Source organism: Triticum aestivum, chromosome 5A (assembly GCF_018294505.1).
Source record: "Triticum aestivum cultivar Chinese Spring chromosome 5A, IWGSC CS RefSeq v2.1, whole genome shotgun sequence".
NCBI lineage: Eukaryota > Viridiplantae > Streptophyta > Magnoliopsida > Poales > Poaceae > Triticum > Triticum aestivum.
The window spans coordinates 106,279,777-106,351,865 of NC_057806.1; the positions used below are offsets into that span (position 1 = coordinate 106,279,777).

General features: G+C 43.5%; 1 protein-coding gene across 1 annotated transcript; it reads right to left on the reverse strand.

The window, feature by feature from the left end:
* Window positions 1-11,771: 11,771 nt before the first annotated feature.
* LOC123102504 (DNA repair protein RAD50) lies at window positions 11,772-32,882 on the reverse strand. Its single transcript, XM_044523887.1, has 27 exons — window positions 32,471-32,882; window positions 32,287-32,373; window positions 31,680-31,847; window positions 30,484-30,659; window positions 30,181-30,295; window positions 29,511-29,739; window positions 29,255-29,433; window positions 28,982-29,152; window positions 28,582-28,686; window positions 28,384-28,491; window positions 27,996-28,207; window positions 27,789-27,881; window positions 27,123-27,250; window positions 21,907-22,021; window positions 21,695-21,824; window positions 21,387-21,596; window positions 20,518-20,726; window positions 18,787-18,988; window positions 15,596-15,765; window positions 15,193-15,517; window positions 14,640-14,765; window positions 14,507-14,559; window positions 13,257-13,407; window positions 13,115-13,177; window positions 12,877-13,010; window positions 12,669-12,797; window positions 11,772-12,141 (listed from the first exon to the last, which is right to left on the reverse strand). The coding sequence occupies exons 1-27, from the start codon at window positions 32,591-32,593 to the stop codon at window positions 12,102-12,104; spliced, it is 3,951 nt and encodes a 1,316-aa protein (XP_044379822.1). The 5' UTR covers window positions 32,594-32,882; the 3' UTR covers window positions 11,772-12,101.
* Between the last annotated feature and the right edge of the window lie 39,207 nt (window positions 32,883-72,089).

A 72,089-nucleotide genomic window follows, 5' to 3' on the forward strand; every position in this document is an offset into this window, starting at 1 on the left:
AGCTCAGACGCGGGGAGCGCCGGATCTGGAGCCGCACTGGCCAACCATGGACATCGAAGAAGGGTGCAGGTCCATTGCTGCCAGGGCCGAGGCCGCACCTGCAGGGTAAGGGGAGGGCGAAGGGAGCTCGCAGACGTGCCACTGCCACACACCCGGCCAGCTGATACGTCTCCGTCGTATCTATTATTTTTTATTGTTCCATGCGAATATTCTACAACTTTCATATACTTTTGACAACTTTTTATACTATTTTTTGGGACTAACATATTGATCCAGTGCCCAGTGCCAGTTCCTATTTATTGAATGTTTTTTTGTTTCGCAGAATATCCATATCAAACAGAGTCCAAACGGGATAAAAACTAACAGAGATTTTTTGGAATATATATGATTTTTGGGAAGAAAAATCCACGCGAGACGGTGCCCGAGGGGGGCACAAGGCAGGGGGGCGCGCCCCTGACCCTCGTGGCCACCCCGTAAGGCGGTTGGTGCCCATCTTTCGCCGCAAGAAAGCTAATATCCGGATAGAGATCGTGTTAAATTTTCAGCCCAATCGGAGTTACGGATCTCCGGGAATATAAGAAACGGTGAAAGGGTAGAATCTGAGAACGCAGAAACAGAGAGAGACAAAGAGACAGATCCAATCTCGGAGGGGCTCTCGCCCCTCCCATGCCATGGAGGCCATGGACCAGAGGGGGAACCCTTATCCCACCTAGGGAGGAGGTCAAGGAAGAAGAAGAAGGAGGGGGCCTCTCCCCCTCGCTTCCGATGGCACCGGAGTGCCACCGGGGGCCATCATCATCACTGCAATCTTCACCAACAACTTTACTGCCATCATCACCAACTCTTCCCCCCTCTATGCAGTGGTGTAATCTCTCTCTTACCTGCTGTAATCTCTACTTAAACATGGTGCTCAACGCTATATATTATTTCCCAATGATGTATGGCTATCCTATGATGTTTGAGTAGATCCGTTTTGTCCTATGGGCTATTTGATGATCAAGATTGGTCTGAGTTGCATGTTTTATTATTGGTGATGTCCTATGGTGCTCTCTTTGTCGTGCAAGCGTGAGGGATCCCCGTTGTAGGGTGTTGCAATACGTTCATGATTCGCTTATAGTGGGTTGCGTGAGTGACTGAAACACAAACCCGAGTAAGGGGGTTGTTGCGTATGGGATAAAGAGGACTTGATGCTTTAATGCTATGGTTGGATTTTACCTTAATGATCTTTAGTAGTTGCGGATGCTTGCTAGAGTTCCAATCATAAGTGCATATGATCCAAGTAGAGAAAGTATGTTAGCTTATGCCTCTCCCTCATATAAAATTGCAATAATGATTACCCATCTAGTTATCGATTGCCTAGGGACAAATAACTTTCTCGTAACAACAAGCTCTTTACTAAACCTAACTTAGTTGTGTCTTTATCTAAACAGCCCCTACTTTTTATTTACGCAATCTTTATTATCTTGCAAACATATCCAACAACTCCTACAAAGTACTTCTAGTTTCATACTTGTTCTAGGTAAAGCGAACGTCAAGTGTGTGTAGAGTTGTATCGGTGGTCGATAGAACTTGAGGGAATATTTGTTCTACCTTTAGCTCCTCGTTGGGTTCGACACTCTTACTTATCGAAAACTGTTGTGATCCCCTATACTTGTGGGTTATCAAGACCTTTTTCTAGTGTCGTTGCCAGGGAGCAATAGCGTGGGGTGAATGTTCTCGTGTGTGCTTGTTTGCTTTATCACTAAGTAATTTTTTATTTGTTGTTTTTAGTTGTTCTCTATCTTTAGTTATAGATATGGAACATGAAATACCAAAAAAATTAGGTTTACTTGCTACTCATGGAGATGAGGAACCTCCTAAAACCCTCGATGCTCAATATGTGAAAAATATTATGTACCACTTTGATAATCCTGAGAAAACCTCATCAATCTGGTAATGGGAGTAACGTTGGATCAACGTGAATATTTTAGGGATTATCGCTTGACACAAAAAGGGAAACTATTATGGGATCAAATTTATATATTGTATTGGTATGCTAGGCAACTATGCTTGAGATATGATTATACTTGTTGCTCTAGGATGAAGGCTCCACACCTTCCCTTTTCATGTGAATTTAATGATAATGAAACCTTAGCTTCTTATGCTAATGGTATATATGATTACTACGATGTGGAATAAATAGAAGAATTTGTTGCTTTTAAGGGTGCTTATGAAATTGAATCTTTGTTTGAAAAGTATGAAGCTTTTGATGATGATGTTTATAGGCCTGAAAATTTAGCTATCCTAAAATATTGCTATGATAATTATGAATATAATTTCTATATTAATACGCTTATTAAGAAAGGCTCCGTTGTCCAAGAAGAGACTAATATTTTGCAGGAATCTATGGAAGAAGAAGTTGATGAAACTGTGAGCTCATTGAATGAAAAAGATGAGGAGGAGAGCGAAGAACAAAAGGAGGAAGAACGGATTGATCACCCGTGCCCACCTTCTAATGAGAGTAACTCTTCAACTGATACATTGTTTAATTTCCCTTCGTGCTTACCGAAGGATGAATGCTATGATAATTGCTATGATCCCGTTGATTCTTTTGAAATATCTCTTTTTATGATGCTTGCTATGCTTGTGGCCAAGATGCCAATATGAATTATGCTTATGGAGATGAACTTGCTATAGTTCCTTATGTTAAACATGAAATTGTTGCTATTGCACCCATGCATGATAGTCCTATTATCTTTTTGAATTCTCCCGACTACACTATATCGGAGAAGTTTGCACTTATTAAGGATTATATTGATGGGTTGCATTTTACCGTTACACATGATGATTTTGATGAATATAATATGCATGTGCTTGCTGCTCCTACTTGCAATTATTATGAGAGAGGAACTATATCTCCACCTCTCTATGTTTCCAATACGATAAAATTGCAAGAAACTATTTATACTATGCATTGGCCTCTACTATGTGTGCATGAATTGTTCTTTTATGACATGTCGATGCATAGGAAGAGAGTTAGACTTCGTCATTACATGATATATGTTGTTTTGTGCTCACTACTAACTTACAAATCATTGCTAATTAAAATTGGCTTTGATATACCTTGGGATCCGGGTGGATTCACTACTTGAGCACTATATGCCTAGCTTAATGGCTTTAAAAAAAAGCGATGCCAGGGAGACAACCCGAAAGTTTTAGAGAGTCATTTATTTCTATTGATGCTTTCATATAGTTTAAAAACAACAAAAATAAAGAGGGGAACCCAAAACTTTTTCAAAAAGGAAAGTGAAAGTAAGAAAGACAAGCATTGTTGAAGTGGGAGAGCTCCTTGAACTTTGTTCATGCTCATAGAAACTTTGTGAATCTTGATTACAGAAACTTTTCAACAAAAATAAGTATCCCCTTGTACAATTCCATTGTATTATAAAAATAATGTGCCAAGGTTAGCTTTTAGGATGTTTACATTTGCTTGATGGTCTGTAAGGTGCAGGACAGAAACTTTGGCTGTAGTGCGCGATTTTACATTTTTAGATGGAACGTCAAATGGTTCTGATTCTTCTTGAACTGTATCTCTATATAAATTTTTTATTTTTCCTAATTTTTGCAGAATTTTTCAAGTATCAGAAGTATGGTGAATGTTCAGATTATTACAGACTGTTCTGTTTTAGACAGATTCTGTTTTTGATGCATAGTTTGCTTGTTTTGCACTGTATCTCTATACAAATTTTTTATTTTTCCTAATTTTTGCAGAATTTTTCAAATATCATAAGTATGGTGAATGTTTTCAGATTATTACAGACTGTTCTGTTTTAGACAGATTCTGTTTTTCATGCATAGTTTGCTTGTTTTGATGAAACTATCGATTCATATCAGTGGATTAAGCCATAAAAAAGTTATATTACAGTAAACACAATGCAAAAACAAAATATGAATTGGTTTGCAATAGTACTTAGAGTAGTGATTTGCTTTATTATACTAACGGATCTTACCGAGTTTTCTGTTGAAGTTTTGTGTGGATGGAGTGTTCGATGATCGAGAAGGTCTCGATGTGAGAAGAAGGAAGAGAGGCAAGAGCTCAAGCTTGGGGATGCCCGAGGCACCCCAAGTAAATATTCAAGGAGACTCAAGCGTCTAAGCTTGGGGATGCCCCGGAAGGCATCCCCTCTTTCTTCAACAAGTATCGGTATGTTTTCGGATTCGTTTCGTTCAGGCGATATGTGCAATCTTGGAGCGTCTTTTGCATTTAGTTTTAATTTTTCTTTTATGCACCATGCTGGTATGAGATAGTCCTTGGTTGATATATAAAATTCTCTATGCACTTCACTTATATCTTTTGAGTATGGCTTTATAGAATGTTTCATGTGCTTCACTTATATCATTTGAAGTTTGGATTGCTTGTTTCTCTTTACATAGAAAACCGCCATTTATAGAATGCTCTTTTGCTTCACTTATATTTGTTAGAGCGTGGGCATATCTTTTTTAGAAAGAATTAAACTCTCTTGCTTCACTTATATCTATTCAGAGAGATGACAGGAATTGGTCATTCACATGGTTAGTCATAAAATCCTACATAGAACTTGTAGATCACTGAATATGATATGTTTGATTCCTTGCAATAGTTTTGCGATATAAAGATGGTGATATTAGAGTCATGCTAGTGGGTAGTTGTGGATTAGTAGAAATACTTGTGTTGAGGTTTGTGATTCCCGTAGCATGCACGTATGGTGAACCGTTCTGTAACGGAGTCGGAGCATGATTTATTTATTGATTGTCTTCCTTATGAGTGGCGGTCGGTGACTAGCGATGGTCTTTTCCTACCAATCTATCCCCCTAGGAGCATGCGCGTAGTACTTTGTTTCGATGACTAATAGATTTTTGCAATAAGTATGTGAGTTCTTTATGACTAATGTTGAGTCCATGGATTATACACACTCTCACCCTTCCACCATTGCTAGCCTCTCTAGTACCGCGCAACTTTTGCCGGTACCTTAAACCCACCATATACCTTCCTCAAAACAGCCACCATACCTACCTATCATGGCATTCCTATAGCCATTCCGAGATATATTGCCATGCAACTTCTATCATCATCATATACATGACTTGAGCAATCATTGTCATATTGCTTTGCATGATCGTAAGATAGCTAGCATGATGTTTTCATGGCTTGTCCTTTTTTCATGTCATTGCTATGCTAGATCATTGCACATCCCGGTACACCGCCGAAGGCATTCATATAGAGTCATATCTTTGTTCTAGATATCGAGTTGTAATATTGAGTTGTAAGTAAATAAAAGTGTGATGATCATCATTATTAGAGCATTGTCCCAGTGAGGAAAGGATGATGGAGACTATGATTCCCCCACAAGTCGGGATGAGACTCCGGGTAAAAAATAAAATAAAATAAATAAAAATAAAAAGAGAAAGGCCAAAAAAAGAGAAGGCCCAAAAAAAGAAAAAAAAAAGAAAATGAGAGAAAAAGAGAGAAGGGGTAATGTTACTATCCTTTTACCACACTTGTGCTTCAAAGTAGCACCATGTTCTTCATATAGAGATTCTCTTGAGTTCTCACTTTCATATACTAGTGGGAATTTTCATTATAGAACTTGGCTTGTATATTCCAATGATGGGCTTCCTCAAACGCCCGAGGTCTTCATTAGCAAGCAAATTGGATGCACACCCACTTAATTTCAGTTTGAGCTTTCATACACTTATAGCTCTAGTGCATCCATTGCATGGCAATCCCTACTCACTCACATTTATATCTATTGATGGGCATCTTCATAGCCCGTTGATACGCCTAGTCGATATGAGACTATCTTCTCTTTTTGTCTTCTCCACAACCACCATTCTATTCCACCTATAGTGCTATGTCCATGGTTCACGCTCATGTATTGCGTGAAAGTTGAAAAGGTTTGAGAACGTCAAAAGTATGAAACAATTGCTTGGCTTGTCATCGGGGTTGTGCATGATGTGAATATTTTGTGTGGTGAAGATGGAGCATAGCCAGACTATATGATTTTGTAGGGATAACTTTCTTTGGCCTTGTTATTTTGAAAAGACATGATTGCTTTATTAGTAGGCTTAAAGTACTATTGTTTTTATGTGAAATGATAGACTATTGCTTTGAATAACTCGTATCTTAATATTCATGCCATGATTAGATATGTGATCAAGATTATGCTAGGTAGCATTCCACATCAAAAATTATCTTTTTTTATCATTTACCTATTCGAGGACGAGAAGGAATTAAGCTTGGGGATGCTGATACGTCTCCGTCGTATCTATAATTTTTGATTGTTCCATGCCAATATTCTACAACTTTCATATACTTTTGGCAACTTTTTATACTATTTTTTGGGACTAACATATTGATCCAGTGCCCAGTGCCAGTTCCTGTTTGTTGCATGTTTTTGTTTCGCAGAATATCCATATCAAACGGAGTCCAAACGGAATAAAAACTGACAGAGATTTTTTTTGGAATATATATGATTTTTGGAAGAAAAATCCACGCGAGACGGTGCCCGAGGGGGCCACGAGGCAGGGGGCGCGCCCCTGACCCTTGTGGCCACCCCGTAAGGCGGTTGGTGCCCATTTTTTGCCGCAAGAAAGCTAATATCCGGATAGAGATCGTGTTAAAATTTCAGCCCAATCGGAGTTACGGATCTCCGGGAATATAAGAAACGGTGAAAGGGTAGAATCTGAGAACGCGGAAACAGAGAGAGACAGAGAGACAGATCCAATCTCGGAGGGGCTCTCGCCCCTCTCATGCCATGAAGGACATGGACCAGAGGGGAAACCCTTCTCCCACCTAGGGAGGAGGTCAAGGAAGAAGAAGAAGGAGGGGGGCCCTCTCCTCCTCACTTCCGGTGGCACGGGAGTGCCACCGGGGGCCATCATCATCACCGCAATCTTCACCAACAACTTCACTACCATCATCACCAACTCTTCCCCCCTCTATGCAGCGGTGTAATCTCTCTCTTACCTGCTGTAATCTCTACTTAAACATGGTGCTCAACGCTCGCTATATATTATTTCCCAATGATGTATGGCTATCCTATGATGTTTGAGTAGATCCATTTTGTCCTATGGGCTATTTGATGATCAAGATTGGTTTGAGTTGCATGTTTTATTATTGGTGTTGTCCTATGGTGCTCTCCGTGTCGCGCAAGCGTGAGGGATCCCCGTTGTAGGGTGTTGCAATACGTTCATGATTCGCTTATAGTGGGTTGCATGAGTGACTAAAACACAAAACCGAGTAAGGGGGTTGTTGTGTATGGGATAAAGAGGACTTGATGCTTTAATGCTATGGTTGGATTTTACCTTAATGATCTTTAGTAGTTGCAGATGCTTGCTAGAGTTCCAATCATAAATGCATATGATCCAAGTAGAGAAAGTATGTTAGCTTATGCCTCTCCCTCATATAAAATTGCAATAATGATTACCCATCTAGTTATCGATTGCCTAGGGACAAATAACTTTCTCGTAACAACAAGCTCTTTACTAAACATAACTTAATGTGTCTTTATCTAAACAGCCCCTACTTTTTATTTACGCACTCTTTATTATCTTGCAAACCTATCCAACAACTCCTACAAAGTACTTCTAGTTTCATACTTGTTCTAGGTAAAGCGAACGTCAAGTGTGCGTAGAGTTGTATCGGTGGTCGATAGAACTTGAGGGAATATTTGTTCTACCTTTAGCTCCTCATTGGGTTCGACACTCTTACTTATCGAAAATTGTTGCGATCCCCTATACTTGTGGGTTATCAAGACCAGCGCGCTGTAGGAGGCAGCCACCGCCAGGAAACCACCGCAACCAACGAGATGAACCGCCGCCCCGAAAGCATGGCCGCAGCACGCGGGGTGGAAGAGCGCCACCACGGCGCCCCTAGGGTCGGCCAGCCCAGCCAAAGCCCCAGCCCCGTCCTCCAGGGATCCGGCGCCGGCAGCAGCAGGGGTGCTGGCGGAAGCCATGGATCTGGCACGGAAGGTGGGGAAAGGGGAGGTCGCGCCGGCGAAGTCCAGGAGCAACTGGAGCCCGACAAGGAAGGGAGGCGAGGGCGGGGGGGGGGAGCCGCCGAAGGCACACCGGCGCCCCGGTGCGCGGCGGAGGTCGACGGGGAAAGGGGTGGAGGTGGCACAACACAGGCCAGCCGAGGCGCCGCGCCGCCACCTTCCTGGGAGCCGGCGCGGCTTCGCCGGCCGCTCCTCCGGCGGCGGCGAGGAGGTGGGATGAGGTGGTGAGGGGGCCGCGGCGGCGTGGCTAGGGTTCCCCCCCGCCACCGCCGGGGGAGGCGAAGCGGGGGTCGCGGGAGGGGTTAGGTTGCGGGGGTCCGTATCCGATAGGTCATTTCCTTCTGTTTGGCCCGCCCAACAATGGGAATAGGAACAAAGTTCCATCCAGTAAATAGATCATATATAGCAGGTAGCACGAATATTACTTTTTATGTTAATGATGATCCATGACACACACAAAAAATGAAGAAAGGCAAAAGGCTTGCCTTTACATTAATTAAGTAGGGGGAGAAAAGCAAGGTTCACTACAGACCTCTCACAAAGCACATTGGCGAGAGGAATAGCACACCGAATTCTATTCATAGAAAGCCTGAACCCAAACACCAACGAAAAAACAGGAAACCTAACAACCCTCATGTGAATTACTCTCCCAATATCATGAAGCTCAAATGCTTGGCGCCGGTCTTCTGCCATAAACGTGACTCGCCCTTGAGTTTTGACAGAATGGTCTTTGGGTGGGCCTGGACATGGTGGAAGACGCGAGCATTCCGCTCATTCCAAATCTGCCAAGAGATCAACATGGCAAGGGTCCCCACGCAAGCATTCCGCTCATTCCATGACACAAATAAGTTTGCATATATCTCGAGGACATAAAGATGTGTGTCCTTCTGATCATAACATATACAGATAAATAAATGATAACATATCCACTTCTCTACTTGTAGCTATTTATTAACCACCATACATTTAGCGAAACATGAAGTTGGTAGCCAAACAACTTTTATTGGGAAACTGCACCATGCCTTCCAAACTTTGGTATAAAAGACACCAACAAAATGGAATCAATGAAACATAAGGGAAACAGTGGACATTGAACAATAAAGAGCATAATATTATTAGGAAGCTAAACATAGAAGGGTGGCCAGTCCTCCTTAACATCGAACTGAAGCTTAATGCTCGAGTAGATTCATAGCAACTCAAGAGGATCTACGTAGTAAACACATTTGAAACAGAAGGAATAATCACAAGTGATAATTTACTTTGGATACTTTATATGCTTGTGTAGTCATGAGATCCACATAATAGCTTACTGTGATCTCAAACATAAATATAGGTGTGGCTCTTTGTGAATGCCGAAATGTATCAATTCTGGCACATCTGAACTCACCTATCATTGTTTGGGACAGTAAGGAAATAAGTCAAAAAAACATATTTATCCAAATGATTGTAGAAATATCCACCAATCTCTGTATATATAGTTTTCCGTGACCAAAGCTTGAATCTGCATGGCGGTCCCTAAGCGCCTTGCCACATAAGCAGCATGATACTAATTCAGGAGCAAGCACACAGATAGGAAAAGTTCATGAAAACATGTATCTTGGAGTAGATTCTAGAGATGAATCTTGACATTTGGCACAATTTTATACCATGATAGTCTCGGGACCAAGGATGCAAGGGGAAACCTAGCCATCAAGTTGAAATAATAGGATTGCCTGAACTCCCACATTGAACTATGGAATGAGTACATAAGATTGATTGGCGATCAATCATCTCTGAAATATCTCTATTTAACAATATCAATATTCAATAAAGGAATTATAGATGGATGAGGCAGTAAGCCCTGTTCTCATGAACAACATCCCGTGGTAAGAACTTATACGCTCTTTTCATGTACTTGGCATGTGGCAAGTCTCACTTTTTCTGTCATGGTTTTTTTGGATCCTAAGATGAATTCTGATATAAAAAGAAGTGAGAAGAATAGAATAGGTACTTCAAAGTAAAAAATAAGTGATTGTTAATAATTCCCGCAGGAAAAGAGTTCACTCTTTTTAAAATTTCAGTTTCTAAAGATATAAAATAATGAGAAACCTGACAACAAGACATGTAAATCAAACTTAAAAACAAGTCATCGTACTGATTTTGCCACAATTTTTTTAATCCCTTCTGAAAGTTATACTGTGAACATCTAAAATAGCGAGAATTCCTGTTAACAGTTTATTGTGTTGAGCCCAGGTGCTCTGATTTTGACAGCAGGTTCTCTATAGTTCAGGTACCATTTTGCTCCTAGTGATTTTTCAGATGAACATGATGAGTCCAAAATTATCCAGCACATCAACTTGTAAATGCACAACGCAGACCCATGGAGCAAAACAAAAAGAAGCCAAGACACCGTTTATCTCCCATTCTCTCTGTGTATACATCTTAAGTTTCTTAACATATTATCCTAGATAGTAGCACATAGCATGCAAACTATTTGATGGCAATGGCTAGCAAAAAACATGGATCTGGACGAAAATAATTTATACTTTTTTCTTTTTAATTCAGGCCTCGAGCATTGCATGATACTGAATCTAGCACATGCAAGGCAAAAGGAAAGCATAAGCACGATTAGAGTTCAACAAAAGCTAACATGTCGACTGTTGGCACTCATTCAGTTGGTCAGTCCTCTATATATACAGAGATTGGCGGGCCATGATAGACCGTCACAATGATTGTAGAAATATCCACCAATCTCTGTATATACAGTCTCCTATGGTAAAAATGCAGTAATCACCTGTGAATCGTGGATAGCCCTACCCAGTCCTCGTCCGGAGCTTGCTCACGCCAGCCGCACCCAACCCACACTCTGCCCGTCTACCATCGTCGTCCTCGCTCGAGCTCTCCCGGGTCATACCGGAGCATCACCGCCCAGCTACACCTCTCTAGCCGACCCCTACCTGCGCTCCGCCAACCTCACTTCCACCTCGCCCACGTCGGACCCAAACACCACCATTCCTCCCTGAACTCCACCGTGGCCGCGGCACATGCCCAGACTTGCCTTCCCAGATCTTTACCACTGGCCCGTGCCCATGACAGATCTACGAGAAGAAAGCAGAGGTTACAGAGGGGAGTGAATAATCAAACCGGAATTCGTAGCGATGCACGGCAAGGAGAACATGCCAGCAGTAGGCGGAGCAGCGGTGTCGATGACGGACAGCAAGATAGCCTCGGGCGGCCCACGACTCAGGGAGCTGGGCGGCAAGGAAGTACTGCAGGCGCGGCAGATGTGTGGGGAAGGCATGATTCCGGGGAGACAACCTCGTCCACCATCGCCGAGGAGTCCCCATGCCCACTTCGGCTGACTACCGTCAAATGGCAGAAAAGCATCAAGAAGTAAATCTGGAAGGAGTTTTTTTAGGCTATCTGGGGGGAAGGGAACTGAAGGCGGAAGCAAATAGAAAGAGTGACAAGAGCAGCAGCCTCACGTGAAAAGGAAACCATGGCACGCACCGTGCACCGACCCTAATCACCCCTGCCAAATAGACCCCACAGCGTTCTAAGCAACCCAGATTCACCAGGAGGCAGTTATTCCTGGGAGCTTAGAAACTGTACTGATACATCTTACATTATGAAATTTTATTTATCAAAATGCAGGTGCTATAAATGAAGGGAGAGTATATACTGCTTTTTTCCAACTTTTTCTAGGGGTGGAAAAAATATTTTTGACATAAAAAAAAGGGCTCCTGGATATCAATTTCCTCTTGCGAGGAATGATTTCTGGAAGAAAAGCAACCGTGCATTCTTCCAATAATCCTTTTTTTTCATTTTAAGACAACCCTTTTTGTCATGAGACGACATCAGAGTGGAGGCTGCATTAGAAGTCAATTCAAGAATAAAGGGCGAAGAGACAAGTCATAACACAGTACCACCTCCAGATTATATACAAGAATAAGCAGGCAATTGCATGCACAGAAACCAAACTAAGGAACTACTAGTTCGCTGGTACCCATTTCTCTCCATGACAGCCCATCATAGTGAACCGCACCCACTTGGCCGGTAAAGGAGGATTAGCACTGAGAGCATATATGTTCCAAGCAACCATCGTCAGTCAAATATCTCTTGGGCTTCTATTTTGCTGTGTTGCCTGCAGGATTTGGTCAAAGGTAATATTAGCGCCAAAAGCCAAATACTACGAGACTGAATATATTTATCTTATTCAAAGTATCAATCATTGCACAAATTTATGAATATTATCCAAGAAACCAAATAATATCAGCAGGTCTCCAGACAACTTCAACATGCCTCTTAGGTCCACACGATTCTGAACAACAACGCAAGAACAATAGAATTGCAATGCCATGTAAACATTGAATCCTACAGAATTGAATTTGCAGGAATGCTTGTTTGATTGCAACAGAGGCGGGGAAATGATTCTTCCCAATGGATTTTTCTACCATAAAATGTAATGCAGTGGAATGCTTAGGAAAAATCCAATGGGGTATACAATCCGACAAATCAAACAAACCTCATAAGGAGAATTTCCTAAGGATTTCAACCCTCCAGAATGCCTATGAATACCCTTTGAATTTGAATCAAAGAGGCCTTACAGACGGAAGTGCAAACACTGGACGCACAGAAAACTATGCAAGAGACAACACTGCATGAACTTACTGCTCATCCTTGGAGATTCGGTAATACTTCTCGGCAAGTTGCCTCTGACCAATAAGCTGAGCAAACCGCTCATCGTGGGTGATTATAATCAGCTGGAAGTTCTCCTGGCCTTTCCTACTCTCCATTATTCTATGGCACACACAAGAGACTCTGTTAATGGTAAAGCTCCAAATAATAATAAATTTAATCGCCATGCCTGAAAGTTTACCTCAATAGGGCAGCAGCTAGGCTCTCAGCATTCGGTCCATCAAGATTGGTGGTTGGCTCATCCAGAGCTAATATGCCACAATTCAGACAGAATGTCTCTGCCAGTGCGAGTCTGATTATAAGAGAAGCAAGCACCTGAACAGCAGTGGAGATAACGATGAGATTTGTAGGATTGTATACGATTCATAAGATCATGCTAGCTGAAGTTTATGACAACAAAAGAAACAAAACAAGTTTACCTTCTGACCAGCACTGCATCGCCCTCGCATTTCCAGCTCAGCACCACCATTTTGCATGACAACCTACAATGCAGTTCAAACAGCCAAATGTAACAGTTGTCCAAGCAATCAGTTAGTAAAACGTGTAGCTAATTTAACTTACACGGTAGCTATATGATCGAGTGCCTGCACCCTCAGAATCAGAATTGATGCTTATGCAATCAATATCTTGGCCTCTGTATGTCTGCTGCCACAATTCCTTAATTATTTTATTTATCTCCTCCATTTTCATGGTATGGAACCGCATAAGAGCCCTACAGAAATACAAGTGTGCCATCATAAAGAAAGTTACGAAGCATCCATATATTTTATGGATAATTTTAATTTTAAGAAAAAAATACTCTATGTTGTACTAATCCCTCCACCTTGCCGTCTTTATCTTGGTTTCATGATTTCTTAATCTATCCAGAAAGAAAAATGACTAGAATTTTGATATTAGTAAGAGTAAATTTAGAAACGATATTGGACAAGTGAAATGCCCATCTTCAGATGCAACACAGTTTCAAGCTAAAATGTCGGTAGTTACTACCGTGAAGAAGTATAAGAGTGAGATCACTAAAGTAGTGATCTAAACATTTAGTGATCTAAACACTCCTATATTTCTTTACAGAGGGAGTACTGATTAATGACAACTAACTGGTGACTACTAGGGTTAAGTCTTATGACATCAAATTCAACTCTGGTATACATCCAGAACTAGTCATGTGTCAGTAGTGATGGGTATTATGGTTCAGTTTTACGGACTCAACGCTGATGCCATATTAGGTTGCATGCACCAACCCAAAAGCGAGTTCTTTTATATCATGCAGGGTACAGGCTCATTTGTTAGTGTTAATCTAGCATTGTGTTTCCCTTATTTATGAGTCACACGTACTTCTATACAGAATAGCCCAATGGTGACCAGTAATAGTACATCAGACCCATTTTCATAACAGAAAGTATGTCTGAATTTTGAAATTTTGGTTCATAAAGACAGGAGCACAATATACATGAAAATATGGAAACTTGCAATGTTTTGAGTTCACAAAGTGTTTGACATGGTAAGAATAATGGTGTAACCCGCCATATTTTCAGCCTATCACCAAGGGAAGCAAGTCTATCATTAAGGCAAAGAACAGAAAATTTTACTCCCCCCGTTCCAAAATACTTGTCGTGGTTTTAGTTCAACGACAAGTATTTGGACACTGCGTTTTGCTCGCAAAGTCACGAGTTTGTTAGCAATGCCATTGACCATGGCGTTTACCTGTCTAACCTAAACGCCATATCATGCTAAAATTTCTGCGAGGAGTCATTTTTGCCTCAACTATCAGTGGAAGGTCAGATTTGTCGTTTTTGCCGTGAAAGCATACTCACTTGTCCAAAGCAGCATAGTATCGGTCCAAGTCCTTATTTGCCATCTCAGTTGTCTGCAACCACATCAGCTTCCTCATCAAGTAATAAGATCATAAAGCTGGAGAAACTGAACCTAGAAGATCATGCCACCTACCTTTAGTTGAAGAAGTTGGTTAAAATATCTCTTCTCAATATCCTTGTATTGTGTCTGTTTAAGTTCAAGTTTGTGCTTTGAAATATTACTTTGGTAAACAGAAATTGTTCCTTGACACCTATTATACTGCAGGGATTGCCAAGAAAATCAAATATCAAGGTGTCAGCCATATTTGATAGAGTTTCATACTAAGAAATAGAGTAATATGTATGGTGCGCCGTTGAACTTCCAAAGTTGTGTCACTTAGATACTTGCACTATGAAATTGCTCATTTTAGACCTTCTGTGCACAAATCAATTAGGCCAGGACATCTGATGACTCACTAATTTACCATAAGGACTAACACATGCATTTTCATATTACCAGGACCTGGGCGGCACACCTATGAAAAGTTGAAGGACGGGCGTACATTATTTTTACTCTTAAGAAATACGTAATATATGTACTAGCTGGCCAAATGCATGTTCATGATTCCCTAAATAGGTATGAGAAAAGAATGGCATCTTATTAGAGACAAGTTTGCCAATTATTAGGAATGAGAGAAACACAATACCTCTGAAAGAAGCCTCTCCTTTTCTTGAGCATGCCGCTTAAGATCAGCTTCTATAGTAGACATGCTGCCGATGGAAAGCACATTATCTTCAAGTAACTCGATATCATGAGTAAGTCGATCCACTTCAGCCTTTGTTTTCCTGTAGTTCAGATTGTCATCAATGTTTCTTTTCAATTGATCTTGGCTCCGTAATAGCTGTTTGCTCTTGTCAAGCTCAACCGAGATGTCTTGCTTTCTTGCCTCACATTTCTGTAACTGAGACAGGGATAGGGTATGCCTTTCCTGCAACTCATTAAGCTTCTCTACTTTGTTTGAATCCAGGTACCTAAGAGAATATATTTTTAGACAAAGTAGTTAGTAAAGGGGGGACAAATTGAAAGAGCGGGAGTGGGAAAATATATACCCTTTGATGCGTGTGTTAAGGGTTCCAAGTACATCGATTTCTTGCTGGAATCCCCTTTTTCTTTCTGCCAGCTGATCATACTCCTGATCAAACCTTTCCTTCAAAGCTTTATATTCTTGCAACAAGCTTTCTCTCTCTTTTGACAATGGAACAAGAGCTTCTTCTAAATGCTGTGTCCATAAGAAATAAACATTTAGCATGTATTAGATCATCATGCACAAGCGCAAGAGTTGCAGTGTCACTGATGCACAAAACTACATAGGAGTACGACAGAAAGAATAATGAGATCATGCCTTCAGGGTTAAAATCTAGACCAACTGTCACAAGTTAATTTGCATGCACCCAGTACTACCCAAAGTTGGTCAAGAGAGCTGTAAGCCCATGACAGTAAACTGATCAAACTAGTGGGTGGCGAGACCTGACTGTTTACTAACAGTAAGTCAATGGCCAGCACCAGCCAGTTAATACTCCCTCCGGTCCTTTTTAGTTCGCATATAAGATTTGACTGAAGTCAAGCCTCGTAAAGTTTGACCAGCTTTGTAGAAAAAAGTGTCAACATTCACAATCTGAAATCAATACCACTAGATGTGTCATGACTTAAAGTTTCATATTATATTAACTTTAGCATGGCAGATGTTGATATTTTTTCATATAAATACGGTCAAACTTTGTGAAGTTTGACTTCAGAGAATTCTAATATGCAGAGTAAAAAGGACCGGAGGGAGTATTACCCAGTTCCATATGAAACAGTGACCTACAACTGCACAAGTTATGTATCTACTCCGTATTATATTATTAAAATAGAAGTCAAACAAGCCATTACGTTAATCCACATAGGCTAAAAAAATATTACCTATTGATCTAAATTACAACGATTGATAAGAGTTATGTACAACAATATTGGTGTACATAGACACGTCTCATAGGACACGTACAATGTGCATAGACAAGTTCCATCGGACACCCATGGTCATACTGTAATAATATATTCGGAAGGTACACATACTACGTCTACTTGGATTGGCATATACGATTGGTGTCCGGCTAGACTTCCATCTAATACAACTTGCACGTGATTGACCTTTTGGTTACGGAAACTCTAGATGGCACTAAAATAGCTTGGATTCCTTCCGAATCAAATGCATGCAGTAGACAGACAATTAATCAAGAGAAATTTTTATAGGGAAGGTGCACTGTTGTCAGAAATTAATCTGTGTGCTCCGTTGATTGCTCAACAGCTCGATCAGACATAACGGAATGCAGCCCAATAGATTAGTATTAGAGTCTCAGCCATGGGTATGCATGCATGCAGTGACATTACCGACGATCTCAGCCATGACTGCACACTAATCGACTTAACACACATATTTACAATTGATTTTGTATAGACTTATTTTCAAAAAGATTAAGAGGAAATATTGCAGGAAGATGTGATCACCTTTTTTGGTTTATAACAAAAGAGACAATTATAAGAAGAATACGACACGTGACACACAAAGTTGGCTTGATAGATTGCAATTATTTACAAGAACTCTTTTAACAAAATGGAAGTTACTTCACAAAAAAATGCAAATTAAGTGTGGTCTGTTTTGAGACATGTGGAGACAGAAACCACAAGGTTTAATTATGAATCGTAGTTTAGACTGAATTCTCGAGGAAAAATAGCAATTAAGTACAAGTCACCATTTAGATTAAATTCCCAGAAATTTTATTATCAATCTTATGGTTAAGTTGATAGATATCAGGCAATAAAGGTGTCAAAGAGAAATTCGCAAAGCCTATTAATAAATTTGCTATCAATTTTTATGCATAGATAATATCAAATTCATAAAGGGCTAAAACCTATTTATTTTTCTTATTTATCCTTAATGATTTATCAACATTATGGTCACGGAACAAGGAAAGAAATCTTATAATATTATAAATATTAAGTCTACCATTCAAATGTGTGACCTATAAGCAACCATATGTATCGGCATGAACATACAAGCAACCATGAGAGGGACAGAGAGAGAGAGAGATGATGATGTTCGTAATGAGGCGGACATGGTGGTGACGTACAAATTAAAACTACCTTTGAGTGATGGTCAAGGCGACACCAAAAAATCTTATCAGGAGGACAAAAACTTCTATTTACTAAATTCCAAATAAGAAATAAGAAGCAAGAAATAAAAGGTGTTAGCAAATTGGTCTTATTGCAAACAGTAAATACTAGAAAATTTATATGGACCAGCATTGCTTTAAATATACTCCCTCCATCCAAAAATACTTGTTGGAAAATGGATAAAAATGGATGTATCTAGAAGTAAAATACGTCTAGATACATCCATTTCTCTGACAAGTATTTCTGAACGTAGGCAGTACATAATAAAACAAAAAGAAAACTATTATTTGTCGATAAAAGCTATAATTATTCTCTCTATAAAAATTCAGAATAAGGAATAAAGAGAGGTAGCTAGCATCTTTTCTTAAATCAGACATTACATAAAATTTGCTGTAGATATATGGTCAAGGAAAATAGAAATTTCATACTGTGGATAAAACTACAACCATTTTCTATATAAAAGTCAAGAAATACAAATAACAATTTTTCTATTACGAACTATGTATAAAAAGTTATATAAACGTAAGTGGAGATTGTATAGACAATTCAACATACAAACGACCGCTGGAATAAAAATAGCAATTCACTGACATCCGATAACATGCAATATGTAGCGATGAAAAAAATCATCAAAGTAATATGCATGTATGGACATGCATGTGTTGTTCTAGGAACTGAACAATATGAATGGTACAGATGTATCAACATGAATGGTTTTTTTTTCATATAGGAAAGTAGTTTGACATGAATCAAGCGGGGATAACCAAAATTATTAATGAATTGGTTAACACCGGTCAATGTAGTTCATGAGGACTAGAAGCAAGCGAGATGTGGTAGGTTGAGAAGTACCAACATGTCATGTAGAGGAAAAACATATCATTATGAAAGAAGAATCGACCGCCCAATACTAATGTGGCATGTCTACAAGCTTGTGTATCATGCAAAAGAAACATGTTGCCAGCGTATCTTATATCTCTTTGTGTATGCCAAAGAATACAACTTGACAGAAACGCACGGGCATATGTGCTAGTCACTAGAGAATATTAACTGGACCAATATTGCAGATAAATGGAAGTTCAATGAATACCTTCTGATCTAGGATCAGTTGCTCCTTTTCCTCGGCAAAATGTACCAAATCTTCTTCAGCCTTTTTGAACTTCAGCAATACACTTGAAGCTCTTAGTTTTTCTTCCCTAAGAGCATGCCACCGCATCTGAGCATTTGATAGATCCTCGCTAAGCATTTTTTGCTGATCCCTGAGATCGTCTACTTCACCAGTCAATGTGTCCCTGCCAGACAGAAGTAAACAAACCAGTATAGTTGAGCCTCCAAGAGCAAGTCATAAAAGAAGTAAGACTAAACTAATTCAAATGTTTCATGGGTGACGGATTGAATATTCAACATTTGAACGCACTTAGCATATGTTTGGTTGATCACCAAAACCAACCCTACCAATATTTCATCAATGACCAATGTTTTGGCTCTTTCTTGCATAATGTCAAACATACATGCCGGCTCCTTGGCCAACACTAGTTCATTTTTTCTTGCCAGCTTTGGCCAAAAAATGGGCCCAAAAACAATTTTTTGGTGGGATTGGCTTGGGCTCAAACCGAACACACCCTGCGAACACTACGGATGCAAGAAAACCCGCTTCATGTGCAAGTCTGGTTACTGAGTTGTTTGATGTTTGCAGTTGAACTAACATCTCACATTTTGCAGGCCTGCTCCTGCATCCCTAGCGCACACAGTTGCAGAATGTGTAAACCAAAACATTTAAACATCCCTAATAACCTGTATTTGTGTGCTTAGTTGTGTAGGTAGCCAGTATAATATGGACCTCCACATAAAAATATGAAACGGATAGTTCTCTGTAGAAAAGGCAGCATCTATGAGGATGCAGAATGAATCCTTCACCAAATTCAATTGATAGCTATACAACAAATTAATCAGGGTAAAAGTGTATCCATGTGTGTGTCACAAAAGGAATATCCTCCTTCATTGGCAAACCAGAAAAGCTTAAGCACTTGTTTCATTTCACAGGCCAACAAAAAAGGAATAGTCTATGAACATGATAGAAGCACATAAAGAAACTATTCTCAGTCTTTCACTTATGTGAGAACAGGCTTTCTTTAAATCCCATCCAGAGAACCAAAGCAACACTGACGGCACACATGCATCATGCATATGCTCTATTTACCGTTAGGAAAGAGAAGGAGGAGCTGCAAGCTCCTCTCAAAGCTTCACCTAGACTCTCATGTATAGATCACCGCATAGCCATGTCTCCTCTACCTTCGTAAAATTCTCTCCTCTCATAAATATTTTTATGTTTCTATCTCTATGTTTCTTTCATCAAATTTACTGTCAAGGCCTCCCATACAGTTTTCAGTTCAGAAAAAAAAAAGGAAACGAATAGAGAAGAGAACACAAAAGGGCAACGATATACATGGTAAGTTTGGTTGGACGATGATGTGGATCAAGGATGGTTGGGATGGACCATGGGTGAGAAAATAAAAAGAAGAAAAATTAAGGAGCTACACGGGAACGCTGAGATTAATTCTTGCATGCTAAAGAAGAAAAACGCACCCTAAAGAAGTCTCCTATGTTATGTTCCATAAATCAAAAAATGAGTTACTGGAGCTAGAAGGGTCTCAAGTGGTGGGGGTAAGGGAGAGTCATTTTCTAATCCCCTGTGATACTAGAACTAGAATTTAGTTGCCTGAACTACTTTCTCAATTCCCCAACAGAGGGTCTTATAATTCTAGGCCATGGAAATTGCATCTGAGTATTAGCAAGATTGTTCCCCGTAGAAAATCATTACCTTGCCCTCTGCACAGAGATCAGCTCCAACTGAATTTTGTCGACAGATTTAACACCTTGGCCACGAGAATCAAGCTTATATTCAAGATCTTTGACTTGTGGTTCTAACTCCTGTATTTCTTGCACATGCCTGTCAATAGTATCAACTGGACGTAACAAGATTTCCACTCCATCCCTGTCCATTTTAACTTGAGCAAGAACACTCACAAGCTGCAACGCATCAAGCATACAAGTCAAAGCAAAATAGAAAAGACATCATGAATTATGTTTATAACAGATGCTACTGCTTGGTAACTAAAAGTAAAAACCCATGTTTCTCTGGAGGCAGTGCACCTGAAGTGCATTTGCAAAGTGAAGTTTCTCAAATGACAGTGCGACTATCTAAAATACCAGACCATTATATCAATTACCCAAAGTACAGAAATTTTCCTCAATTTCATGAAAGAAGCCAATCCAACAGCACACATTGTCGAAGTGCTTAAGCTTAAGAACAGCCCAAACAACCATCATATGGATGTGACCTAGGAGATTTGCAAACAAAATAATCTACCAGCCCTCTGAAGAGGATGAAACATTCCATGGCCTAGTCCCAGAGAGCATAATATCTACACAAGTAGACTTGTACATCTGTATTATAGACTGATTTACTACATCTTGACACTTGACGTGGAGAAAGGGTCGCTAGAGTTATGCCTCAGGAGTGGAGAATCTTCATCAGGACACATAGTAGAGCTAAGAAATATTTCAGTTTGAGAGTAATTTGGTTAACAGAAACACAGGTCATCTAAGGTATTATGTCCGACTGTGTCTATCTTTATTTTGCGTATGATGAGAACAGAAAATAAAGTGCTGTCAATAGGGAGGACTAACATCATCAGATATCTGTTCCTTCTCACTTTTATCTGCCGAAAGTTGTTCCAAATCCTTCTCTGCTAAAGGTATAGTCTCTTTCTCCAGTTTCACATATTCATCATAAATCACACGGAGATTATCCAATTGATTGAATAAGTCTTCAGCAACTGATAAGTTCTCTGCCAGCACTTTCAAGCGCTCTGCGGTACTTGTACCTGTTGTCCTTTGCTGAAAGATGCAGCATACAACAGAAAGAAATCATCCACCACAAAGTAACTCTAATCAAATGAAAAATGCAGCACTCTTATGCTTACTAGATTACCCACCTTCTTTACAAAGAGGTCCTCTTCATCAGGTGTGAAAGCACGATCACAGCAAGGACACTTGTGATGCTGGCGGGCCACTTTTTCAAAAGGTTCATACATTTGGCGCATTCCCTTAGCATAACTGAAATTACTGCAAATAGGAAGAAAGCATTGAATTTGGGCGTCATAATGAGGTGTGGCTTAAAGAGATAGCTACAGTTATGGATACCTACTTTGTCTGTTTATCTCTCTCGTCCATGGCATCTTTCAGAATCTTGGGGTAAGCGTTGATGTCAACAGATACCTTAGAAATGGATTGAAGTTTCGAGTTCAGATGCTTTCTTTTTGCTGCACGAGAGATAACATTTACCCATAAAACTGCAGTATTGGCAGAATAAATAACTAAAGCCTATGGAGTTTTTGCTTAGAATTTTAGTACGTATCAATATATTACTTCTCTTAGCGAGACACTTGGATGTTGACCTAGGTGGGCAAGCCAATTCGTGCTTCAGTTTAACTCGGTTAAATCGAACAACTAATGGCTTGTGTGACACATTGGTTTGATACTGCATTCATCAAATTGAAACACTAGTTACCCTTGATCCCTATGTAGTGACAGTTGGAACCACTACAAGGTTTATACTACACTATGAGATAGAAATCGAGCATGCACAATAGTGCAATGTGGTGCATTGTCCAAGACATTCCTTCGACATGATAATCAAAATGGATCTTTCACATACTTTGATCACCTTCACTTTGTTCTGGATTAGAATGTAACTGTAGGTCAGGGAAATTTTGCCCAAGGAACAATTTCAACTGCGTAGACTCTACTTAGTTGGCAGTGAATCTGTCATTGTTCCAACATAGCAACTCAAAATGATGGAATGATAATACATCTTGCCCATTCCGCGGGTAGGGCCAGCCCTGACGTGCACCTGGCCGCCTCTGCTGACCAGCCACCTGGGCCCCGCGCGCACACTCCCGAGGGCGGGGACGCGCGCCTCATCCCGGATCGCTCTCCCGCCAGGGACCTGGGCCCAGCCACGACTATTCTGCAACGCCCCCAGGCCCGGCCCACCCCCACCCCGTCCAGGCCCGCCATCGTCCCTCACACGCCGGCTAGCGGACGCCATCGCCCAATCCTATCGGCCTCCGGAAGATTTGCCTCGCCGCCAGTCACCATGCGTCGGCCACGCGCTCGTGCCTCTGCGTCGCGAACCCTCACGCTTGGCGAATTCCTGGCCGCCACCACCAAGCATATCTCTGCTGCCTTGCCGACTCCAGGGAAGAAGTCGCGCCGCCCCCTGAACTTCGCGCCATGCCGCGGCCGCTCGGCTGCGACCACACCCCCAACGGCGGCGCCGCCCACTGCTGAGAGACGCGCGCAGGTCCAGGTCTTGCGCACGCTTGGGATCGTTGGCATGAACTAGAGGATCACTTCAACCGAGATGAACGCATACGATGGCATGTTTGCGATGCCGATTCCGCTCACGGTGCTCAAGGCCTTTGCTTCCCTGGTCGATCGCGAGATCCCTGCAGGCATGTCCACCCTGCCAAGTGCACAGATGCAAGTCAAGCGTGCTCGCGCAAGTTAGGACGGTCCTGTAGCTTACTGGTCGATCCAGTGTTTATTGATCACGGCCTCAAGATTGCTGTGTGGAACGTGCGCGGCCTCAACGCGCGAGCCCGACGCTTCGCCGTCCGCTTGCTGCTTGACACCACCGCTGCTTTCATTGTATGCCTCCAGGAAACAAAGATGGAGTTGCTCTGCTCACGCGTCGTCCTGGACACCCTTGGCTCGGAGTTTGACGATTACACCTATCTCCCGGCACAGGGCACGCGAGGTGGCATTCTTCTAGCGTGGAAGAGCAGGGCCGTAACCATCACAGACCCACTGTTCACCACGAACGCCGTCACGACCAAGGTGACCACGGCCCCTGGTGTGCTCTGCTGGATGTCGGTTGTCTACGGCCCCCAGGAGGACACGGAAAAGATTGTGTTCCTGAATGAGCTCCGGGAGATACACGCGGCCTGCCCGGGACCATGGATGTTATGCGGCGATTTCAACTTGATCCTTCGCGATGAGGACAAGAACAATGGCAACCTGAACCGGCGCATGATGGGCAGATTTCGACGTCTTGTCAACGACCTCGCCCTGAAGGAGGTATACCTCAACGGACACCGGTTTACTTGGTCAAACGAGCAGTCCCCACCCACCTTGGTGCACCTGGACCACGTACTCTGCACCTCGGACTGGGAGGAGGCACATGGGGAGTGCCATCTCCGCTGCCTTGCATCCGTCGTGTCGGATCATTGCCCGCTCCTGCTTGACTGCTCCCCCATGCCTGCTGCTCACCGACGTTTTCGCTTTGAGGATTACTGGTTGAGACTAGAGGGGTTCCACGACACGGTGGCCACAGCATGGGGCTCGGTCCATGCCGAGGACCCCTTCCACCGCCTCATGATTCACATGCAGGCCACAGCTCGCAGCCTCACCAGCTGGAGTGCCAAGTCGACGGGCAACATCAAGGATAAGATGGCCATCTCCTGGGAGCTCCTTGCGCGCTTCGACAAGGCTCAAGAGATTCGAGTGCTTACCCTTCCAGAAGCCTGGTTGCGGAAGCAGCTGAAATTCAAATATCTCGGTCTTGCGTCCCTCGAGCGCACCATTGCCCGGCAGCATGCACGCATCGCCACCCTCAAGGACGGCGACGCCAACGCTGGCTTCTTCCACAGGTAGTGTTCCTTCCGGAGGCAGAAGAATAGGATCTTCAGCCTGACGGTGGACGGGCGTGTGCTCACCGACCATGCTGAGATGGCGCGGGCAGCGTTCGAGCACTTCGACGGTATCTTGGGTACGTCCACCGCCCGTGATGTGACGATGGACTTGGAGCACCTCATTGATGCGAGTGATCTCGCGAGCCTCGACGCGCCCTTCTCGGCGGAGGAGGTCTGGGACGCTGTTAAGCGCCTCCCCGCACATAAGGCACCGGGGCCGGATGGGTTCACCGCGGAATTTCTCCAGGCTTGCTGGGGCATAGTCAGGCAAGACTTCATGGACATTTTCCAGCAGCTGTACATGATGAGAGGCCGTGGTTTCAGCAAGCTCAACCAGGCCCTCATTACCCTGCTGCCTAAACGCGCCGACACCCACCAGCTTCGCGACTACCGGCCGATATGCTTGATACATCTGGTGGCCAAGCTCTTCGCCAAAGTCCTATCGCTGCGCCTTGCACCTAGGCTGGACAGCCTGGTTAGTCGCAATCAGAACGCGTTCATCACCAGCCGCAGCCTACACGACAACTTCATTCTTGTCAGGCAATCGCTCAAGATGCTTCACCAACTTGGAGCCCCACGGATCATGCTCAAGCTCGACCTCACGCGTGCCTTCGACTCCCTATCTTGGCCGTTCCTCTTTGAGGTACTGCGCCAATACGGATTCGGAGACCGATTCCGGGAATGGCTCGCGATCCTGCTATCAACGTCAAGCACCCACGTCTTGATCAATGGCGAGCCAGGCCCGCCGATTTGGCATCACAACAGGCTGCGCCAAGGTGACCCGGTGTCCCCACAGCTCTTCTTGCTCGTTGTGGACACTCTTGGCAGACTAATGCGTCGCGCCATTGACTCCGGTATTCTACAGCGGCTCCACCCACACCGGCATATCCCGACGATCTCCCTGTACGCCGACGACATCATGTTATTCTGCCATGCCACGACGGGCGATGTGGCTGCCATCAAGGGTATCCTGACCCTGTTTGGCGAGGCGAGTGGACTAGAGATGAACTACGCCAAGAGTTCCGCCACTGTTCTCCATGGTGAACCCGCGCGGATGCGGTACTTGCCTAGCTTGGATGCCTGGTGGTGCAGCTCCCTGTTACTTACCTTGGCATTCCCCTGACGACGCGCCGCCCTACTGCCGCCCAGCTACAGTCATTGGTGGACTCGGTGGCCGCCAAGCTGCCATCCTGGAAGGCATGGCTCATGAATAAGGCTGGGCGCCTTGCTCTGGTCAAGTCGGTACTCAGTGCTATCCCCGTACATCAGGTGCTAGCGTTCGCCCCTCCAAATAAGACCCTTAAGCAGCTAGAGAAGATTCAGAGGGGATTCCTATGGGCTGGACGTGCCATTGCCAAAGGAGGGCACTGCCATGTCAACTGGCGACACGTTTGCCACCCAATTGAGTACGAAGGACTTGGGATGTGAGATCTGGAGCGTGCTGGGATGGCGCTCCGGCTCCGATGGCTATGGTTCGCACGTGTGGACACGGACCATGCTTGGCAGGGGCTTGACCTCCAATTCTCACCAGAGGAGTGTGCGCTGTTCTTCGCCTCCACCACCATGACAGTTGGGAACGGCCTGTTGGCCTTGTTATGGGAGGATCACTGGATCAACGGGCAGTCCATTCGCGAGCTCACACCACTGTTGTACCTGTGCATCCCCAAACGGCAATGTAATTCTAGAACGGTGGCGGAAGGGCTGCTTGGGAACTCCTGGGCGCGTGACATCCAGGGAGTCCTCGGCCTCCACGAGATAGGCCAATACTTGATGATCTGGCAGAAGGTGTGCCATACCGTCCTATCGAACGACCCAAACCGGCTGCTATGGAGGTGGACGGCCAACGGCATCTACTCGGCGCAGTCCTGCTATGCTGTCTCCTTCCACGGCTCCACACGTTGCACCTCCTGGAAGCTAACTTGGAAAAGCTGGGCGCCACCACGGGTGAAATTTTTTCACTGGTTGGCGAATCAAGATCGCTGCTGGACGGCGGAAAGGCTCGCTCGTCGCGGACTGCAGCATCACCCCAGGTGCCTCCTTTGCGACCAAGCCACCGAAACAATTCAGCACTTGCTTCTGAACTGTCCCTTCGCTCGGCAAGCATGGCATGCCACCCTGTCCTGGCTGCGCCTGCCGATCCGTGCACCGACCAATGAGACCACTGTCATGGCATGGTGGCAGCAAGCGAACTCACACGCACCGGCAACGCATCGCAAGGCCCTCAGGTCTATTGCCTTGCTTGTTCCCTGGATGCTCTAGAAGCACAGGAACGCGTGTGTCTTTGACAATGCGACACCCTCAATTGATGTCCTAGTGGATAGGATTAAAGAAGAGGCCCGCTGCTGGGTTAGAGCCGGTGCCCAGGGGCTTAGGGTTGTTCTGCCCACATCCTGGGATGTACACTAACTGGCCAATGCTGTTGTAAACTCACCTCCTAGGAGGCTCGCCCCCCCCCCCCCCCCTTTTCAATGAAATGAAAAGCAAAAGCCCTTTGCGTTTTCTCGGGGAAAAAAATACATCTTAAAAGGCAAAAGAGAGATGTAGTGTGCTGTGTGCACCTCTCAGATTTTGATTCCAAATTTCATACATAGTGGAGCTTTTACATGCCAAAGAAGCATCATCAACTTTGTAAAATAAGTAAGCGTGCAGTGATCATATCTAAATTTACCATCCAAAACTTTTTGGAGCTTTGACAAGTGGCTTTTAGCAGCATCAATTTTCATTTGTGCCAATTTCAACTGTTGTTCCGCTTCCTGAGATTTTGAGTTCAAATCATTGTATTCTGAGTCTACAGACCTGCGCCAAGCAGAGTTTTGTGGCAACATTAACAAACAGCACCAGAAAATATGAAGTGCCACATGTAGTATAATCCATAAGGAAGAATGAAAGCATAATAAATTAATAGATTACTAGTTGGGTGTGTCAGAGTAACGTGCATAACTTTTTTTCCACGTCAGGATGGAAGCTTAACAGATTGCTAGTTCAAGAACAGAATGGAATGTGTAGGCCTAGACGTCGCATTAACAGACTAGACCTTTGAAATACACATCCATATGTGAATGTTTACAACTAACATGTATGCTTAAACTGGATACATACTTATTGTGCACATGATTTATCAAACTGTACCTCGTTAGAGATACTACTACTGCCTGTCCAGTAACCAACAATGGCATGAACAAGAAAGATGAATTGCATTGGAGGAAGTCAATATATTGCAGCTTTACATAGGTAACTTCAGTTTGATAATGTGAGCCAAAATAGGACATATTATGCACCAGAAAATCACTAAGAGAGGCGATTACGCATATCAATAAAGCACTGCGACACAAACCCGAAAGCTTGAGTAATCTCCTTCTTGACATCCTTCTCATGAGGAAGCCTTCCCTTAAGGACACTTCTAAATTTATCCTTATGTTCATCATATCTGCATTTTATATCATGTTATCTCAATCTTCATAACGAAAGAATTGGTATTGGAATATAACTAACAATAAAACCATAGCACAGATAGAAATTAAAAGGGAAAGGAAAGAAGTACATCTTTTTAAGTTTCTTCTTGCACTTCTCCAACTCATCCTTCTTGAGTTCTAATTTTACTCTGTCATCAGCATCAGTTGCTATGTTATCTTTCTCTCGGTGAAGTGCTTTTATCTTGTGATCCAAGGTATATATCTCTGAGCGCTTCTGACTTATAATCAAATCATAGTCTCTTTCTCCCAGCGCAATTGTCTTCCTCTCAACTTCAATTTGCTATTCAAATCACAATGGGACACTTATTTAGAATTAAGAGTGTTAAACTTAGAGAGATGTAACTTACTTATAGATGTAAACAAAGTGAAAACAAATCAACCTAGCAGACCAGCGAAGCACAGGTATATAACGATGAATAGATCCAATGGACAATGATAGTTAGGTTAAATAAATACCAGATGCCGCTCTCTTTCATCAATACGGGCCAGATTATGCCTTGAAAGCTCCGTCTCTGCAGCATCTCGCTCATTCTCTTTATCCTTTATGCGCCTTAAAACACCTATCTGGAATATAGTATATTAATGAATGGTATCTGATGTATCAGTTACGGAACATCATGCGTGTGCAAGTCCAGTGTTGTTTCCATTACTAACCTTAGATTCCTTCTTAGACTGTATCTGGCCATCAACTTCAGAGTAGCGAGCATTTACTTTAAGATAACGTCCCCAAAGAAATTCTAACTGTGTCTCGTTAGTTTTCTGCTTAAGAAAAGGAATTTGATTACCAAGGGACATACTTGATAAGAATGCAGGTCTTCAGCATTTCCTAATTAATTGCACTTGCACAGATGCTTTTGAATAAATAAAGTATGGTAAAGCAAGAAACCTTGCATGAACATATCAGAGGGTCATGGAACCACTAAGATTACAAACAAAAATAGGCAGCAAAATGAATGCCTAGAAAAACGTTAAGTGCGATACAAAAAAAGAAGTTCACATGGAAGTGTTTAATTTTGCAACTAAATTCCAAAATACGAAGAATAGGTATTATAACCTTCTTTTCCTGCAAATCGTCCTCGAGATTCGATAGTCTTGCTTTAGTTCTGTTTGTAAGGTTCATGGCAATATCATTGGTAAAAGGAGCATCAGGAACTGGCCCAAGATTATGTTTATTGAATATCGTTCTGATGGCTGAATCTCTTTCATGCTTCACGGACATGTGAGCCTGAAAACAAGATACTTGTATTTAACCTTGTGTCACAATGTCCACTATCATTTACGAATGGTCAAGCCAGTCAAAAGAAAGAATAAAGGATTACAGTATTACATCAGCTTCTGCCTGGAGCTTTCCTATTTCGCGTGTTGAATCATTGATGGTCTCAGATAGCAGAGAGCTTTTTGCATATTCATCATTCATCTCTCTTTCAAGTTTAGCGATTTTCGTTTCCAGTAATGCAATTTTTTCTTCAAATTTTGTTTGCCACTCCTTCAGCTCCTCATCAGTATCTAAATGAAGCAAGGTAAACCGTCATTATGCTGAGAAGGAACCATTTGAGTGATGAGCATGATGAGGAATTGCTTACCTTCATTTTCCTCAGAAAGAGCAGCATACTGTTGCTGCTGAAGTGTAAAATATGTACTTCTAGCAGTTGCTTTGGTGCTAATTTGCTCCTGAAGTTTCCTCAAGTCCACCATACTTGTTTCGGTACGAAGGATTTTGTTTTCCACAGCTTGGATGTTTGTTTTCAGGTCCTCCATTTGAGTTTTTAAGGCGTCTGACTTCTCTTGATCTTGTGCAATACTGTCACGAAGCTGTGAAAGTAAGGAAATTAAACTAATATTAAAAGCAGCATACCCTTCGAAAAATTAAACTAAATTGCAGCAGAAGTGTAGAACAGATTGATTTTCAGTGCACATTCAAGTGTTCAATGTTGCTGCACATGAATACTGACATGAGCTGGAAAATGCAGTGACTCAAATTGAGCTGACAAGTATGCCAATGAAAGAGTAAAGGCAACAGAAATTAAGTAGTCTACTAGGGTAATGTGAATTGTGAAGTGTAATGAATCGTTGTCAGCTATTATAGGGAGGTTATTTGTATATCACCTCCATTTATATTCTATACATATACATCCCCCATGGTGGCAACATAACACAAAGTAGGGTGGTAACACGACAGAAAGTAGGATTCTAGAAACATATCACATAATTGTGAAAATAAATGAAAACATATAAATAGAAGATACAAATTACCCTGTATGCTTGATCTTTAAGAGTCTGAAGGTTCTCCAACTTTAACCTAAAAGTCTTGATTTCTTGTGCTTGGTCCTTGTGAAGTTTCTTTATGACTTCGAGAGCTTTGGTATAGCTGTACATTAGAAATTAAGGTAGTGAGATGCTAGTTTTGACATTATCTCCCCACTTTCACAGAAAGATTAGCCTCCAGAGAAGTGGAGACTACACCATCTTAAACAGAATGCAACAATCAAATAAGAAAATTTATGGCCTTAATCGGAGCTTCTAACTAATGAAGTAAATAGTAATGCATTCATATACCGGGTAGCAGAAAAGATGTCGTCAAACTTTTTCTTAAGTGTTGAAGGGTCCTGTAATGGCCAATTGGATTCGTCTTGGTGCACAAATATAACATTCTCCAATATAGCCTTCGAAACACCCATTAGGGCTGGAATCTCCCTATCCATATCAGCGCATCTGTAGCTGAGACAAACCTTCTGAGCTCAGCAATAAAAACCGATCAGTGAGGATATGATTTTATAGAACATTTTCAGCAGTATTCCATTAAAGCTAATAGGCTTCTAGGGCTACACAACTTAAGTATGCTACTATAATGGTATCACTTGGAATCAATCAAAGAACTGCTGTGAAAAATCAATTGTCCAGATTCAAAATTTCCTTTGTCTTGATTCACATGAATTAATTTTTCCTATGTGCAAATCTATCGCCCTATTTGCAGTTGGGAATATAATGTATAAAAAACGGAGGAGTGCTCTAGAGAAGATTTTCTATGGCCAGACGCAAACATAACAAGGAACAAGTAAATCATATGCCCTTTCAGGTATTAGAAAAATTACATGGTTCACAAGACGTGTTAACTGTTCTAATCTTTTTGATATACTTCCAACCAAATGGGGCAAAATAGCATTTAGTTTCTCTTTCAGTATATAAAGTGAGAGAAAGTTCCAAGCGAGTGTAAGTTATAAAGGCGTTTGAAAGCAGAATAAATCTCAGTCAGCTCCAAAAGGCTGGAGTAAGAAGTAGAACTCTTGACCATCAGGGTGGATGGAAGTATATCACAGGGATTTTAAAACAATTGACATGTTTTGTGAACCAGTGTCTGTGTATGTACCCATGGGAGCAGCAGTACTGCATCATAGTTCTATAACAGAGATGCATACAACAACAGCAAGTATCAACTACGAGAGCCGAGAGGTGCTTGGTATGTTCAATAACTCACATCATTTTAATGATCCTCGAGTTTGAAACAGCAACAGAAGCAAGTTTAAGCCGAATGCAAGTACATTATGGCAATATAAATAACAGGAACCTAAACAGTAGGCATGACAACGCATTGGTTTTTCCAGAACCGAAGTTTAAACAACCTTCTGCGCTGAGTTCGGGCATAACCCAGGAATTACATGAATAACCCAAACATCAATACAACAGAATTAACATAACTGATCGCAAAGCACATATGAAGCAACTTGAAAGCCAAAGGAGGGGGGGAAAGGGACCTCGCCCGTGTGTGGATTTATAGTCTGGAGGACGCTCTCGATTGCCTTAAACTCCATCTTTGATGCCTTCTGGGTAAGCTGGAAAGAGCGGATGCACACCACATCCTTTCCTGCTGCTGTCTTAAACCGCAGCTTAATCTGCCCTTTCGTTTCAGTTTCACCTGCTACCTAAATCTCACAAACATGTATAAAAGTAAGAATCGAAGAGAGAATGAGTACAACATAAGAAAAGAACAACCTTAAGATAGTATTGATCCAAACAACACCGGGCACAAATTCGACTAAGCTCATAGCACACCACAAGTCAGAGGCATCAAATTTTCCCATGTGCAAGCGAGTGCTAGAGCACACAGGATTTCAACAGACCTCGGAATCCACAAAGCCCAGAGAACCTCTCTAATTGGACCCCGATTAAACCTATAGAGCAGCACAACCCAATGCATTGGGCCACACACATACTTGCACGCGCACACACTACCACCGCCGCCGTTCCCAAATCAGTAAAACATCTCCCAAGTCCAGGTCAGCAGCAGAGAGCACAAGGCCTTATGGACAGCAATGAGACCCCGAACAGTGAATGGCGAGGTCAATAAGGACGGCGCATTACCTTGGGGTCATGGACGAAGGTGTGGCCGGAGCGGGAGTTGGGGGGCAACTCGCCGGTGCAGGACAGCTTCAGGCACTCGATGATGGTCTGCGGAAATCCAAAAGAACCCAGGCCATGAATGAATCGGCGCATACACACGGCATACAGTGGAACAGGATGAGTAGATTGGATTGGTGGGCATTACGGTTTTGCCGGCTCCGTTGGAGCCGACGATGAGGGTGAGGGGCTTGAAGAAGGTGATGACGTTCTTGTTCTCCGGGTCGAAGCTCCGGATCCCCTTGATCAGCATCTTGTCCACCGTGCTCATCTTGGCCCCCAAATCCTATCCCTCCTCCAACTCCTCCCCTCCTGTCCCACCTCCTCTCTTGCTTCGGCTCCTTCGTATTCCCTCCCACGCCGGCGCCGTCTCCGGCGTTGCTGCTTGCGTCGGCGTGTCACAATGATCTATCCTCTGGGCGTGGGGGGCGAATCCATCTATTGCTCCGCCATGGACGGGGGAGACGGGCGGGCGAAGGAAGGAGGCGGAGAAAATGGTGGGGAAGAGGCGTTCTATTTGGAATTTTGGGATTTTGGCCTCTGGGGGTTAGGGTTTGGACTTTGGACCGGGGGCGACTTGGGGTTAGGATAGAAACTGGACCTCCGGTGGAAAAAAAAAACAGAAAACCTCACCCTGAGCACCCGTTAGATCGGAGTTGGATGGCACAGATCTTGGTGCAGGAATCTGTAGGAACAAGTACAGGATTCTGTGCGAAAGAAACCCTTCCTTTTAGTTATTTTAAGCATTTCTAGCAGATCCCATATAATTCCGGCGAACTGTGTTTTTTTGTCGGTTTACGGGACGGGCCAAAAATATGGCCCGAACAGGTCCGCAAACAAAGATCTGGCCCGTAAAAAAATTTACAAGCGGCTCGTAAACCAGCCGGCATTGCAGTATATATGCGGGCCCGGAGTCATTTTAGGGTTTCCGTTCGGCATTCCCCTTATCCATCTCCGCCGCAAATTTCAAAGTCCGGCGAGATCTCTACCCCTCAGGCAGAAAATTCCGACGCACTTGATCGTCAGATCTCACTGGAGATGGCGTCCGCGGGTGCACGGCGTGGCGACGGCGGGGGCTTTGACTGGCACGATGGGGTTCGGGTGCGGTGGGTTCACCGGACGCAAGCGTCGCAACGACGACGAGGCCAATAGCTCCTCCCTCCGCCCTCCTGTGTCGGAGAAGCGTAGGGAGCAGGCACGCACCCGCGACGCGAAGTCTCGCAGCGCTGCGACTTGTCAGCTGCATTCGGATTTCCTTGAAGAAGAGAGGATGATGCAATACAGTAGTGAAAGCACAAGTGCTTCCTGAATGATTTTGATAATTAATGTCAACATATCTCTTGTTGGATTAATACTTTTATCTAGTGTATTTCAGACAAGTTTAACAATGACGTGGAAAGGACAAGAGGATGTGGGACCCCTTCATTTTATTTTAAGTGATCCAAGATCACATTGAGTCCATAGAAAAGCCAATATTATTAAAAAGGGGATGAGGTGTTGCTTAATGGCTTGCTTGCTCAAAATGCTTAGTGATATTGCTCCAAAGCCATCGACCACTTTCTCACTCCAAATATGTCAAAACCCTAAACTCCAACTCGGCCCCACCGATTTTTTCTATTCGGCGCCACTGAGTTCATATGACATAGCCACAGCGAGAAACCCTAACAGTTCGGTCACATCGATACGGATCTGGTCTCACCGAGATGGCTTTGCCAACTCCCTGCTATCAGTTGCAATTATTCCGGTCTCACCGATTACGATTGTCTCACCGAGATGGCTTGACCAATTCTCGGTTGCCCTATTGCTTCACTTCGTTCTCACCGAGTTGATGTAACCGGCGCCACCGAGATGAGGTTTGCCCTAAGCCCTGGCACATCAGTCCCACCGAGTTGTTCTAGTCAGTCCCACGGAGATTCCTGATGTTCACATTTTGAACTAATTCGTCAGACCGAGTTCATCTATTCGGTCTCACCGAGTTTGGTCAAATGTGTGTAACAGTTGGATTTTGTGTGGATGCTATATATACCCCTCCATCCCCATCTCTATATGTGAGAGAGCCATAAGAGCGTGCCTACACTTCCACCATACATTTTCTGAGAGAGAACCACCTACTCTTGTGTTGAGATCAAGATATGCCAATCCTACAACAAGAATCTTGATTTCTAACCTTCCCCAAGTTGCTTTCCACTCAAATCATCTTTCCATCACATTCAAATATGTGTGTGTGAGAGAGAGAGAGAGAGAGTTGAGTGTTGGGGAGACTATAATTTAAAGCACAAGAGCAAGGAGTTCATCATCAACCCACCATTTATTACCTCTTGGAGAATGGTGTATCCTAGATTGGTTAGGTGTCGCTTGAGAGCCTCTGTCAAGATGTGGAGTTGAACCAAGAAGTTTGTAAGGGCAAGGAGATCGCCTACTTCGTGAAGATCTACCCGAGTGAGGCAAATCCTTTGTGGGCGATGGCCATGGTGGTATAGACAAGGTTACTTCTTCATAGACCCTTCGTGGGTGGAGCCCTCTGTGGACTCACATAACCGTTACCCTTCGTGGGTTGAAGTCTCCATGAACGTGGACGTACGATAGCACCACCTATCAAAACCACGCCAAAAATCTCGGTGTCTTCATTGCGTTTGCACACTCCAAATCCCATCCCTTTACTTTCTTGCAATTAGCATGCTTTACTCTTCTGGCTGCATATATTCTTATCATGCTTGCTTGAAATGTATTGTGAATGCTTAAACTTATGCTAAAACTCCATCTTAACTTGAAGAACTTGGTGTAAGTGCATCTAGTGCCCCTTAGTGATTTTGGTGTATTAAAGACTTATAGGTTAAGGGACTAATGTGTTTGTGAGTGTACACAGGTCTATAAGTCTATGAGGAGTTTGATATTTACAAAGAAAGTATATCCCTAAAAATGAATGTCTTCAACTGAAGACTTTGGCTTTCTGAAGACTTTGGAAGTGAAGAAATTGGTGTGATCCTGAAGACTTGATATTCATGCGAGGAATATGAAGCTCGAAGACTTTTGTTTTCATAGTTTCGTTTTTCTCTTTCTTGAGTCATAAGGAACACCGTACTGTTAAAGGGGGTCGAGGTAAAACTAAGGAAAAGTTTCCAATTGATGCTCATCTCAAAACCCTACACCTACCAATCCTTTCAAGTGAAGCCATTGGAAATCTCATATAGTTCAGTCAATTTCTTCAGTTCGGTCATATCATTGAAGGGCATTTATGTCTTATCATGTCGGGCTGCCCCTAGGCTATAAATAGCCACCCCCTACAACCACTAGCTGGTTGGCTGCTCTGCGAGAAACTGACACTTGTCATTGAGAGTATCCCATCCTTCGAGGACTTTGAGCGAAAATCATCAAGTGAGGAAAAACCCAAAACCCCAAACCAAACACATACAAACCCAAAGTGATTGGCATCACTAAAGAGATTGTTCCTGTGTGGAACCGACGCTTGTTACCTTTAAAGACTGTGCATCTTCCAGACGGTTAGGCGTCATGGTCTAGAGTATCCAAGAGGAAATTGTGGATCAGCGAGTGACCGAGTTTGTGAAGGTTTGGAAGTCACTTGAAGACTTACCACGAGTGATTGGGCGATGTTTGTGTGACCTTAGCTCAAGGAGAATATGGTGAGGACTGTGTGTCCTCGAGTTTAAATACCTAGCTGCTCCAACCAGACGTACAACTATCACAACAGTTGGAACTGGTCTACCAAATCATTGTCTTCACCGAGCTAACTGGTTCTATTTCCTCCACTCTTCCATTTCCTCATTACTGTGTTGTGTACTTGATCGTTACTGTTTGAAGACTTTGACTGAAGACTTTCTCAATTTCCTCAGTTCAATTTCTTCATTCTGTTTGTCTTCAGCCTGCTTATCCTGTGTTTACGCTTCTTGTACTCATTGCTTGCTTTTATTTCTTCATGATGACTGTGCTACTACTCTATTATGCTTGCTTCTGAGTACTTATTCCGCTGCTAAGTAGTTCGTGACTTAGGAATTTCCTCACCTTGAAATTCCTCAGTGATGAATTTGTAAAAATCGCCTATTCACCCCCCTCTAGTCGATATAACGCACTTTCAATTGGTATCAGAGCAAGGTACTCCCTTGTTCTGTGTGATTTTGGTTTAACCGCCTGGAGTTTTAGTTATGTCGACCGTAGGAATGAAGACAGTGACATGCCCCATCTTTGATGGTCATGATTATCCCAAGTGGAAGGCCATGATGAAGAAGCGCCTCATGGCAATGAACAACGAACTGTGGACCGTCGCTGAGATTGGTCTTATCGATCTCTGCAAGATGGCGGACGCGGATGATATTTGCAAGTACTCTACTTAACCTCACGGCGAAGGACATCATCTGCTCTAGCTTGTCCCAAAATCAGTTTAGGAACATTATGCATCTCAGCCATGCGAAGCTCATCTAGGACCAACTCTCTGAGGTCTATGAAGGTCATCGAACTCATCATGATCCCTGGTTTGGGGATTTCATGGAATCACGCGAGGCTATGACTTTCGATCTAGAATCATCATCCTCTTCACCATGCCTTATGGCAAAAGGTGCTAAGGTAACTAAATGCTACCTATCTGAGTCTAGTGATGATGAATCTGGTGATGAATTTGGACCCAGTTATACCAAATTTGATTCCCTTGCCACCAAACAACAAAGAGTTTTGGAAAAAGTTCAAAATATGCTAGATAAAAGCGATGATATGTTGGGTGAAGAAATGGATCGCACTAAAACTTTGACTGAAAGTCTTCAGAGACTTCAGACTAAGTTTGATAATCTTCAGAGTCATCATAACACTCTCTTATCTGATCATGAAAAGCTTTCTTACGAGTTTCTTCAAAGAAAACAAGATCTTGAGCAGCTAAGGGCGAGTTATGAAGATCTTCAGAAGGAGTGTTATTCATTGCTTGCTCAACAAATCAGTTCCGCTTAGGTTGAATTCACTCCACCATGTTTGAAATGCATTGAACATGAATCTGCTAGTTCTTCACCTGAAAGTTCAAATGCTTCTATTACTGCAAATTCTTCACCTGTCTCTACTATCACTAATTCCTCATCTGAGGATGCTACTAGTATCACTGACAATGCAGGGCTGAAGGAATTGTATGTGACAGGCATGTACAAAAGCCTCAAAGGGCACGAGGCACTTTGTGATGTGCTTAAAAATCAGATCCTCAACAGGAACCCTAGGAAAGAGCGTGTTGCCTTTGAGAGGAAACTCAATGCTGATGGGACCTACTGGAAACCTGAGCAGTATCCCAAAACCTCATGGGTTGCTGCAAAGGGACCTTTAGTAGATCCATCTACTTTCACTACAAAAAAAGACACATCTGTGACATTTTGGGTCGAACGAAAAATGTTTCTGTCATACATATGACACTTCTATGACCATAATTGTGACAAAACCCGGTATCATCATAGATGTGGTGGGTTCCTACTTCTATGACAAAAAATCATGACAAAAAATGGGCTTTTCGTCCTGGGCGAGCTGGAGACGCAGCCGCATGACATTCTTTGGGCCGTCCATGACGGAAAAAACCATGGTAGAAGCGAGGGCGAGGAAAATTTTGGGGAGTTCCCGGTTACGGTGGGAGGTCGGGGGCCGAGCGATGCGCGTTTCTCTCATACACGTACGCGCGTGTGTGTGAGGCGTTGGCTCTAACTAAACCCGAGCGAGGCGTTGGGCTCTAACTGAACCCGAGTGATTGCACTGCAGGCTACGCGTTACTGAACCCGAGCGATCGATCGATGGTTGTTAACTGAACCCGATCGAGCGATTCCTTCGCTACTGCTGCTAACTGAAGCCGATCGATTGGATGAACAGTGAGCGTTGTCGGGGGGGTGGATGAACAGTGAGCGGTGGCGTTGCCTCTAGATGAACAGGACCCCGTGATGTGGTGGAGGGCTGGATGAACAGTAGACGGTGGAGGGGTGGTTGAACAGGACCCCGTGGTGTGGAGGGCTGGATAAACAGTAGATGGTGGAGGGGTGCCCGTGGAGGGGTGGTTGAACAGTAGACGGTGGACTAGCGCGCGGTGGAGGCTGGATGAACAGGAGCCCGTGGAGGCTGGAGGAGGTTGACGGTTGAAAGAATCGAGAAGAGGTGTCTAGAGGGGGGGTGATTAGACACTAAGTGCTAAAAGTTGCACTTTTTATAACTTCTTTAAGTTGAAGTGGAGTTTTGGCACAAGTTTAACAAACACAATGTTGGGGAACGTAGTAATTTCAAAAAAATTCCTACGCACACGCAAGATCATGGTGATGCATAGCAACGAGAGGGGAGAGTGTTGTCTACGTACCCTTGTAGACCGGAAGCGGAAGCGTTTAGCACAACTCGGTTGATGTAGTCGTACGTCTTCACGGCCCGACCGATCAAGCACCGAAACTATGGCACCTTCGAGTTCTAGCACACGTTCAGCTCGATGACGATCCCCGGACTCTGATCCAGCAAAGTGTCGGGGAAGAGTTCCGTCAGCACGATGGTGTGGTGACGATCTTGATGTTCTACCGTCGCAGGGCTTCGCCTAAGCACCGCTACAATATTATCGAGGATTATGGTGAAGGGGGGCACCGCACACGGCTAAGAGAATGATCACGAAGATCAACTTGTGTGTCTAGAGGTGCCCCCTGCCCCTGTATATAAAGGAGCAAGGGGGAGAGGCCGGCCGGCCCTTGGGGCGCACCAAGGACGGGGGAGTCCTCCTCCTAGTAGGAGTAGGACTCCCCTTTCCTAGTCCAACTAGGAAGAGAGAAGGGGGAAGGAAAGAGAGGGAGAGGGAGAGGGAAAGAGGGGCCGCGCCCCCCTCCCCTAGTCCAATTCGGACTCCCCATGGGAGGGGGCGCGCCACCTCCTGGGCTGCTGCCCTCTCTCTCCCCTCGGGCCCACTAAGGCCCAATACTTCCCCGGGGGGTTCCGGTAACCCTTCCGGCACTCCGGTTTTCTCCGAAATCACCCGAAACACTTTCGATGTCCGAATATAGCCGTCCAATATATCGATCTTTATGTCTCGACCATATCGAGACTCTTCGTCATGTCCGTGATCATATCCGTGACTCCGAACAACCTTCGGTACATCAAAATATATAAACTCATAATGAAACTGTCATCGTAACGTTAAGCGTGCGGACCCTACGGGTTCGAGAATAATGTAGACATGACCGAGACACGTCTCCGGTCAATAACCAATAGCGGAACCTGGATGCTCATATTGGCTCCTACATATTCTACGAAGATCTTTTATCGGTCAGACCGCATAACAACATACGGTGTTCCCTTTGTCATCGGTATGTTACTTGCCCGGGATTTGATCGTCGGTATCTCAACACCTAGTTCAATCTGAAAAGGACTAAGGATATGTTTCTCGTATATGGAGGTGACAAAGAGCTCACCGTAAAAGGTTACGTTGATGCAAGCTTTGACACTGATCCGGACGATTCTAAATCGCAAACCGGATACGTGTTTACATTAAATGGTGGAGCTGTCAGTTGGTGCAGTTCTAAACAAAGCGTCGTAGCGGGATCTACATGTGAAGCGGAGTACATAGCTGCTTCGGAAGCAGCGAATGAAGGAGTCTAGATGAAGGAGTTCATATCCGATCTAGGTATCATACCTAGTGCATCGGGTCCAATGAAAATCTTTTGTGATAATACTAGTGCAATTGCCTTGGCAAAGGAATCCAAATTTCACAAGAGGACCAAGAACATCAAGAGACGCTTCAATTCCATCCGGGATCTAGTCCAGGTGGGAGACATAGAGATTTGCAAGATACATACGGATCTGAATGTTGCAGACCCGTTGACTAAGCCTCTTCCACGAGCAAAACATGATCAGCACCAAGGCTCCATGGGTGTTAGAATCATTACTGTGTAATCTAGATTATTGACTCTAGTGCAAGTGGGAGACTCAAGGAAATATGCCCTAGAGGCAATAATAAAGTTATTATTTATTTCCTTATATCATGATAAATGTTTATTATTCATGCTAGAATTGTATTAACCGGAAACATAATACATGTGTGAATACATAGACAAACTTAGTGTCACTAGTATGCCTCTACTTGACTAGCTCGTTAATCAAAGATGGTTATGTTTCCTAACCATGAACAAGGTGTTGTTATTTGATTAACGAGGTCACATCATTAGTTGAATGATCTGATTGACATGACCCATTTCATTAGCTTAGCACCCTATCGTTTAGTATGTTGCTATTGCTTTCTTCATGACTTATACATGTTCCTATGACTATGAGTTTATGCAACTCCCGTTTACCGAAGGAACACTTTGTGTGCTACCAAACGTCACAACGTAACTGGGTGATTATAAAGGAGCTCTACAGGTGTCTCCAAAGGTAGATGTTGGGTTGGCGTATTTCGAGATTGGGATTTGTCACTCCATTGTCGGAGAGGTATCTCTGGGCCCTCTCGGTAATGCACATCACATAAGCCTTGCAAGCATTGCAGCCAATGAGTTGGTTGCGAGATGATGTATTACGGAACGAGTAAAGAGACTTACCGGTAACGAGATTGAACTAGGTATTGGATACCGATGATCGAATCTCGGGCAAGTAACATACCGATGACAAAGGGAACAACGTATGTTGTTATGCGGTCTGACCGATAAAGATCTTCGTAGAATATGTAGGAGCCAATATGGGCATCCAGGTCCCGCTATTGGTTATTGACCGGAGATGTGTCTCAGTCATGTCTGCATTATTCTCGAACTGTAGGGTCCGCACGCTTAACGTTACGATGACAGTTATTATGAGTTTATGCATTTTGATGTACCGAAGTTAGTTCGGAGTCCCGGATGTGATCACGGACATGACGAGGAGTCTCGAAATGGTCGAGACATAAAGATTGATATATCGGAAGCCTATGTTTGGATATCGGAAGTGTTCCGGGTGAAATCGGTATTTTACCGAAGTACCGGGAGGTTACCGGAACCCCCCGGGAGCTGTATGGGCCTTAATGGGCTTTAGTGGAAAGGAGAAGGGGCAGCCCTAGATGGGCCACGCGCCTCCCCCCTCCCCTAGTCCTATTAGGACAAGGAGAGGTGGCCGGCCCCCCTCTCTCTCTTTCCCCCTCAGCGAATCCTACTCCAACTAGGATTGGGGGGAGGAATCCTACTCCTGGAGGGAGTAGGACTCCCTTGGCGCGCCCTCCTTGGCCGGCCGGCCCCCTCCCCTTGGCTCCTTTATATACGGAGGCAGGGGGCACCCCTAGACACACAAGTTGATCATTGAGATCGTTCCTTAGCCGTGTGCGGTGCCCCCTGCCACCATATTCCACCTCGATTATATTGTAGCAGTGCTTAAGCGAAGCCCTGCGACGGTAGAACATCAAGATCATCACCACGCCGTCGTGCTGACGGAACTCCTCCCCGACACTTTGCTGGATCAGAGCCCGGGGATCGTCATCGAGTTGTACGTGTGCTAAGAACTCGGAGGTGTCGGAGTAACGGTGCTTGGATCGGTCGGATCGAGAAGACGTACGACTACTTCCTCTATGTTGCGTCAACGCTTCCGCAGTCGGTCTGCGTGGGTACGTAGACAACACTCTCCCCTCTCGTTGCTGTGCATCACCATGATCTTGCGTGTGCATAGGAAAATTTTTAAATTACTACGTTACCCAACAATGGCATCCGAGCCTTGGTTTTATGGTTTGATGTTATATGCACGAGTAGAACACAAGTGAGTTGTGGGCGATATAAGTCATACTGCCTACCAGCATGTCATACTTTGGTTCAGCGGTATTGTTGGACGAGACGACCCGGACCAACATTACGCGTATGCTTACGCGAGACCGGTTCCCCCGACGTGCTTTGCACATAGGTGGGTTGCGGGCGACTGTCTCTCCAACTTTAGTTGAACCGAGTATGGCTACGCCCGGTCCTTGCGAAGGTTAAAACGGAGTCTATTTGACAAACTATCGTTGTGGTTTTGATGCGTAGGTTCTTACTTAAGCCCGTAGCAGCCACGTAAAACTTGCAACAACAAAGTAGAGGACGTCAAACTTGTTTTTGCAGGGCATGTTGTGATGTGATATGGCCAAGACATGATGCTAAATTTTATTGTATGAGATGATCATGTTTTGTAACCGAGTTATCGGCAACTGGCAGGAGCCATATGGTTGTCGTTTTATTGTATGCAATGCAATCGCGATGTAATGCTTTACTTTATTACTAAGCGGTAGTGATAGTCGTAGAAGCATAAGTTTGGCGAGACGACAACGATGCTACGATGGAGATCAAGGTGTCGCGCCGGTGACGATGGTGATCATGACGGTGCTTCGAAGATGGAGATCACAGGCACAAGATGATGATGGCCATATCATATTACTTATATTGATTGCATGTGATGTTTATCTTTTTATGCATCTTATCTTGCTTTGATTGACGATAGCATTATAAGATGATCTCTCACTAAATTATCAAGAAGTGTTCTCCCTGAGTATGCACCGTTGCCAAAGTTCGTCGTTCCCAGACACCACGTGATGATCGGGTGTGATAAGCTCTACGTCCATCTACAACGGGTGCAAGCCAGTTTTGCACACGCAGAATACTCAGGTTAAACTTGACGAGCCTAGCATATGCAGATATGGCCTCGGAACACGGAGACCGAAAGGTCGAGCGTGAATCATATAGTAGATATGATCAACATAACGATGTTCACCATTAAAAACTACTCCATCTCACGTGATGATCAGTTATGGTTTAGTTGATTTAGATCACGTGATCATTTAGAGGATTAGAGGGATATCTATCTAAGTGGGAGTTCTTAAGAAATTTGATTAATTGAACTTAAACTTATCATGAACTTAGTACCTGATAGTATCTTGCTTGTTTATGTTTGATTGTAGATAGATGTCTCGTGCTGTTGTTCCGTTGAATTTTAATGCGTTCCTTGAGAAAGCAAAGTTGAAAGATGATGGTAGCAATTACACGGACTGGGTCCGTAACTTGAGGATTATCCTCATTGCTGCTCAGAAGAATTACGTCCTGGAAGCACCACTGGGTGCCAGGCCTGCTGCTGGAGCAACACCAGATGTTATGAACATCTGGCAGAGCAAAGCTGATGACTACTCGATAGTTCAGTGTGCCATGCTTTACGGCTTAGAATCGGGACTTCAACGACGTTTTGAACGTCATGGAGCATATGAGATGTTCCAGGAGTTGAAGTTAATATTTCAAGCAAATGCCCGGATTGAGAGATAAGATGGAGGAGAACAGTTCTGTCAGTGAGCATATACTCAAAATGTCTGGGTATAATAATCACTTGATTCAGATGGGAGTTAATCTTCCAGATGATTGCGTCATTGACAGAATTCTCCAATCACTGCCACCAAGCTACAAGAGCTTCGTGATGAACTATAATATGCAAGGGATGAACAAGTCTATTCCCGAGCTCTTCGCAATGCTGAAAGCTGCGGAGGTAGAAATCAAGAAGGAGCATCAAGTGTTGATGGTTAACAAGACCACTAGTTTCAAGAAAAAGGGCAAAGGGAAGAAGAAGGGGAACTTCAAGAAGAACGGCAAGCAAGTTGCTGCTCAGGAGAAGAAACCCAAGTCTGGACCTAAGCCTGAAACTGAGTGCTTCTACTGCAAGCAGACTGGTCACTGGAAGCGGAACTGCCCCAAGTATTTTGCGGATAAGAAGGATGGCAAGGTGAACAAAGGTATATGTGATATACATGTTATTGATGTGTACCTTACTAGAGCTCGCAGTAGCACCTGCGTATTTGATACTGGTTCTGTTGCTAATATTTGCAACTCAAAACAGGGACTACGGATTAAGCGAACACTAGCGAAGGACGAGGTGACGATGCGCGTGGGAAACGGTTCCAAAGTCGATGTGATCGCGATCGGCACGCTACCTCTACATCTACCTTCGGGATTAATATTAGACCTAAATAATTGTTATTTGGTGCCTGCGTTGAGCATGAACATTATATCTGGATCTTGTTTGATGCGAGACGGTTATTCATTTAAATCAGAGAATAATGGTTGTTCTATTTATATGAGTAATATCTTTTATGGTCATGCACCTTTGAAGAGTGGTCTATTTTTTATGAATCTCGATAGTAGTGATACACATATTCATAATGTTGAAGCCAAAAGATGCAGAGTTGATAATGATAGTGCAACTTATTTGTGGCACTGCCGTTTAGGTCATATCGCTGTAAAACGCATGAAGAAACTCCATACTGATGGGCTTTTGGAACCACTTGATTATGAATCACTTGGTACTTGCGAACCGTGCCTCATGGGCAAGATGACTAAAACACCGTTCTCCGGTACTATGGAGAGAGCAACAGATTTGTTGGAAATCATACATACAAATGTATGTGGTCCGATGAATATTGAGGCTCGTGGCGGATATCGTTATTTTCTTACCTTCACAGATGATTTAAGTAGACATGGGTATATCTACTTGATGAAACATAAGTCTGAAACATTTGAAAAGTTCAAAGAATTTCGGAGTGAAGTTGAAAATCATCGTAACAAGAAAATAAAGTTTCTACGATCTGATCGTGGAGGAGAATATTTGAGTTACGAGTTTGGTGTACATTTGAAAAATTGTGGAATAGTTTCGCAACTCATGCCACCCGGAACACCACAGCGTAATGGTGTGTCCGAACGTCATAATCGTACTTTACTAGATATGGTGCGATCTATGATGTCTCTTACTGATTTACCGCTATCGTTTTGGGGATATGCTTTAGAGACGACCGCATTCACGTTAAATAGGGCACCATCAAAATCCGTTGAGACGACGCCTTATGAACTATGGTTTGGCAAGAAACCAAAGTTGTCGTTTCTTAAAGTTTGGGGCTGCGATGCTTATGTGAAAAAGCTTCAACCTGATAAGCTCGAACCCAAATCGGAAAAATGTGTCTTCATAGGATACCCAAAGGAGATTGTTGGGTACACCTTCTATCACAGATCCGAAGGCAAGACATTCGTTGCTAAGAATGGATCCTTTCTAGAGAAGGAGTTTCTCTCGAAAGAAGTGAGTGGGAGGAAAGTAGAACTTGACGAGGTAACTGTACCTGCTCCCTTATTGGAAAGTAGTACATCATAGAGAAACTGTTTCTGCGACACCTATACCAATTAGTGAGGAAGCTAATGATGATGATCATGAAACTTCAGGACAAGATACTACTAAACCTCGTAGATCAACCAGAGCGAGATCCGCACCAGAGTGGTACGGTAATCCTATTCTGGAAATCATGCTGCTAGATCATGATGAACCTACGAACTATGAAGAAGCGATGGTGAGCCCAGATTCCGCAAAGTGGCTTGAAGCCATGAAATCTAAGATGGGATCCATGTATGAGAACAAAGTATGGACTTTGGTTGACTTGCCCGATGATCGGCAAGCAATTGAGAATAAATGGATCTTCAAGAAGAAGACTGACGCTAATGGTAATGTTACTGTCTACAAAGCTCGACTTGTCGCAAAAGGTTTCCGACAAGTTCAAGGGGTTGACTACGATGAGACCTTCTCACCCATAGCGATGCTTAAGTCTGTCCGAATCATGTTAGCAATTGCCGCATTTTATGATTATGAAATTTGGCAGATGGATGTCAAAACTGCATTCCTGAATGGATTTCTGGAAGAAGAGTTGTATATGATGCAGCCAGAAGGTTTTGTCAATCCAAAGGGAGCTAACAAAGTGTGCAAGCTCCAGTGATCCATTTATGGACTGGTGCAAGCCTCTCGGAGTTGGAATAAACGCTTTGATAGTGTGATCAAAGCATTTGGTTTTATACAGACTTTCGGTGAAGCCTGTATTTACAAGAAAGTGAGTGGGAGCTTTGTAGCATTTCTGATATTATATGTGGATGACATATTACTGATTGGAAATGATATAGAATTTCTGGATAGCATAAAGGGATACTTGAATAAGAGTTTTTCAATGAAAGACCTCGGTGAAGCTGCTTACATATTAGGCATTAAGATCTATAGAGATAGATCAAGACGCTTAATTGGACTTTCACAAAGCACATACCTTGACAAGATTTTGAAGAAGCTCAAAATGGATCAAGCAAAGAAAGGGTTCTTGCCTGTGTTACAAGGTGTGAAGTTGAGTCAGACTCAATGCCCGACCACTGCAGAAGATAGAGAGAAAATGAAAGATGTTCCCTATGCTTCAGCCATAGGCTCTATCATGTATACAATGCTGTGTACCAGACCTGATGTGTGCCTTGCTATAAGTCTAGCAGGGAGGTACCAAAGTAATCCAGGAGTGGATCACTAGACAGCGGTCAAGAACATCCTGAAATACCTGAAAAGGACTAAGGATATGTTTCTCGTATATGGAGGTGACAAAGAGCTCACCGTAAAAGGTTACGTTGATGCAAGCTTTGACACTGATCCGAACGATTCTAAATCGCAAACCGGATACGTGTTTACATTAAACGGTGGAGCTGTCAGTTGGTGCAGTTCTAAACAAAGCATCGAAGCGGGATCTACATGTGAAGCGGAGTACATAGCTGCTTCGGAAGCAGCGAACGAAGGAGTCTAGATGAAGGAGTTCATATCCGGTCTAGGTATCATACCTAGTGCATCGGGTCCAATGAAAATCTTTTGTGATAATACTGGTGCAATTGCCTTGGCAAAGGAATCCAAATTTCACAAGAGGACCAAGCACATCAAGAGACTCTTCAATTCCATCCGGGATCTAGTCCAGGTGGGAGACATAGAGATTTGCAAGATACATACGGATCTGAATGTTGCAGACCCGTTGACTAAGCATCTTCCATGAGCAAAACATGATCAGCACCAAGGCTCCATGGGTGTTAGAATCATTACTGTGTAATCTAGATTATTGACTCTAGTGCAAGTGGGAGACTGAAGGAAATATGCCCTAGAGGCAATAATAAAGTTACTATTTATTTCCTTATATCATGATAAATGTTTATTATTCATGCTAGAATTGTATTAACCGGAAACATAATACATGTGTGAATACATAGACAAACTTAGTGTCACTAGTATGCCTCTACTTGACTAGCGCGTTAATCAAAGATGGTTATGTTTCCTAACCATGAACAAGGTGTTGTTATTTGATTAACGAGGTGACATCATTAGTTGAATGATCTGATTGACATGACCCATTTCATTAGCTTAGCACCCGATCGTTTAGTATGTTGCTATTGCTTTCTTCATGACTTATACATGTTCCTATGACTATGAGTTTATGCAACTCCCGTTTACCGGAGGAACACTTTGTGTGCTACCAAACGTCACAACGTAACTGGGTGATTATAAAGGAGCTCTACAGGTGTCTCCAAAGGTAGATGTTGGGTTGGCGTATTTCGAGATTAGGATTTGTCACTCCGATTGTCGGAGAGGTATCTCTGGGCCCTCTCGGTAATGCACATCACATAAGCCTTGCAAGCATTGCAGCCAATGAGTTGGTTGCGAGATGATGTATTACGGAACGAGTAAAGAGACTTACCGGTAACGAGATTGAACTAGGTATTGGATACCGACGATCGAATCTCGGGCAAGTAACATACCGATGACAAAGGGAACAACGTATGTTGTTATGTGGTCTGACCGATAAAGATCTTCGTAGAATATGTAGGAGCCAATATGGGCATCCAGGTCCCGCTATTGGTTATTGACCGGAGATGTGTCTCAGTCATGTCTGCATTATTCTCGAACCGTAGGGTCCGCACGCTTAACGTTACGATGACAGTTATTATGAGTTTATGCATTTTTATGTACCGAAGTTAGTTCGGAGTCCCGGATGTGATCACGGACATGACGAGGAGTCTCTAAATGGTCGAGACATAAAGATTGATATATTGGAAGCCTATGTTTGGATATCGGAAGTGTTCCGGGTGAAATCGGTATTTTACCGAAGTACCGGGAGGTTACCGGAACCCCCCGGGAGCTGTATGGGCCTTAATGTGCTTTAGTGGAAAGGAGAAGGGGCAGCCCTAGATGGGCCATGCGCCTCCCCCCTCCCCTAGTCCTATTAGGACAAGGAGAGGTGGCCGGCCCCCCTCTCTCTCTTTCCCCCTCAGCGAATCCTACTCCAACTAGGATTGGGGGGAGGAATCCTACTCCTAGAGGGAGTAGGACTCCCTTGGCGCGCCCTCCTTGGCCGGCCGGCCCCCTCCCCTTGGCTCCTTTATATACGGAGGCAGGGGGCACCCCTAGACACACAAGTTGATCATTGAGATCGTTCCTTAGCCGTGTGCGGTGCCCGCTGCCACCATATTCCACCTCGATTATATTGTAGCAGTGCTTAAGCGAAGCCCTGCGACGGTAGAACATCAAGATCGTCACCACGCCGTCGTGCTGACGGAACTCCTCCCTGACGCTTTGCTGGATCAGAGCCCGGGGATCGTCATCGAGCTGTACGTGTGCTAAGAACTCGGAGGTGTCGGAGTAACGGTGCTTGGATCGGTCGGATCGAGAAGACGTACGACTACTTCCTCTACGTTGCGTCAATGCTTCCGCAGTCGGTCTGCGTGGGTACGTAGACAACACTCTCCCCTCTCGTTGCTGTGCATCACCATGATCTTGCGTGTGCGTAGGAAAATTTTGAAATTACTATGTTACCCAACAACAAGTACCTTCGGAGACACCTGTATAGCACCTTTATAATCACCCAGTTACGTTGTGACGTTTGGTAGCACACAAAGTGTTCCTCTGGTAAACGGGAGTTGCATAATCTCATAGTCATAGAAACATGTATAAGTCATGAAGAAAGCAATAGCAACAAACTAAACGATCAAGTGCTAAGCTAACGAAATGGGTCAAGTCAATCACATCATTCTCCTAATGATGTGATCCCGTTAATCAAATCACAACTCATGTCTATGGCTAGGAAACTTAACCATCTTCGATCAACGAGCTAGTCAAGTAGAGGCATACTAGTGACACTATGTTTGTCTATGTATTCACAGATGTATTATGTTTTCGGTTAATACAATTCTAGCATGAATAATAAACATTTATCATGATATAAGGAAATAAATAATAACTTTATTATTGCCTCTATGGCATATTTCCTTCAGTCTCCCACATGCACTAGAGTCAATAATCTAGATTACATAGTAATGATTCTAACACCCATGGAGCCTTGGTGCTGATCATGTTTTGCTCGTGGAAGAGGCTTAGTCAGCGGGTCTGCAACATTCAGATCCGTATGTATATTGCAAATTTCTATGTCTCCCACTTGGACTAAATCCCAAATGGAATTGAAGCGTCTCTTGATGTGCTTGGTTCTCTTGTGAAATATGGATTCCTTTGCCAAGGCAATTGCACCAGTATTTTCACAAAAGATTTTCATTGGACCCGATGCACTAGGTATGACACCTAGATCGGATATGAACTCCTTCATCCAGACTCCTTCATTTGCTGCTTCCGAAGCAGCTATGTACTCTGCTTCACATGTAGATCCCGCCACGACGCTTTGTTTTGTACTGCAACAACTGACAGCTCCTCCGTTTAGTAAAAATATGTATCCGGTTTGCGATTTAGAATCGTCCGAATCAGTGTCAACGCTTGCATCAACATAACCATTTACGATGAGCTCTTTGTCACCTCCATATACGAGAAACATATCCTTAGTCCTTTTCAGGTATTTTAGGATGTTCTTGACCGCTGTCCAGTGATCCACTCCTGGATTACTTTGGTACCTCCCTGCTAGACTTATAGGAAGGCACACATCAGGTCTGGTACACAGCATTGCATACATGATAGAGCCTATGGCTGAAGCATAGGGAACATCTTTCATTTTCTCTCTATCTTCTGCGGTGGTCGGACATTGAGTCTTACTCAACTTCACACCTTGTAACACAGGCAAGAACCCTTTCTTTGCTTGATCTATTTTGAACTTCTTCAAAACCTTGTCAAGGTATGTGCTTTGTGAAAGTCCAATTAAGCGTCTTGATCTATCTCTATAGATCTTAATGCCCAATATGTAAGCAGCTTCACCGAGGTCTTTTATTGAAAAACTCTTATTCAAGTATCCCTTTATGCTATCCAGAAATTCTATATTATTTCCAATCAATAATATGTCATCCACATATAATATCAGAAATGCTACAGAGCTCCCACTCACTTTCTTGTAAATTCAGGCTTCTCCAAAAGTCTGTATAAAACCAAATGCTTTGATCACACTATCAAAGCATTTATTCCAACTCCGGGAGGCTTGCACCAGTCCATAAATGGATTGCTGGAGCTTGCACACTTTGTTAGCTCCCTTTGGATCGACAAAACCTTCTGGTTGCATCATATACAACTCTTCTTCCAGAAATCCATTCAGGAATGCAGTTTTGACATCCATTTGCCAAATTTCATAATCATAAAATGCGGCAATTGCTAACATGATTCGGACAGACTTAAGCATCGCTATGGGTGAGAAGGTCTCATCATAGTCAATCCCTTGAACTTGTCGAAAACCTTTTGCAACAAGTCGAGCTTTATAGATAATAACATTACCGTCAGCGTCAGTCTTCTTCTTGAAGATCCATTTATTCTCAATTGCTTGCTGATCAACGGGCAAATCAACCAAAGTCCACACTTTGTTCTCATACATGGATCCCATCTCAGATTTCATGGCTTCTAGCCATTTTGCGGAATCTAGGCTCACCATCGCTTCTTCATAGTTCGTAGGTTCATCATGATCTAGTAGCATGACTTCCAGAACAGGATTACCGTACCACTCTGGTGCGGATCTTACTCTGGTTGATCTACAAGGTTCGGTAGTAACTTGATTTGAAGTTTCATGATCATTATCATTAGCTTCCTCACTAATTGGTGTAAGTGTCACAGAAACCGGTTTCTGTGATGTACTACTTTCCAATAAGGGAGCAGGTATAGTTACCTCATCAAGTTCTACTTTTCTCCCACTCACTTCTTTCGAGAGAAACTCCTTCTCTAGAAAAACTCCAAATTTAGCAACAAAAGTCTTGCCTTCGGATCTGTGATAGAAGGTGTACCCAACAGTCTCCTTTGGGTATCCTATGAAGACACATTTCTCCGATTTGGGTTCGAGCTTATTAGGTTGAAGCTTTTTCACATAAGCATCGCAACCCCAAACTTTTAGAAACGACAACTTTGGTTTCTTGCCAAACCACAGTTCATAAGGTGTCGTCACAACGAATTTCGATGGTGTCCTATTTAACATGAATGCAGCCGTCTCTAAAGCATAACCCCAAAACGATAACGGTAAATCAGTAAGTGACATCATAGATCGTACCATATCTAATAAAGTAAGATTACGACGTTCGGACACACCATTACGTTGTGGTGTTCCGGGTGGCGTGAGTTGCGAAACTATTCCGCATTGTTTCAAATGTAGACCAAACTCGTAACTCAAATATTCTCCTCCACGATCAGATTGTAGAAACTTTATTTTCTTGTTACGATGATTTTCAACTTCACTATGAAATTCTTTAAACTTTTCAAATGTTTTAGACTTATGTTTCATTAAGTAGATATACCCATATCTGCTTAAATCATCCGTGAAGGTGAGAAAATAATGATATCCGCCATGAGCCTCAACATTCATTGGACCACATACATTTGTATGTATGATTTCCAACAAATCCGTTGCTCTCTCCATAGTACTGGAGAACGACGTTTTAGTCATCTTACCCATGAGGCACGGTTCGCAAGTACCAAGTGATTCATAATCAAGTGGTTCCAAAAGTCCATCAATATGGAGTTTCTTCATGCTTTTACACCAATATGACCTAAACGGCAGTGCCACAAATAAGTTGCACTATCATTATCGACTCTGCATCTTTTGATTTCAATATTATGAATATGTGTATCACTACTATCGAGATTCATAAAAAATAGACCACTCTTCAAGGGTGCATGACCATAAAAGATATTACTCATATAAATAGAACAACCATTATTCTCTGATTTAAATGAATAACCGTCTCGCATCAAACAAGATCCAGATATAATGTTCATGCTCAACGCTGGCACCAAATAACAATTATTTAGGTCTAATACTAATCCCGAAGGTAGATGTAGAGGTAGCGTGACGACCGCGATCACATCGACTTTGGAACCATTTCCCACGCGCATCGTCACCTCGTCCTTAGCCAATCTTCCGAGATCCGTAGCTCCTGTTTCGAGTTGCAAATGTTAGCAACAGAACTAGTATCAAATACCCAGGTGCTACTGCGAGCATTAGTAAGGTACACATCAATAACATGTATATCACATATACCTTTGTTCACTTTGCCATCCTTCTTATCCGTCAAATACTTGGGGCAGTTCCGCTTCCAGTGACCAGTCTGCTTGCAGTAGAAACACTCAGTTTCAGGCTTAGGTCCAGACTTGGGTTTCTTCTCCTGAGCAGCAACTTGTTTGCTGTTCTTCTTGAAGTTCCCTTTCTTATTCCCTTTGCCCTTTTTCTTGAAACTGGTGGTCTTATTGACCATCAACACTTGATGCTCCTTCTTGATTTCTACCTCCGCGGCTTTTAGCATTGCGAAGAGCTCAGGAATAGTCTTATTCATCCCTTGCATATTATAGTTCATCATGAAGCTTTTGTAGCTTGGTGGCAGTGATTGAAGAACTCTGTCAATGACACTATCAACAGGAAGATTAACCCCCAGTTGAGTCAAGTGATTATGATACCCAGACATTTTGAGTATATGTTCACTGACAGAACTATTCTCCTCCATCTTGCAGCTATAGAACTTATTGGAGACTTCATATCTCTTAATCCAGGCATTTGCTTGAAATATTAACTTCAACTCCTGGAACATCTCATATGCTCCATGACGTTCAAAACATCGTTGAAGACCCGGTCCTAAGCCGTAAAGCATGGCACACTGAACTATCAAGTAGTCACCAGCTTTGCTCTGCCAGACGTTCATAACATCTGGTGTTGCTCCTGCAGCAGGCTTGGCACTTAGCGGTGCTTCCAGGACGTAATTCTTCTATGCAGCAATGAGGATAATCCTCAAGTTACGGACCCAGTCCGTGTAATTGCTACCATCATCTTTCAACTTTGCTTTCTCAAGGAACGCATTAAAATTCAACAGAACAACAACACGAGCCATCTATCTACAATCAAACATAGACAAGCAAGATACTATCAGATACTAAGTTCATGATAAATTTAAGTTTAATTAATCATATTACTTAAGAACTCCCACTTAGAAAGATATCCCTCTAATCCTCTAAGTGATCACGTGATCCAAATCAACTAAACCATGTCCGATCATCACGTGAGATGGAGTAGTATCAATGGTGAACATCAATATGTTGATCGTATCTACTATATGATTCACGCTCGACCTTTCGGTCTCCATGTTCCGAGGCCATATCTGTTATATGCTAGGCTCGTCAAGTTAAACTTGAGTATTCCGCGTGTGCAACTATTTTGCACCCGTTGTATTTGATCGTAGAGCCTATCACACCCGATCATCACGTGGTGTCTCAGCACGAAGAACTTTCGCAATGGTGCATACTCAGGGAGAACACTTATACTTTGATAATTTAGTGAGGGATCATCTTATAATGCTACCGTAAATCAAAGCAAGATAAGATGCATAAAAGATAAACATCACATGCAATCAATATAAGTGATATGATATGGCCATCATCATCTTGTGCTTGTGATCTCCATCTTCGAAGCACCATCATGATCACCATCGTCACCGGCGCAACACCTTGATCACCATCGTAGCATCGTTGTCATCTCGCCAAAACTTATGCTTCCACGACTATCACTACCGCTTAGTGATAAAGTAAAGCATTACAGCGCAATTGCATTGCATACAATAAAGCGACAACCATATGGCTCCTGCCAGTTGCCGATAACTCGGTTACAAAACATGATCATCTCATACAATAAAATTTAGCATCATGTCTTGACCATATCACATCACAACATGCCCTGCAAAAACAAGTTAGACGTCCTCTACTTTGTTGTTGCAAGTTTTACGTGGCTACTACGGGCTTTAGCAAGAACCGTTCTTACCTACGCATCAAAAACCACAACGATAGTTTGTCAAGTTGGTGTTGTTTTAACCTTCACAAGGACCGGGCGTAGCCACACTCGGTTCAACTAAAGTTGGAGAAACTGACACCCGCCAGCCAGCTTTGTGCAAAGCACGTCGGTAGAACCAGTCTCGCATAAGCGTACGCGTAATGTCGGTCCGGGCCGCTTCATCCAACAATACCGCCGAACCAAAGTATGACATGCTGGTAAGCAGTATGACTTATATCGCCCACAACTCACTTGTGTTCTACTCGTGCATAACATCAACGCATAAAACCTGGCTCGGATGCCACTGTTGGGGAACGTAGTAATTTCAAAAATTTCCTACGCACATGCAAGATCATGGTGATGCATTGCAACGAGAGGGGAGAGTGTTGTCTACGTACCCTCGTAGACCGGAAGCGGAAGCGTTAGCACAACGCGGTTGATGTAGTCGTACGTCTTCACGGTCCGACCGATCAAGCACCGAAACTACGGCACCTCTGAGTTCTAGCACACGTTCAGCTCGATGACGATCCCCGGACTCCGATCCAGCAAAGTGTCGGGGAAGAGTTCTGTCAGCACGACGGTGTGGGGACGATCTTGATGTTCTACTGTCGCAGGGCTTCGCCTAAGCACCGCTACAATATTATCGAGGATTATGGTGGAGGGGGGCACCGCACACGGCTAAGAGAACGATCACGAAGATCAACTTGTGTGTCTAGAGGTGCCCCCTGCCCCTGTATATAAAGGAGCAAGGGAGAGAGGCCGACCGGCCCTTGGGGCGCGCCAAGGAGGGGGGAGTCCCTCCTAGTAGGAGTAGGACTCCCCTTTCCTAGTCCAACTAGGAAGAGAGAAGGGGGAAGGAAAGAGATGGAGGGGAGAGGGAAAGAGGGGCCGCGCCCCCCTCCCCTAGTCCAATTCGGACTCCCCATGGGAGGGGGCGCGCCACCTCCTGGGCTGCTGCCCTATCTCTCCCCTCAGGCCCACTAAGGCCCAATACTTCCCCGGGGGGTCCGGTAACCTTTCTGGCACTCCGGTTTTCTCCGAAATCACCCGAAACACTTCCTTGTCCGAATATAGCCGTCCAATATATCGATCTTTATGTCTCGACCATTTCGAGACTCCTCGTCATGTCCGTGATCATATCCGAGACTCTGACCAATCTTCGGTACATCAAAATATATAAACTCATAATGAAACTGTCATCGTAACGTTAAGCGTGCGGACCCTATGGGTTCGAGAATAATGTAGACATGACCGAGACACGTCTCCGGTCAATAACCAATAGCGGAACCTGGATGCTCATATTGGATCCTACATATTCTACGAAGATCTTTTATCGGTCAGACCGCATAACAACATACGTTGTTCCCTTTGTCATCGGTATGTTACTTGCCCGAGATTTGATCATCGGTATCTTAATACCTAGTTCAATCTCGTTACCGGCAAGTCTCTTTACTCGTTCCGTAATACATCATCCCGCAGCTAACTTATTAGTTGCAATGCTCGCAAGGCTTATGTGATGTGCATTACCGAGAGGGCCCAGAGATACCTCTCCGACAATTGGAGTGACAAATCCTAATCTCGAAATATGCTAACCCAACAAGTACCTTCGGAGACACCTGTAGAGCACCTTTATAATCACCCAGTTACGTTGTGACGTTTGGTAGCACACAAAGTGTTCCTCCGGTAAACGGGAGTTGCATAATCTCATAGTCATAGGAACATGTATAAGTCATGAAGAAAGCAATAGCAACAAACTAAATGATCAAGTGCTAAGCTAACGAAATGGGTCAAGTCAATCACATCATTCAACTAATGATGTGATCCCATTAATCAAATGACAACTCATGTCTATGGCTAGGAAACTTAACCATCTTCGATCAACGAGCTAGTCAAGTAGAGGCATACTAGTGACACTATGTTTGTCTATGTATTCACACATGTATTATGTTTCCGGTTAATACAATTCTAGCATGAATAATAAACATTTATCATGATATAAGGAAATAAATAATAACTTTATTATTGCCTCTAGGGCATATTTCCTTCACACAATACATATCAAGCAAGCATGCAAAGAGTATATGAGCAGCGGAAAGTAAAGCATGCAACTTGCAAGAATGTAAGGGGAAGGGTTTGGAGAATTCAAACGCAATTGGAGACACGGATGTTTTTGTTGTGGTTCCGATAGGTGGTGCTATCGTACATCCACGTTGATAAAGACTTTAACCCACGAAGGGTAACGGTTGCGCGAGTCCATGGAGGGCTCCACCCACGAAGGGTCCACGAAGAAGCAACCCTGTCTATCCCATCATGGCCATCACCCACGAAGGACTTGCCTCACTAGCGGTAGATCTTCACGAAGTAGGCGATCTCCTTGCCCTTACAAACTCCTTGGTTCAACTCCACAATCTTTGTCGGAGGCTCCCAAGTGACACCTAGCCAATCTAGGAGACACCACTCTTCAAGAAGTAACAAATGGTGTGTTGATGATGATCTCCTTGCTCTCGTGCTTCAAATGATAGTCTCCCCAACACTCAACTCTCTCTCATAGGATATGGATTTGGTGGAAAGAAGATTTGAGTGGAAAGCAACTTGGGGAAGGCTAGAGATCAAGATTCATATGGTGGGAATGGAATATCTTGGCCTCAACACATGATTAGGTGGTTCTTTCTTAGAAAATGTGTATTGGAAGTGTAGGTATGTTCTGATGGCTCTATCCACGAATGAAGAGTGGGTGGAGGGGTATATATAGCCTCCACACAAAATCTAACCGTTACACACAATTTACCAATCTCGGTGAGACCGAATTGAAAAACTCGGTCAGACCGATTTAGCAAACCTAGTGACTGTTAGGGTTTTCGGTGGGACCGACTGGATCAACTCGGTGGAACCGATGTGCTAGGGTTAGGGTAAAACCAAAACTCGGTTTGACCGATTACTCAAACTCGGTGGGACCGATTTGGGTAATAAGCTAAACATAGAGTTGGCCAAGCAAACTCGGTGGGGCCGATTGCATATCTTGGTGGGACCAGAAATATTGCAACAGGTAACAGAGAGTTTGCAAGCCCATCTCGGTGAGACCGAGATCCCATCGGTGAGACCGAACTGATTAGGGTTTCTGGCAGTGGCTATGTCAACTGAACTCGGTGGCTCCGGATAGAAAGAATCGGTGGGGCCGAGTTTGATTTTTGGTTTAGGTCATATGTGGATGTGGGAAGGTAGTTGAGGGTTTTGGAGGAAATCACTAAGCACTTTGAGCAAGCAAGCCATTAAGCAACACCTCATCCCTCCTTGATAGTATTGGCTTTTCCTATAGACTCAATGTGATCTTGGATCACTAAAATACAAAATGTAGAGTCTTGATCTTGAAGCTTGAGCCAATCTTTTGTCCTTAGCATCTTGAAGGGGTTCCACATCCTTTAGTCCATGCCACCTAATTTGTTGAACTTGTCTGAAACATACTAGGTAAAAGTGTTAGTCCAACAAGAGATATGTTGTCATTAATTACCAAAACCACCTAGGGAGCACTTGTGCTTTCAACGGTAGCTCGTGGAGGCTGGAGGAGGTCGACGGTGGAGATGAACAGTATCCCGTGGAGTCCCGTTTTGCGGTAGGCCACACCCCTTCCGATGAACATGACCCCCATTTCGACCGTTTTGCGGTAGGCCACACCCCTCCCGATGAACATTATCCCATGTAGTTTTTATAACTTCTTTAAGTTGAAGTGGAGTTTTGGCACAAGTTTAACAAACACAGTACATATCAAGCAAGCATGCAAAGAGTATATGAGCAGCGGAAAGTAAAGCATGCAACTTGCAAAAATGTAAGGGGAAGGGTTTGGAGAATTCAAACGCAATTGGAGACACGGATGTTTTTGTCGTGGTTCCGATAGGTGGTGCTATCGTACATCCACATTGATGGAGACTTCAACCCACGAAGGGTAACGGTTGCGCGAGTCGACGGAGGGCTCCACCCACGAAGGGTCCATGAAGAAGCAACCTTGTCTATCCCATCATGGCCATCGCCCACGAAGGACTTGCCTCACTAGTGGTAGATCTTCATGAAGTAGGTGATCTCCTTGCCCTTACAAACTCCTTGGTTCAACTCCACAATCTTTGTCGGAGGCTCCCAAGTGACACCTAGCCAATCTAGGAGACACCACTCTCCAAGAAGTAACAAATGGTGTGTTGATGATGAACTCCTTGCTCTTGGGCTTCAAATGATAGTCTCCCCAACACTCAACTCTCTCTCACAGGATATGGTTTTGGTGGAAAGAAGATTTGAGTGGAAAGCAACTTGGGGAAGGCTAGAGATCAAGCTTGATATGGTGGGAATGGAATATCTTGGCCTCAACACATGAGTAGGTGGTTCTTTCTCAGAAAATGTGTATTGGAAATGTAGGTATGTTTTGATGGCTCTCTCCACGAATGAAGAGTGGGTGGAGGGGTATATATAGCCTCCACACAAAATCTAACAGTTACACACAATTTACCAATCTTGGTGAGACCGAATTGAAAAACTCGGTCGGACCGATTTAGCAAGCCTAGTGACTGTTAGGGTTTTCGATGGGACCGACTGGATCAACTCGGTGGAACCGATGTGCTAGGATTAGGGTAAAACCAAAACTCGGTTTGACCGATTACTCAAACTCGGTGGGACCGATTTGGGTAATAAGCTAAACATAGAGTTGGCCAATCAAACTCGGTGGGGCCGATTGCATATCTTGGTGGGACCAAAAATATTGCAATAGGTAACAGAGAGTTTGCAAGCCCATCTCGTTGAGACCGAGATCCCATCAGTGAGACCGAACTGATTAGGGTTTCTGGCAGTGGCTATGTCAACTGAACTCGGTGGCTCCAGATAGAAAAAATCGGTGGGGCCGAGTTTGACTTTTGGTTTAGGTCATATGTGGATGTGGGAAGGTAGTTAAGGGTTTTGGAGCATATCACTAAGCACTTTGAGCAAGCAAGCCATTAAGCAACACCTCATCCCTCCTTGATAGTATTGGCTTTTCCTATAGACTCAATGTGATCTTGGACCACTAAAATAGAAAATGGTAGAGTCTTGATCTTGAAGCTTGAGCCAATCTTTTGTCCTTAGCATCTTGAAGGGGTTCCACATCCTTTAGTCCATGCTACCTAATTTGTTGAACTTGTCTGAAACATACTAGGTAAAAGTGTTAGTCCAACAAGAGATATGTTGTCATTAATCACCAAAACCACCTAGGGAGCACTTGTACTTTCAATCTCCCCCTTTTTGGTAATTGATGGCAACATACATCAAAGCTTTAGATAAAGATATAGAGAGTAGCAAGTAAAGCTTTGGAAAGACATGTAACAAGCATAGGCTCCCCCTACATGTATGCAATCATGTGAATATGGTATATAGAAGCATGTGAGGGCATAACCATGATAGAGTAGCAATGTGTTACATGTATCTTGGCTATATGCATCAGAGCAAGTGATGAAAATATGAGAAATGTACCTTCATGCCCATGAGTCCTTCTTGCAAACATTATGTACATCGGCAAGAATTTCTCATACACATGACCATGATGCATATACTTACCTTGTGGTCTTGAGTTGGCTAGGATGGGATGAACCTGCGTAAACAAGGTTAGATAACACAGATGCACCTACTAGCTAGATCAAACAAAAGAAACCACAAGAGTACCAAGACTGGGATGACATGTAGAGTGAGTACAAAGTACAACGATAGAGATTGACATGTCCCCAAAAAGAAAGATATGCAATGAATTTAATGAATTTCTTTCCCTTGGATGTCTTGCTCCCCCTGAATCTAGCATGGGATGCTGGGAGAAGATAGGGAACAGAAAAACAGAGCTCAAAGAAACAAATGAACAGTGCTAATGCAAATAAGCACATATGAACATGCCTTTCCCCCAAGAAGACATGTGGCATCTCTCCTCTTGAACATCAAGCATCTGGGATCCTTGAAGATTACTCTTTCCTGGAGTATTCCCTCCCCTAGAGATCTATCCCCCTAGAGATATGATTAAGCTTTGATGTGATCTCTCTCCCCCTTTGACATCAATTTTCAAGAAGGGTCTCCTGGAATTTGTTGTGAATGGGTTCGGTCCTTGAATCACAGCATTAAGGTAAATGTGATGCTTGAAGAGGACAAGATTCATTGAGTGGAGCTGGATCAAGAATAAGGCAGGAATAAGTGGCAAAATGTTTTTCCTGTAGTGAAATCTGAAGGAAATATGCCCTAGAGGCAATAATAAAGTTATTATTTATTTCCTTATATCATGATAAATGTTTATTATTCATGCTAGAATTGTATTAACCGGAAACATAATACATGTGTGAATACATAGACAAACAGAGTGTCACTAGTATGCCTCTACTTGACTAGCTCGTTAATCAAAGATGGTTATGTTTCCTAACCATGGACAAAGAGTTGTTATTTGATTAACGGGATCACATCATTAGTTGAATGATCTGATTGACATGACCCATTCCATTAGCTTAGCACCCGATCGTTTAGTATGTTGCTATCGCTTTCTTCATGACTTATACATGTTCCTATGACTATGAGATTATGCAACTCCCGTGTACTGGAGGAACACTTTGTGTGCTACCAAACGTCACAACATAACTGGGTGATTATAAAGGTGCTCTACAGGTGTCTCCAAAGGTACATGTTGGGTTGGCGTATTTCGAGATTAGGATTTGTCACTCCGATTGTCGGAGAGGTATCTCTGGGCCCCCTCGGTAATGCACATCACTGAAGCCTTGCAAGCATTGCAACTAATGAGTTAGTTGCGGGATGATGTATTACAGAACGAGTAAAGAGACTTGCCGGTAACGAGATTGAACTAGGTATTGGAATACCGACGATCGAATCTCGGGCAAGTAACATACCGATGACAAAGGGAACAACGTATGTTGTTATGCGGTCTGACCGATAAAGATCTTCGTAGAATATGTAGGAGCCAATATGGGCATCCAGGTCCCGCTATTGGTTATTAACCGGAGACATGTCTCGGTCATGTCTACATTGTTCTCGAACCCGTAGGGTCCGCACGCTTAAGGTTACGATGACAGTTATATTATGAGTTTATGCATTTTGATGTACCGAAGTTTGTTTGGAGTCCCGGATGTGATCACGGACATGACGAGGAGTCTCGAAATGGTCGAGACATAAAGATTGATATGTTGGAAGCCTATGTTTGGATATCGGAAGTGTTCCGGGTGAAATCGGGATTTTACCGGAGTACCGGGAGGTTACCGGAACCCCCCCGGGAGCTATATGGGCCATAGTGGGCCTTAGTGGAAAAGAGAAGAGGCAGCCCAACATGGGCCGTGCGCCCCCCCCTCCCTTGGTCCGAATAGGACAAGGAGAGGGGGCCGACCCCTCTCTCTCTTTTCCCCCCTCCGCGAATCCTATTCCAACTAGGATTGGGGGGGGGGGGAATCCTACTCCTAGAGGGAGTAGGACTCTCCTGGCGCGCCTCTCCTAGGCCGGCCACACCCCCCCTTTAGTCCTTTATATACGGAGGCAAGGGTACCCCAGAAAGACACAAGTTGATCCACGTGATCTTATTCTTAGCCGTGTGCGGCGCCCCCAGCCACCATAGTCCTCGATAATATTGTAGTGGTGCTTAGGCGAAGCCCTGTGACAGTAGTGCATCAAGATCGTCACCACGCCGTCGTGCTGACGGAACTCTTCCCTGACACTTTGCTGGATCGGAGTCCGGGGATCGTCATCGAGCTGAACGTGTGCTAAAACTCGGAGGTGCCGTAGTTTCGGTGCTTGATCGGTCGAGCCGTGAAGACGTATGACTACATCAACCAAACGCTTCCGTTGTCGATCTACCAAGGGTACGTAGATCACACTCTCCCCTCGTTGCTATGAATCACCATGATCTTGCGTGTGCGTAGGATTTTTTTTGAAATTACTACGTTCCCCAACAAAATCGGTGTCACCGAGTTGGATGCTTCGGTTGCCCGAAAAATCTGCGGCTAGACCGGAATCATGAAACTGGTGGAACCAAGTTCATCACAGAGAAAAACACTTGTCACCTCAGCTCACTAGAAAAAAGGATCGCACAAAGATTTGCAAAGAATTTGATGCAAAAAATGCAGAGCGAAGAACAAAGAAAAAAAACTAAACAGTCTAGATTAAGTTTGAAAGGGGAAACAAATATGCACGAGACAAGTGAAAGAACACAGAAAAGAACACAAGAGAACTTCATCTAGAGTTGGGCGGTGACAAAGTCACCTATGTTAGAGTACATTGACTTAGGAGTCAAGTGAGATCACTTGATCATAGGTCATACTCATCGTTTAAGCTCAAAAATGGGGTTACCATTTTTCGTTTAAGTATCTTGATGTATTCACATCTTGTCGAGTTGCTTTGACTCATGACTTGGAGTAAAGCTACTCTAAGATGGAATAACATACCTTGGGTGGCGGTGTTGATCTTGATCATGTAGTTGAACTTGTGTGGGTTGCTCAAAGTTGATGTAGCCCGTCAAGTGTTGGGAGCACCCTTTGGATTTTGAGTTCATCTACCTACATGGGTTAGTTTTTGCAAGGAAGAGCACTTGTGTATCCAACATGACAATCATGAAACTCAACATAGAATTTGTCAAAGGATATGTTTGAAAGGTTTTGTGCCACCATTGTGTAGAGACTTGGTGATGTAGAGATTGCTCAAGATGTGAGTGAGTTGCAATCTCATAGAATTAGATTCGTCCAAGTACCTACTGTTGGGTTTCGTAATAATTTCAAAATTTTCCTACGCACATGCAAGATCATGGTGATGCATAGCAACGAGAGGGGAGAGTGTTGTCTACGTACCCACGCAGACCGACTACGGAAGCGTTGACGCAACGTAGAGGAAGTAGTCGTACGTCTTCACGATCCAACCGATCAAGCACCGAAACTACGACACCTCCGAGTTCGAGCACACGTTCAGCTCGATGACGATCCCCGGACTCCGATCCAGCAAAGTGTCAGGGAAGAGTTCCGTCAGCACGACGGGGTGGTGACGATCTGATGCACTACTGTCACAGGGCTTCGCCTAAGCACCACTACAATATTAGCGAGGACTATGGTGGTTGGGGGCGCCGCACACGACTAAGAATAAGATCACGTGGATCAACTTGTGTCTTTCTGGGGTGCCCCTGCCTCCGTATATAAAGGACTAAAGGGGGGGGGGTGCGGCCGGCCTAGGAGAGGCGCGCCAGGAGAGTCCTACTCCCTCTAGGAGTAGGATCCCCCCCCCAATCCTAGTTGGAATAGGATTCGTGGAGGGGGGAAAAGAGAGAGAGGGGCCAGCCCCCTCTCCTTGTCCTATTCGGACCAAGGGAGGGGAGGGGTGCACGGCCCATGTTGGGCTGCCTCTTCTCTTTTCCACTAAGGCCCACTATGGCCCATATAGCTCCCGGGGGGGTTCCGGTAACCTTCCCGGTACTCCGGTAAAATCCCGATTTCACCCGGAACACTTCCGATATCCAAACATAGGCTTCCAATATATCAATCTTTACGTCTCGACCATTTCGAGACTCCTCGTCATGTCCGTGATCACATCCGGGACTCCGAACAACCTTCGGTACATCAAAATGTATAAACTCATAATATAACTGTCATCGTAACCTTAAGCGTGCGGACCCTACGGGTTCGAGAATAATGCAGACATGACTGAGACACATCTCCGGTCAATAACCAATAGCGGGACCTGGATGCCCATATTGGCTCCTACATATTCTACGAAGATCTTTATCGGTCAGAGCGCATAACAACATACGTTGTTCCCTTTGTCATCGGTATGTTACTTGCCCGAGATTCGATCGTCGGTATTCCTATACCTAGTTCAATCTCGTTACCGGCAAGTCTCTTTACTCGTTCCGTAATACATCATCCCGCAACTAACTCATTTAGTTGCAATGCTTGCAAGGCTTAAGTGATGTGCATTACCGGGAGGGCCCAGAGATACCTCTCCGACAATCGGAGTGACAAATCCTAATCTCGAAATACGCCAACCAACATTTACCTTTGGAGACACCTGTAGTACCCCTTTATAATCACCCAGTTGCGTTGTGACGTTTGGTAGTACCCAAAGTGTTCCTCCGGCAAATGGGAGTTGCATAATCTCATAGTTATAGGAACATGTATAAGTCATGAAGAAAGCAATAGCAACACACTAAACGATCGGGTGCTAAGCTAATGGAATGGGTCATGTCAATCAGATCATTCAACTAATGATGTGACCTCGTTAATCAAATAACAACTCATTATTCATGGTTAGGAAACATAACCATCTTTGATTAACGAGCTAGTCAAGTAGAGGCATACTAGTGACACTTTGTTTGTCTATGTATTCACACATGTATTACGTTTCCGGTTAATACAATTCTAGCATGAATAATAAACATTTATCATGATTATAAGGAAATAAATAATAACTTTATTATTGCCTCTAGGGCATATTTCCTTCAGTCTCCCACTTGCACTAGAGTCAATAATCTAGATTACACAGTAATGATTCTAACACCCATGGAGCCTTGGTGCTGATCATGTTTTGCTTGTGGAAGAGGCTTAGTCAACGGGTCTGCAACATTCAGATCCGTATGTATCTTGCAAATCTTCTATGTCTCCCACTTGGACTAGATCCCGGATGGAATTGAAGCGTCTCTTGATGTGCTTGGTTCTCTTGTGAAATCTGGATTCCTTTGCCAAGGCAATTGCACCAGTATTGTCACAAAAGATTTTCATTGGACCCGATGCACTAGGTATGACACCTAGATCGGATATGAACTCCTTCATCCAGACTCCTTCATTTGCCGCTTCCGAAGCAGCTATGTACTCCGCTTCACATGTAGATCCCGCTACGACGCTTTGTTTAGAACTGCACCAACTGACAGCTCCACCGTTTAATGTAAACACGTATCCGGTTTGCGATTTAGAATCATCCGAATCAGTGTCAAAGCTTGCATCAACGTAACCATTTACGACGAGCTCTTTGTCACCTCCATATACAAGAAGCATATCCTTAGTCCTTTTCAGGTATTTCAGGATGTTCTTGACCGCTGTCCAGTGATCCACTCCTGGATTATTTTGGTACCTCCCTACTAGACTTATAGCAAGGCACACATCAGGTCTGGTACACAGCATTGCATACATGATAGATCCTATTGCTGATGCATAGGGAACATCTTTCATATTCTCTCTATCTTCTGCAGTGGTCGGGCATTGAGTCTTACTCAATTTCACACCTTGTAACACAGGCAAGAATCCTTTCTTTGCTTGATCCATTTTGAACTTCTTCAAAATTTTGTTAAGGTATGTTGTTTGTGAAAGTCCAATTAAGCGTTTTGATCTATCTCTATAGATCTTAATGCCTAATATGTAAGCAGCTTCACCGAGGTCTTTCATTGAAAAACTCTTATTCAAGTATCCCTTTATGCTATCCAGAAATTCTATATCATTTCCAATCAGCAATATGTCATCTACATATAATATCAGAAATGCTACAGAGCTCCCACTCACTTTCTTGTAAATACAGGCTTCTCCGAAAGTCTGTATAAAACCAAATGCTTTGATCACACTATCAAAACGTTTATTCCAACTCCGAGAGGCTTGCACCAGTCCACAAATGGATCGCTGGAGCTTGCACACTTTGTTAGCTCCCTTTGGATTGACAAAACCTTCTGGTTGCATCATATACAACTCTTCTTCCAGAAATCCATTCAGGAATGCAGTTTTGACATCCATCTGCCAAATTTCATAATCATAAAATGCGGCAATTGCTAACATGATTCGGACAGACTTAAGCATCACTACGGGTGAGAAAGTCTCATCATAGTCAATCCCTTGAACTTGTCGAAAACCTTTTGCGACAAGTCGAGCTTTGTAGACAGTAACATTACCATCAGCGTCAGTCTTCTTCTTGAAGATCCATTTATTCTCAATTGCTTGCCGATCATCGGGCAAGTCAACCAAAGTCCATACTTTGTTCTCATATATGGATCCCATCTCAGATTTCATGGCTTCAAGCCACTTTGCGGAATCTGGGCTCACCATCGCTTCTTCATAGTTCATAGGTTCATCATGATCTAGTAGCATGATTTCCAGAACAGGATTACCGTACCACTCTGGCACGGATCTTACTCTGGTTGATCTACGAGGTTCAGTAGTATCTTGATCTGAAGTTTCATGATCATCATCATTAGCTTCCTCATTTATTGGTGTAGGTGTCGCAGAAACAATTTTCTGTGATGTACTACTTTCCAATAAAGGAGCAGGTACAGTTACCTCGTCAAGTTCTACTTTCCTCCCTCTCACTTCTTTCGAGAGAAACTCCTTCTCTAGAAAGGATCCATTCTTAGCAATGAATGTCTTGCCTTCGGATCTGTGATAGAAGGTGTACCCAACAGTCTCCTTTGGGTATCCCATGAAGACACATTTCTCCGATTTGGGTTCGAGCTTATCAGGTTGAAACTTTTTCACATAAGCATCACAGCCCCAAACTTTAAGAAACGACAACTTTGGTTTCTTGCCAAACCACAGTTCAAAAGGCGTCGTCTCAACGGATTTTGATGGTGCCCTATTTAACATGAATGCGGCCGTCTCTAAAGCATAACCCCAAAACGATAGCGGTAAATCAGTAAGAGACATCATAGATCGCACCATATCTAGTAAAGTACGATTACGACGTTCGGACACACCATTACGCTGTGGTGTTCCGGGTGGCGTGAGTTGCGAAACTATTCCACAATTTTTTAAATGTACACCAAACTCGTAACTCAAATATTCTCCTCCACGATCAGATCGTGGAAACTTTATTTTCTTGTTACGATGATTTTCAACTTCACTCTGAAATTCTTTGAACTTTTCAAATGTTTCAGATTTATGTTTCATTAAGTAGATATACCCATATCTGCTTAAGTCATCTGTGAAGGTGAGAAAATAACGATATCCGCCACGAGCCTCAATATTCATCGGACCACATACATCGGTATGTATGATTTCCAACAAATCTGTTGCTCTCTCCATAGTACCGGAGAACGGTGTTTTAGTCATCTTGCCCATGAGGCACGGTTCGCAAGTACCAAGTGATTCATAATCAAGTGGTTCCAAAAGTCCATCAGTATGGAGTTTCTTCATGCGCTTTACACCGATATGACCTAAACGATAGTGCCACAAATAAGTTGCACTTTCATTATCAACTCTGTATCTTTTGGCTTCAACATTATGAATATGTGTATCACTACTATCGAGATTCATCAAAAATAGACCACTCTTCAAAGGTGCATGACCATAAAGATATTACTCATATAAATAGAACAACCATTGTTCTCTGATTTAAATGAATAACCGTCTCGCATCAAACAAGATCCAGATATAATGTTCATGCTCAACGCTGGCACCAAATAACAATTATTTAGGTCTAATATTAATCCCGAAGGTAGATGTAGAGGTAGCGTGCCGACCGCGATCACATAGACTTTGGAACCGTTTCCCACGCGCATCGTCACCTCGTCCTTTGCCAGTGCCCGCTTATTCCGTAGTCCCTGTTTCGAGTTGCAAATATTAGCAACAGAACCAGTATCAAATACCCAGGTGCTACTGCGAGCTCTAGTAAGGTACACATCAATAACATGTATATCACATATACCTTTGTTCTCCTTGCCATCCTTCTTATCCGCCAAATACTTGGGGCAGTTCCGCTTCCAGTGACCAGTCTGCTTGCAGTAGAAGCACTCAGTTTCAGGCTTAGGTCCAGACTTGGGTTTCTTCTCCTGAGCAGCAACTTGCTTGCTGTTCTTCTTGAAGTTCCCCTTCTTCTTCCCTTTGCCCTTTTTCTTGAAACTAGTGGTCTTGTTAACCATCAACACTTGATGCTCCTTCTCGATTTCTACCTCCGCAGCTTTCAGCATTGTGAAGAGCTTAGGAATAGTCTTGTTCATCCCTTGCATTATAGTTCATCACGAAGCTCTTGTAGCTTGGTGGCAGTGATTGGAGTATTCTGTCAATGACGCAATCATCCGGAAGATTAACTCCCAATTGAATCAAGTGAATATTATACCCAGACATTTTGAGTATATGCTCACTGACAGAACTGTTCTCCTCCATCTTGCAGCTATAGAACTTATTGGAGACTTCATATCTCTCAATCCGGGCATTTGCTTGAAATATTAACTTCAACTCCTGGAACATCTCATATGCTCCATGATGTTCAAAACGTCGTTGAAGTCCCGATTCTAAGCCGTAAAGCATGGCACACTGAACTATCGAGTAGTCATCAGCTTTGCTCTGCCAGACGTTCATAACATCTGGTGTTGCTCCAGCAGCAGGCCTGGCACCCAGCGGTGCTTCCAGGACGTAATTCTTTTGAGCAGCAATGAGGATAATCCTCAAGTTACGGACCCAGTCCGTATAATTGCTACCATCATCTTTCAACTTTGCTTTCTCAAGGAACGCATTAAAATTCAACGGAACAACAACACGAGCCATCTATCTACAATCAACATAAACAAGCAAGATACTATCAGGTACTAAGTTCATGATAAGTTTAAGTTCAATTAATCAAATTTCTTAAGAACTCCCACTTAGATAGACATCCCTCTAATCTTCTAAGTGATTACGTGATCCAAATCAACTAAACCATAACCGATCATCACGTGAGATGGAGTAGTTTTCAATGGTGAACATTGTTATGTTGATCATATCTACTATATGATTCACGCTCGACCTTTCGGTCTCCGTGTTCCGAGGCCATATCTGCATATGCTAGGCTCGTCAAGTTTAACCTGAGTATTCTGCATGTGCAAAACTGGCTTGCACCCGTTGTAGATGGACGTAGAGCTTATCACACCCGATCATCACGTGGTGTCTGGGCACGACGAACTTTGGCAACGGTGCATACTCAGGGAGAACACTTCTTCATAATTTAGTGAAAGATCATCTTATAATGCTACCGTCAATCAAAGCAAGATAAGATGCATAAAAAGATAAACATCACATGCAATCAATATAAGTGATATGATATGGCCATCATCATGTTGTGCTTGTGATCTCCATCTCCGAAGCATCGTCATGATCACCATCGTCACCGGCGCGACACCTTGATCTCCATCGTAGCATCGTTGTCGTCTCGCCAATCTTATGCTTCCACAACTATCACTACCGTTTAGTAATAAAGTAAAGCATTACATCGCGATTGCATTGCATACAATAAAGCGACAACCATATGGCTCCTGCCAGTTGCCGATAACTTGGTTACAAAACATGATCATCTCATACAATAAAATTCAGCATCATGCGTTGACCATATCACATCACAACATGCCCTGCAAAAACAAGTTAGACGTCCTCTACTTTGTTGTTGCAAGTTTTACGTGGCTGCTACGGGCTTAAGCAAGAACTAACCTCACCTACGCATCAAAACCACAACGATAGTTTGTCAAATAGACTCCGTTTTAAGCTTCGCAAGGACCGGGCGTAGCCATACTCGGTTCAACTAAAGTTGGAGAGACAGTCGCCCGCAAGCCACCTATGTGCAAAGCACGTCGGGGGAACCGGTATCGCGTAAGCGTACGCGTAATGTTGGTCCGGGTCGTATCGTCCAACAATGCCGCCGAACCAAAGTATGACATGCTGGTAGGCAGTATGACTTATATCGCCCACAACTCACTTGTGTTCTACTCGTGCATATAACATCAACATAAATAACCTAGGCTCGGATGCCACTGTTGGGTTTCGTAGTAATTTCAAAATTTTCCTACGCACATGCAAGATCATGGTGATGCATAGCAACGAGAGGGGAGAGTGTTGTCTACGTACCCACGCAGACCGACTGCGGAAGCGTTGACGCAACGTAGAGGAAGTAGTCGTATGTCTTCACGATCCAACCGATCAAGCACCGAAATTACGGCACCTCTGAGTTCGAGCACACGTTCAGCTCGATGACGATCCCCGGACTCCGATCCAGCAAAGTGTCGGGGAAGAGTTCCATCAACACAACGTCGTGGTGACGAACTTGATGCACTACAGCAGCAGGGCTTCACCTAAACTCCGCTACAGTATTATCGAGGAATATGGTGGCAGGGGGCACCACACACGGCTAAGGAATAGATCACGTGGATCAACTTGTGTGTTCTAGGGTGCCTCTACCTCAGTATATAAAGGACTAGAGGTGGGAGGCTGGCCGGCCAAGGTGTGGCGCGCCAGGAGAGTCCTACTCCCTCTGGGAGTAGGATCCCCCCCCCCAATCCTAGTTGGAATAGGATTCGCGGAGGGGGAAAAGAGAGAGAGGGGGCCGGCCACCTCTCCTAGTCCTAATAGGACTAGGGGGAGGGGGTAGGCGCGCAGCCCATGTAGGGCTGCCTCTTCTCTTTTCCGCTAAGGCCCATCATGGCCCATTTAACTCCCGGGGGGTTCCGGTAACCTTCTCGGTACTCCGGTAAAATCCCGATTTCACCCGGAACACTTCCGATATCCAAACATAGGCTTCCAATATATCAATCTTTACGTCTCGACCATTTCGAGACTCCTAGTCATGTCCGTGATCACATCCGGGACTCCGAACAACCTTCGGTACATCAAAATGTATAAACTCATAATATAACTGTCATCGTAACCTTAAGTGTGCGGACCCTACGGGTTCGAGAACAATGTAGACATGACCGAGACACGTCTCCGGTCAATAACCAATAGCGGGACCTGGATGCCCATATTGGCTCCTACATATTCTACGAAGATCTTTATCGGTCAGACCGCATAACAACATACGTTGTTCCCTTTGTCATCGGTATGTTACTTGCCCGAGATTCGATCGTCGGTATTCCTATACCTAGTTCAATCTCGTTACCGGCAAGTCTCTTTACTCGTTCCGTAATACATCATCCCGCAACTAACTCATTTAGTTGCAATGCTTGCAAGGCTTAAGTGATGTGCATTACCGAGAGGGCCCAGAGATACCTCTCCGACAATCGGAGTGACAAATCCTAATCTCGAAATACGCCAACCAACATTTACCTTTGGAGACACCTGTAGTACTCCTTTATAATCACCCAGTTACGTTGTGACGTTTGGTAGTACCCAAAGTGTTCCTCCGGCAAACGGGAGTTGCATAATCTCATAGTTATAGGAACATGTATAAGTCATGAAGAAAGCAATAGCAACACACTAAACGATCAGGTGCTAAGCTAATGGAATGGGTCATGTCAATCAGATCATTCAACTAATGATGTGACCTCGTTAATCAAATAACAACTCATTGTTCATGGTTAGGAAACATAACCATCTTTGATTAACGAGCTAGTCAAGTAGAGGCATACTAGTGACACTTTGTTTGTCTATGTATTCACACATGTATTATGTTTCCGGTTAATACAATTCTAGCATGAATAATAAAAATTTATCATGATTATAAGGAAATAAATAATAACTTTATTATTGCCTCTAGGGCATATTTCCTTCACCTACAAGGGTTAGATAACATGCAAGATGCAAATTTTCAAGACATAAGATAATCATCAAAATATCAAGTGATTAGTCGTGAGCTCAAGTCTTGCATGTATCCAATGGAGTTCCTACTCCAAGTTTGAAGCATCAATGATGTTAAATTCACCTCTTAACCTGCAAAACACTTTCTCATCAAGTGGTTTAGTGAATATATCCGCTAATTGCTTATCGGTGCGAACATGCTTAAGGTTTATGTGATCTCGAATGAAATGATGACGAACTTCAATATGCTTAGTTCGAGAGTGTTGCACGGGATTGTGAGCAAT

Coding starts and splice junctions, on each gene's coding strand:
- LOC123102504 (XM_044523887.1), bottom strand. CDS start 32,593: ATGAGCACGGTGGACAAGATGCTGATCAAGGGGATCCGGAGCTTCGAC. Junction 28,492..28,581: donor AGTCTAAGAAGGAATCTAAG/GTTAGTAATGGA, acceptor ACTATATTCCAG/ATAGGTGTTTTAAGGCGCAT. Junction 12,142..12,668: donor CGAATCTCCAAGGATGAGCA/GTAAGTTCATGC, acceptor CAAATCCTGCAG/GCAACACAGCAAAATAGAAG.